General features: G+C 38.8%; 2 protein-coding genes across 3 annotated transcripts; one reads left to right on the top strand and one right to left on the bottom strand.

Moving 5' to 3' along the window:
• The first annotated feature begins 29,101 nt into the window (after window positions 1-29,101).
• Window positions 29,102-40,462, top strand: aga (aspartylglucosaminidase). 2 transcript variants are annotated; one of them, XM_070913520.1, is made up of 9 exons: window positions 29,102-29,384; window positions 32,204-32,357; window positions 34,094-34,206; window positions 34,914-35,026; window positions 36,388-36,496; window positions 36,911-36,986; window positions 37,395-37,502; window positions 39,089-39,222; window positions 40,296-40,462. In XM_070913520.1, the coding sequence occupies exons 1-9, from the start codon at window positions 29,276-29,278 to the stop codon at window positions 40,394-40,396; spliced, it is 1,017 nt and encodes a 338-aa protein (XP_070769621.1). In that variant the 5' UTR covers window positions 29,102-29,275; the 3' UTR covers window positions 40,397-40,462. The 2 variants fall into 2 exon arrangements, with proteins under 2 accessions (XP_070769621.1, XP_070769622.1); XM_070913521.1 differs by having other exon boundaries at window positions 36,911-36,962; window positions 37,401-37,502.
• Window positions 40,463-40,657: 195 nt separating this feature from the next.
• On the bottom strand, window positions 40,658-49,377 carry neil3 (nei-like DNA glycosylase 3). The gene is made up of 10 exons (XM_070913628.1): window positions 49,273-49,377; window positions 49,077-49,186; window positions 46,927-47,061; window positions 46,311-46,524; window positions 45,283-45,357; window positions 44,766-44,932; window positions 43,084-43,247; window positions 41,644-42,058; window positions 41,150-41,330; window positions 40,658-40,978 (listed from the first exon to the last, which is right to left on the bottom strand). The coding sequence occupies exons 1-10, from the start codon at window positions 49,375-49,377 to the stop codon at window positions 40,796-40,798; spliced, it is 1,749 nt and encodes a 582-aa protein (XP_070769729.1). The 3' UTR covers window positions 40,658-40,795.
• Between the last annotated feature and the right edge of the window lie 22,712 nt (window positions 49,378-72,089).

Raw genomic sequence — 72,089 nt, forward strand, 5'->3', positions numbered from 1 at the left:
TTCCAAACTGTGATAAAAACAAAATAAAAAAGTTTTTGTTGTAGAAAACAGTTAATTGCATTGACTATCAGATCAGGTTGTATTAATATTATATTATAGTTATATTAAAAATTGTGATATTGATTACAACCCAACTGATGCTGGATTTTTGGGGCCGATACTGATTTCGATATTTGAAAGTTTAAAAATCGAATAATGGTATATCGGCCAATATTCTTTTTTTTTGACAATAACAAATAATATGACAGTTACATAATAACTAAATAATAAAGTATAAATAATTTTGGTTATTGGAGAATTGTACTGAGCAGGACATTTTACAGTTAGTGCTCTCTGGTGGACAAACTATGTAATGGCATCACGGTTTCTAAATGACCTCGAACTTAACTTCTGTTTTGCCATTTGTTTTCATTTCTCTCTTATCAGCTGGCCGATACTGATATATGTGCAACCAGCTACTACTATCTGAATTAAAAACCGCAGGGCAGATTTGTCTTTATTATCTTTAATAGGATATTTTTCTTACAAATATTGTGATATTCATTTCAGCCATAAGTCCTTAGAAACTTATTTACCTCAAATAATACCTTAAAGAATGAGCAATGTCTGGATTAGTCGTGTTTTATATGTTATATGTAGTGGTTGTTCAGCATTATGTGCATACTATAGATCGCTGTTCAGTAAGATTATTTCATGAAATCGCTTATTCTCTCCTACACCCCTGTGTGTCAGTTACACAAAACTCCCTTCTCTTGTATATCCATTTTTCTTGTGGTTTTCCGACTTGGTTAAAATATAAATTTATGGATCTTCATTATCACCATCTCCTGTATCACATGAAGTTACACTGCAGAAGTGTAAATTCCCTACACACCTCAAACCATAACGTGTCACACAGGTATTAAACTATTCCTAGCCCCTATAGCATTCCACATCATGCTATTTTCATTGGGTATGCTGTGCGTGGGTGTGTGTACATGATATCTTCCCCTTAGGCTCAAGCCTTCACACAAACACTTGATTGACATGGTATCGACTTATCTCTCCAAATCCCAAGGCAAACTGTCAATACAAATGTCTCAGGAATGCCAAGCCGCGGTCAGATTTGGTAGTGATGGACAAGTTTTTGGGAAATGGTGGACAGCGCACGAGCCATTTTAGAGCAGCTGATGAATCCCATTAAAAATAAGCAGTGCATCATGAACTTAAGTTTACTATTAAGAAAAATAATTATCCTAACATCTTTCAAAGATGAGAAGAACTTTCACAGCGGCTTGGTTGAGCACTACAGAGGGCACGAGCAGCGGGGAGTGGATATAATTGAGCTGAAATTGGTCTCCCATGGCAATGATACTTTGTTCAATCTAAAGCTCTGCAGTGATTGGACGATCTGCTCTCTCATTCCATCTCTTGAAAAGGGTTGAAAAGAGGCCCATCTATTAGGTTGCCTACCATCAAATCTTTGATAGAAGACATAATTCTTGCCTTAAGGGATAACAAGATGTTTTTATCGGCTAGACACAGAACAGACCTTAATGCTTTGAATATTATCTGATACAGCCATGTCTTAAACAATTATTTACTGATGTACGGACTGAACTCTTTAAATTTTGCTCTGACATTTAGAAAACACATATGAATGGATGTAATTTTAAACACAAAGGTACAGGAAAGCGAACTGTATATACCCTAAAAATGTGGAGGACTGTGTTTCTGTGCTGTAGATTGTACTGTGTGTTACACTAAAGCAAGCTTAATGTTCTTATGTGAAGCAGAAAATCAAACTTGTTTATTTTCTCTGACCTGAACCAGTGTTTGAATAGAATAATCGATTTCTCATGCATCTCTTTTGGATCAATATTTACATGTGGGAGAGCAGAGAGTGGAGCTCGCAGGGGTTCCACCGGTGTCTCCAAAGATACAGAGGCATTTAACAGAGAGAGGAGATGAGCCTTCTAAATAAAGGTCTTGATCTCTTTCTGTTTTTTTTCGTTTCTTTTTTGTATTAAAGTAATGGCATAGGTTTGGCTGTTAAACCCTGCGATAAGCTCCTCAACAGCCTTTCAATATCAAATGTCCTGGCATGTAGTTTTGACTCAGTAATCATCAACACTGTACGGATTTTGACAGATCTGTATCCAGTTAAAACGTAACCAAATTCCAAGGCCACATGCTATTTTCAGCGATTGTAGGGAGGTTAAATGTAGCCTAAATGACATATGCAGTAGTGTCCAAGTAAAATCACTGTAACAAATTTTATAATCTGGATTTAAAGGATTAATACCCCCATAGTGACACATTGTTATCATTAGTCCATTATGACTAATGCATTCTGGGAGTTATTCTATGATGACATGTTTATGTAATGCACGAGGTGTACATATAGATATAGAAAATAATTATAATTTCTCCGCACATCTTCCAGCAGTATGTAGCTGAATCAGATGCTTCTCGGTTCAAAAAAGGATTGGAGGAAGCTGACTGATTTGCAAACAGACCAACGTTTCAACAGACCAACGTTTCAACACTACCGTGTCTTCATCGGAGTGAAAATGCACAAAAACATGAGGCAAACACATTTACAGTCAGCTTAGAAAACAGGCGTACAATTGCCATTGGATAATTGGTTGAACAGGTGCCATAGCCAATGTCACATGCCACAGCCCCGGTACTATAATCACATCAGAAAAAACAAAAGAATGCAGATATATCTGAAAGTTACAAAGACAGAAGTACTGCGTCCATCAAGTGTAATAAATCAGAGGAAACATGACAAATTCAGTTCTTCATTTAGGCCAAAAGGCTGAACTGTGCAAATCCAACATGCCTCTTTGCAGAGCAGTGAGTTGATACTGTCACCACCTCTTGGAGAGGCTGAGATCTTTTCTGTTCCCCAGAACTTTAATGACGCTGCAGAGCCACAGATAGCCTGCATAATGTCGAGCAATATAGCATAATCCATGTTTTGTCTGAGTTTTGCAGTTTTGTGTTCAGATATGCAAATCTTTAAAGCTCTTTTAGTTTGTAGAACATAAACCAGACCACAGGGACATTTCAGCATGTAGACAACTTGTGTGCTGCTGAGTTTATGAAGGATTTTATGGTGTATTTACTACCAGTACGTGGATGCGTTTGGCTGTAGGTTGATGAGGCCGCCAGGAGACAGTGTTAGTTGGTTTTCTAGTGTCAGAATGAACCAGTCTGTCTCTCAGATTGCATTTAAACGTTTAACCGTGATGAAGAGAGGCACTGAGCTGATATTATTTAGAGAGGGATCACTTTGAGGACATTGCAGCGTTTAAGGATAATGTTTTTTTCTTTTTTGCTTGCCGGAGGAGAATACTCTGAGGAGAAAGTGATCCATGAGGAGGTAGTGGTAGCTCTTGTTTTGTTAACTGACAGGGATTCCCCATCTGTATGCAGAGCCCTCTGATAGGCCGAAGAGATATATGCTGTGGGGTAACCTCGAAATGCTCTTTCATTTCAACATCTTGAGACTTTGCAGAAACTGCAGTGCGCATTAGAAACTGCAGTCTTATAAGCAGTCTCTGATTTCAACTCGCTAAATATTGGATTCACACTCTTTACACAGTTGAGCCTTTTGACCTAAATGAAGAACTGAATTTTTTCACATTTCCTCTAATTTATTACACTTGATGGATGCAGTGCTTGCGTGCTCCAGTCCCCCTTTTCAGAATCAGAATCAGAATCAGAATCAGAAATACTTTATTGTTCCCTGGGGGGAAATTATAAAATTTACAATTATACATTTTCTCTTGGTAATTATAATTTTTCAAGACACCTTGGAGTGTATTATTGTGCTTATGGAAATTTCAAAAGGGAAACAAGGAAGTTGTGTTCAAATCATTTTCCTTTTTAGTGATAAAATGCAAAATTTGTGAGTTCAAGGGAAAGTGAATATCTGGTAAAACAGAATCCAGCTGATGTAGTGCTGCTATGGTTACCTGCAATTGAATATACCTTAGACACTGATTTAGACAGTGGTCTAAACTTTTTACTTGCCATTGTTGAGGTGTCCTTTTATACGATTTACCAGCCAATCAGAAAAATATTTTACATTTTTTCAAGGCCTTGGCCTTTTGGTGAACGACCTTTGACCTGCCCCATTCATCTCTGTTTTAGTCAGTAATATTCTATATCTTCTCTGGACAACTTGATGATTTTGATCAAAGGTGTCAGAATCAGGCTATAAATACCAATAGATAGTCAACCAGTCTATGAATGAGTGAATGAATGAATGAATGAATGATTGCAGCTGCACACCCTCTGGTCAATTAAGGAGAATTGTGTATATCAGATATTGATACAGATGACAAATTTCTGTTTTTTTCTTCAAAGAAAAAGTCGATTTGTGTGTGAAAACCAGTAAGTGGCGGGATTTTCTTTATTTATCTTCAGTAACCTTTATTAGAGAGTATAGAGATTACAAAAAAGGAGCAGTGAGGAAACAAAGGTCCCTGGCTGGAGTTGAACCAGGCATGTTGCAGTTCATGGTTTACACCCTAGGTCACAAGGGACCTCCTTTTTCCCCCTTTCAAGGGGTACCCACGATCCTGCAACTATGCCTGTTTTGCAAGTGTACTAATTGTATGAAAGTGCAGATGGATAACTACAGTGTGCAGACACAGGGACCTCTCCAACCGCAGTAAATCGTAATCCCCCGACAGGACGTTAAGAGGCAGTCTCATGAAGTTAAATGACATTTCAGTCATGCCATCAATACTTATAATATACTGTACTGTAAGTTGCTGTGTTTTTTGGCCCATCATATTTTTCTGAATTTTGGTGGATCCACAAATTTTTTTTAAAAGAAACCAAACTTATTCTTTTTTGTTGTGACAGAGAAGTACATTTCTCAATCATTCTGCCACAGAAAAAGAACAGTTGCAAAAATCATTGAAATCCTGCCATGACATAAATGTCACAAACATGTAAACGTTTGACTGCAACTGTATATGGTCAGTCGGCGGTAATTAAGAAGATGTAAATTTTTTATGTTTGTGCTCTTTGTGATGTTTGACACACAACAGATTTTTTGTGCACTGAGGAGAAGGTAAAAGAGTCAGATAAAAAAGTGCCAACTATGCTGCTGAGTCTGTCGCTTGACTGACTGACATTTCTCATGATAAATTCATGGCAGTGACAAGGCTGAGTGACTCTCGGGGCGTGGGTTAATTTGTCAGGAGGCCTACAGAGCTATGAGTGGTGGCACAATGACAAAGCAGAATGTCACCATTTCATTGTGGGAGAGAGAGAAATAGGCCGTGAAATGGCTGACTCTTTTGGACCCGGCTTACATGATACCAGAGATATGCCATGCTCACCAAGCCATGTCTTAAACAGCAGGAGTTCGGGTTCATCTAAATCTATTTTCAGCTAGACTCAATGTAGACTTCCTCTGATCGATGACAGTATGAGTGTCAGCAGGGAGAGAAATGTCCTTGCTCAGGGGGCCACTGATTGATAAATCCTAAATATTTTACAGTCATATTGACAATGGAGGAAAGTATCGAAGTACATTTACTCAAGTGCAGTCCTTACAGGAAGTACACTTCTGAGGTACTAGTTTTCTATTTTATGCATCTTTACACTTCCCTTTACAGAGAGAAATACTGTACTTTTTACCCGCTACATGTTTGACAGCGAGTTACAAGTGACTTTTCAGATTTTTATCAAAATATATGATTGTACATTGTTAGTCATAGTAGTGAAATTAGCCTTAAACTCTGAAAGGGGCCATTCTTCCTAATGAGTATGTTTACTATTGATACTGAAGTACACTTTGCTACTACTGATTCTGTACTTTTACGAGTAAAATTTTGAATGCAGGACTTGTACGTCTAACAGGGTACTTTTACATTGTGTTATCGCTACTCCCACTTAAGTAAATAATCTAAATACCTCTTCCACCAATGCACTTGAGTATATTTCTATTACTTATTGTACCAACACTGGTCATTGAAATTTCTGTCAGACATTCAAAAGGAAACAAGAGGTCCTGCAATAATCACCATGACACATTAACCGTGAGCCGTTATGCTAATGAGGCTTAATATAACCTGTTATGTCAGTGATTCCATTAATTAAGCTTATTAATTGAATTTTTAATTAGCAGATATTTCTGCCAAAGTACTTGTGGTCACCTGGGTGGTAATAAAATTAGCTGAAGGGATAAAATTCCTGGTGAGTGACATTAGCTGGTGAATTAACTGTGTAACCAGCTTTTCATTCTCCTGTTCAGGTAAATACAAGCAAAGAGTTATACTTTCTCTTGAGTACTTTTATTTTTAACACCATTTCCTCCCATTTAGTTGCTTGGCAACCAGAAGTGCATAGCACATACTACGTAATGCTCCTTGTACACCTGATGAGCTGTCTCTATTACCAGCAATCCTCATGCTTGCGCCTTGCATTCGAGCAGGAGAATGATTGTGTCCTGTATGATCGTGGCTTTAACCTGACCTTAGCATTTAAACTTATAGCTGGTGTATTTTTTCCAGTTACTGTTGGCTTTCAACCCCATCAGCGTGGGTCAGAAAGCAGGAGCTTTGAGGAGAGCGCCTACTAAATTGAACATCAAGAGCCAAGTCACAATCCATAAAGCACAGGTCCACAGTGTCATGGTGTATTCTTCACTGAGATGGATGAGTGCTCAACCTGAAAATTGTTGGAGTGGACCAGATCTCCTGCCTGTTCTCAATTAGCCATCCCCAGCCGTAGCCACAGACGTCAGGTTGCTGCCGTCTTGTACAAGCTGGCCACCCACCACCGCCCCATTCCCGCCACCATATGTGAGGTGTTGCACCACTCGCCATACCAGACCACCATATCTCCACTCCCACTCATAAGCACACTCCTCGGACAAAGGTTTAATCCAAACTGCTGTCCAAATACAGAATAGCCTCCCAGAGGAATGTGTTGGACAGATAACAGACACTGGTCTCCAGGCCTTTAAGGGCAGATGAATAGAAAACCTCCTGACCACACTGTTAACAGAATTTGACTGTTGAACGGCAGTGAACCATGTGATTGGTCAGCCAACAGACTGTATTTGTGCATTTCGCTTGGTTATTGATCAAAATCGCAATCAATTAAAAAAAAAAACTCCCAATCATACTGTATGAGCTTATCATATAGTATGTTTTGCATGCTCTGCAACTTTGAAACTGATAAATGTATTAGAGGAAAAAGTACAATATTTTCCTCTGGAGTGTTGAGGAATTAAAGCATGTTGGCGTAAACAGAAATACCTAGAACCTCAAAATCGTACTTGAGTACCAGACATTTGCCTTTCAGTGCAAGTATGAAGACTCTACTAAGAACTGTTCCTGGGTTATTTTGGCTATTTGTCACATCGACAGACACTGTAACAAAATGTCCAGTGTGCCGTGTAGCCTTCCATGCAGGATTAATATAATAATTGCAAAAATAAAATAAAATACACTTAAAAGGTTCACTAGGCATGTTTGGGCCTTGAAAGTTTACATTCTTCAGCATGGTGGCACTCCCTAATTACAGCACATTCACAATGGGCAGCAGAGGGGTCAAATGCCTTGTTCAGAGACATACTAATGCTCAGGAAATCTGAATGAAAAAAGGCTTAAAAAGTTATCGTTTGTTAGTGATGAAATGCCCAGTAAGTAACCCATGTCATTGTTACGTTGTACAGATAATGACTCGAGTCAGAATAATATAGGCCGAGTCTCTTTTACAGTCAATGAGACTTGAGACTGAGACCGTCTTGTTACTCATCAAAAGAAGTCGTGACAGACTGAATCCTACTAATCCATCTTCACAAGAGTTCAGAGGAGTTGCACAGCCATATGCAGGGAATCAGAGAGCAGAGAGAATGTGCTGTGATTAGGATGTAAAAGAAACTGTGGAGGTAACGACCTCCCCGTCTGTTTCTGTAGCCAGGTTTCAGAGTCAGCTCCTGTCTGTGAAATCCATGTTTTTTTTAGCCTTACACTGAATAAATATAAGATTCCTACATATAATATGATACCCTGACATCCTCATCCTAAAACGTGAGATCTTTTTTTTGTTTCATATAATTACTTATCAAAGGAAGCCTTGAGGCTGAACAATGTTCATTAGTACAAAATAAAAAAGGAATCAGCCAAACAATTAGACATGATAAAATATCTCAAGATTAGATTACATGAGATTTCATGTTCCATTAATCATCCTCAGACCCCGAGGACCCAATCACCCTCCAATCCCCTCGAGGGTCCCGACTCTTAACTTCACAGCTACCGCCTTCAATGCTGCCTAGGCAGTTCACAGTGGGGTATTGTAACAGACGAGACACCTGTACAATTAGTTGCATAGATCGTCTCAGCCTCACCCAAACGGCATATTTTTAGGTGCTTGTTAATCCAAGACGTGACATTTATTTAGACATCCTTAGACTTTTTGATTATGTCAGCTCTGTTGGAGTCTGCTTATTTATTCTCCCACCTGCGACAATGATGTAAAATGTAAAAAATGATGTTAACACAAGTGTGTGTGTTGATAATAACAGACTGTGGCTGGCCTAACACTGCAGCTGTATCCCTGAAGTATCAGGATGGTTCATCTATTCGATCACTTTTGTCAATTATCAATCAAGCGTGATGATTCCCTGCTGTTGTACAGGTGAGGGGTTGTGTCGAGGTTATTACATAGTTTTAATGAGTGAGATGAGGAGGAAAAAGGGGAGGACAATTGTAGAGAGTCTCAGAACCTATGAAAGTGGAATCAATAAGAATAAACAGTGAACCTTCAACCAAACAGCATGTTTATTTTTGAATAAATGAATATCACCTTTTCTTCTGAGCTGCTCTGAATACATAAAAAGGGAGACTGTATTCCAAAAGCATTCAAATTCTGAGGCACACCTAATGTACCCACAGCTCACATTCACTCTTTCTAGCCTATAATCGAGTTAGCACAGACATAATCACGTTATCGTGTGTTCTCTTTTTCCTGGTAGATTTACATGCAAGGCTGTTGTTGCATATGTACGTTACATATCCTGTATGCCACTCTTTCTTACTCTGTTTCTTATTGAACTATCCTAAAGAAGAAAAAAACAAACACGAAAACTGTTTCAATCCAGCCACTATTATACTCCTCCTACACATGCACAGACATTGATTATGATTATACAGTGATTATGCATTCTGCATGCCAGCCACGCAGCAGAAGAGTGGAGGGGAGCATTAAGGGGCTTGGCGACTGCGGGACCCCCTGCTGAGATGAGAGGGGAGGTAAGAGCCAAGGAGAGGGGAGTGTGGAGAAGGCTAACCAATCGGCTGTATGCTGGGAATGGGACCAATCATGGCTACAGCTTGGGGCTCTGTTGCTCCCTCTTTCTCTGTAATTCTGCCTTTTTTCTTACATCTCCGTCTTATTTACTTCTCTCTTCCTAATCACTCTTTCTCTCCAACTCTTACCCCTCTTTTTTTCTGTCTGCCTCATGAATCATGTGATCGTGCCTCACACACCTCCCTTAGTCTTACTTGAACCTCTATACTCCCGAGTGCACTCCTCCAATTCCCCCTTCAACCCCACCTTGGATTTTCCCCCTCCTCCACCCAACACTTTCCTCCCCAGTTTCTTATTCACTGGCCACCCTGCTTTACACAGTCCACTCCCCTTCGTCAGATTATTATTCTGTCTGCAGTCACTAAGGAGATGCACACACCATCCATCACAATGTACAAATTCTCAGTGCGCGGATTCGGTCGGGTCCTAATTAAAAAGCCTTTCCACTCGTTTTCTTGAGAGATAATTAGACTTTCATCTCACCAGGATGCCACATCCATAGATCCATTATCTTCTTCCAGGAAGCCTATAGGAGAAAAAATAAATTCAAGGGTCTTTAACCACTCTCCTTCAGGGCAGCAGTCAATAATTAAAGATATCTTGCGTTACAAAAAGTCAGCCTTGAGTGAAAAAAAGAAAAAGACTAATATCTTCAGTTCTTAGAGAAAAAATTGTTAAACTGAAGAGGGACAATAAGAAACTTTCTTTTAAATAAAGGTTGAGCGGTGCAGCAATGAACCTTATAACAGCCTCATATAGCAGTTTAAGACAGTGATTTAAGTAACAACATTAGTGTAAGGGTCTTCTTATAGCTAGTCCACTGCAGTGCCTGGGTATAACTCAGATGTGAGCTTGGAGGCCGTGGAGCTTTGGGCCTGATATGAGACAGCTGGAAGGGTTGAATTATTGAAGAGCACGGACCAGCTCTGAAACACGGGCCATGTCCTCCCAGCTGCTCCGTGTGCTGAAGCCGACACTTCAGCAGTCGTCAGACGTGTGCAGTTAACAGGGTCCATCTGTTATTGAGGCGTAATGAACACAGTCAGAGCCATGGAGAAATGAATCACTGCCACTTTATTAACGTACGACAATAGCAATGATTGTGCCATCCGCACAGTCGCAATGGTAATAATTATGATATCTCTGATTATAATTATGATTAGAATGCAGATGATGGTGATAATGAAGGTGATGTGTGTCTGCTATGATGATGACGGTGCACAAAAACAAGGTTTGGAAAAATCAACATGGTGACAACATTCCCATTTATGCTCATTATGCATGCACGAACCAAAACTGATTTGCATATCTACACTGGACGGGAGGACCTGCAGGACTGGCAGAAAAATAACAAAACATTAAAATCATCATTGCTATAATTGTTGACAGTTTCATGTAAACACCTGCCAAATTGAAAACTCATCATTCTAATGTAGAACAGGCCTGTGATGAAAAGCATGCAGAGTGTAACCTCCAAAATCAATAACCAGCCTGCCTTTCATTACATAAGTGAAATTTGTATTCATCTCAGAGATATATATTTATCCCACTTATACCCTTGGCTGAGGAGCAAATTCATTTAGTAATGATTACCTGACTCAGGTAAAACCAATTTCCATTCACTTGTTACCCAGAGTCGGCGACAAGGGCGCAGCCAGGGTCACTTTTCAGCAGTTTTTGGTTGCAGGAGCCCCATCAGCACTTGATGTCATTGACTCTGTATATGTGTGTGTGTGTGTGTGTGTATATGTGTGTGTGTGTGTGTGTGTGTGCGTGCGTGCGAGGGAGCATCCATTTGCTTTAAGACCGTCAAAGTAGGCACGTTGCAATGACACAAACTGAGGTGGTGCTTCCTGGCTTCAGTGCTGTTGCTTAGTTTGAGGGCTGTCAGGGAGGCTGTGTGGGCGTTCAGTAGTCTCACCCCCCTCGAGAACTGCATTCAGATAAAAATACTCAAACCACTCATAGATGCCGAAGGGGTTGTGGTGTATATACAATATGTTTCGACTTGAAACTTGGGGAACTGTAGAAAAGTATATTTTTCTTAAAGGGGAAATAGTGCTTGATTTAAGAATACACATTAATGCTACAGCAAGGAAAAGCTGGAGTTATTTCTGTCAACATGAAATACTTTAGCCAAAAGGTAGACACCATTGCTTTATGTCATTTTGAAGGTACCTTCCTTCCTCCAGGATATCTGAACCTCCTTATGTGACTGTAAGGAGAAGAGAAATCAACAATTCCAGATATGCTCCCTTCCTAGGCAAAATCCTATGATTGTAGTTTGTGCTACACTCTGCCGAAAGCCACTACGATCATACCAGTTAGAATTAGAACAGGTGATAAATATGTTGTGTAAATTGAATAGACACATACATTAATAAGGTGGATACTGCACAGTTCATGAAAGTAACAGACTACTCGGTTTAGTTTAATGTGTTTAACATAATAGACTCGACTAGAAAGTCTAGAAGACTAGAAAATTATTCCTACTACCAATTTTTACATGTGCTGGACTGAAAATCATCTTATTGATTCCACTTTCTTATGTTCTGAGACTCTCCATAATCCTTTTCTTTTTCCTCCTCATCTCACTCATTAAAATGTGTGTGCCGTTGGATAGGTTTCATTATTTTACGCTGATGAACATGGTGCCTTAAAAAGACCCTCTCTGTGTTTGAATACATTTGAAAAGATCAAGACTCCAGTCACTGATGTCAAGACTGATATCTTTAGTTTCTCAAAACAAGAACTTTCTGCTTTCTGCAAATTCTCTGTTAACATCACATTACACTCAAATGACCCAACAATTGCGAAACAGAATATAAATCTATAATTTTCAGTGAATCATCTTGAATAACCTTCTGGCTCCACGGCCTGCTCAGTCATGTTCTATCAATAACATGCTGCAATAACCTGCAGCAGTGTTTGGTGTGATTTAAGTCTAAGAATTCATCACACTTAATGTAATGGACAACAGCAAATGACCCCATTGCCATTCATTAGATAACAGACTATACATGTGTTTTTGCTTTCCTCAAACGATACAAATCTAAACAAAAAACAAAACCACTGAAGACTGTGGCTGCCAGGCACAGCGCCAACCCCAAGAAATTGGAGGTGGGCTATTTTATTGCCATTTTATCCAAACATATTCTCAAGCCATTCAAACAGAGCTGAAATGGGCCATAGGGAAAACACATTTTAATACAAATTCTGGGGTGTTTTATTTTAACTAAGGCACTGATTTTATGGTAGGGTAAAGTGTGCAGGGAGTAACTTTCAGCTGTATTCAGCTCTTGTAGAAGTAAAAAAGGCTTAATGAAGTTTATTTAACTCCTCAGGCTGATCGAGATAAAAAACAGTTACCAGCTGCACCCCACGAGGCTACATTTGGAATTTCACAGATCATAAGGTTTGCTCGCAGTTTCATTTACACAGCTTTTCAATTTGTTTCTCTCTGTTGCAATCCTAACTGTAGCTGACGCCATCAGCAGTCATTTTGTCCATCGATAGGATGTCTATTTGTATCTCGAGATAGTATAACACAAGTTTGGTCTCAAGTTCATGTAATTACCATCTGAATTAATGGTTCCTACGCCTGTGATCAGCACTTGCCATCATTAATAACAGTTGTTGAACTCCCAGTAGTGTGAACATTTTGCACTCTAGCAGTGAGGGCAGAGGCATGCTCCTACATGACATCTTCTTCCCACACAATTACCGGAGATCTAGTACCTGATCATTCAGCTAGGCAAGTGTTTACATGTGTAAGCCAAACTTTCATCCTCCGAGATGTTGCTCCTAAGATGGGAGTTCTCATTAGTGTTGACATCAGTAGAAGTAGCTCAGCATCATATGCTTGATCTCCATCAATTTACTTTACCTTCATGAGGAGTTCTGTGACATACGCTTTGACTCACACATCAGTTTCTTTGGTTTATACTTTATGAATTCTTTATATAAGTATATATTGTTTACAAGTCCACTGACTTTTTTTTCCCTTCATTAAACTACCTATGGCAATGGTATTGGTTCTCTCAAATCGTAGTCCCTCTCTAATTAGCTGCTGTGAGCATCTGACAAGAACAACAACATCTTTGTTGCTCTGCGGGGGGTAGCAGAGGGTCAGATAGTGCAGGGCTGGAAACAGCACAACAGCAACACATTCCAGCTTAACAGCAAAATGTTCCACTTTAGCAATTTACCACTGCTAAATTCATGCAAATCTGGAGGACTACAGTTGTATAGTGTACATACGTAATAATCGAAAAGTGAACATGTATCTACCAGTTTGGAAAACCACAAGGAGCAGCCTGTTGCCATGTCAGACATGCAACTAACCTAACAAGGATTTGTTATGAATAATGAACAGTTCGAGACAATTTTGGCTATGGAACACTGTGGTGCATAAGGCGCATTAGCCTTTGCTTTTGATTCCTGTCCTGCTTTAGGGAGAGATGTTCAAAGCTCTTTCACGGCAAAATGCCGCCCGCTTTCAAAGACCCCCTGCTGCTTGTGTCAGAGCACCAGTTCTCTCTGTACTCCATAAATTAAAGTTTTCCCAAATGTCTTGTGGCATAAATGGAAGCTTCAATCCTCTGCACGCATTAATTAGGACTATAGCACCACATCGCTGTATCCTCATAAACAGAGGAATGTTTTGTAACAACTTCAGTGTCCTTTCCCAAAAAATGTGTTACCTTTCATTGATCTACATTACAATGTGTGGAAAAAGAGCTGGTTATGAGCCAGTTGCTAAAGCTATTAAACTAAATATCACTATCTGTTATTGTTTATTATCATCATTATTTTCCTCACAAGTAACAGTAATCAGGTGCAATCAGAGAGACTTTTCACAGATTGTGTTTTCACAAATTTCTGTTTGGGTGATCTATAAAAAACTTTGCCACTGGTGTATCTATGATTGCAAAAATCACTGCTTTGTTAAATAGAATATTGATGAAAATACTGTCCCGCGGGAATATACATTATTGCATATTCCCACTACAGAAACCCCAGAGGTGAGAGGATTGATTACATTTTCCTGTCTTCTCTTGCCCTAATTAAAGATCTAAGGGATAGTCCCTCATGGGAGGTCTAACTCAACTGTTTCATCTGTATGCCACTTCATCCTGGTTCATCAAACAATCGCACACCTCCTGTTTTACCTATGGAGATATACTTAAGCTCATTTGTGTAAATGAGTTCATTGTGATCTGACCACAGAGAGACTCTATATTTGGCAGGTTGATGGGAGAGCACTGCCACTGTGTGTAAGTGAGAATAAAGCACACAGGGAGATCCAAACATCTACATGATTTTCTGCAGTCTCTACAACATGACATTAGGTATCATTTCATCCGTGTGGAGAACTGGAAATGACATAGCCGTACACTGAAAAATATGCTCATTTAGGCTCCTGAACTGTCAGAAAAGATGACAGAGGAAAGGAATTATCATAGCTTCTTCCCACTCATTCGTACTGCACAACAATAAAACAGATGGCGAGGCATAAATGTTAGTCAATTCCATTGATTCGGCGACAGGTGCCAATCAAAGTGCTGTTGCTGACGACTTTGATGATGACGGAACGCAGAGTTAACATGCTTCATTATGCCTCCTCATTATCTAGAGTGACACACGCCAGCGAGTTTCGACAAATGGACCTCTCGCCTTCACCACAGCTTCATTTGAATCCAAATCAATAATTCTCTCTCCAACCTGAAAGAAAACAATGATCAAAACAGGGACTCTCAGCGCTCCAGAGGACCTTTTCTTTTGCTTGGCAAGAAATTGGCCTTAAATTGAATTTGGAAATCAGCATGGCTTAAAAAAATCTTTACTAAGCAAATGAGCGTACATTGTCTTTTGGTATCTGAAGTCAGCAGGGAGAGGAGAGGTGTCCAACCCTGATTGGAAGCTCTATTGCCAACAAAACAATTCAATTGCGGTGCACAGATTGGGTATTTGTCTCAATCGTCCAAATAATTCCTCCTACATTCATTCTAATTAACTTCAATTGAACTGGTTGTGTTGTAGGAAGCAGTGGTAACAGTGGTCAGTGCTCAGAAGATACTGAGGCTGATGTGATTACTTTGCCATAAATTCTATTCAATATGCCATCCCAAGGGTTTTTAAACACCCTGTGGAGTAAAAAATGACTTTGAAACACAACGTTTGAGCCATTATGTTATCTGTGGAGATAAGACCACAAATATCCCATAAAGGCTGCATTCAAGAGGTTTGTGCTCAATACAGCAAAAGGCATTTCTCCTTCTCTTTCATCTCAGAAGTGTGTCGAGGTGAAATGGCACGAGACAAACAACGAACACCTTCTCAAAATATGAAACAGTCACACCTCTGACTTAATCAATGGCAGTAGCTTGATGAACACTAAAGAAAATTCTCTGTAGTCGACTATGAACAATCAATACTTCATTTAAAGCAACTATTTCTGAAAGGACGACCATGACAGAAGAACCAGTTCCATATATATATATATATATATATATATATATACACACATATACTGTATATACAGTACATACAAAGACTGCAAATAATGGTTATTTACATTTTTTTCTATAATATGTAAAAAAAAAAAAACAATTACAAAAAATATCAAGCTCCCAGAGCCTAAAGTGACATCTACAAGGAAAAGAAAACATTTTGGGAAATGTGCTTATTTGCTTTCTTGCTGAGAGTTAGATGAGAAGGTTGATACCAGTCTCGTATCCTTTAAATAGCTGGATTTGTCCAACTAACAGTATAAAAAGCAAAAACATTTAATTGATGATGCTCTGTTAAATAAAACAATGATATAAAACAGGGAAAAGCAGCATGGCCTCACATCTGAGAGGCTGGAACCAGAGAGCGTTTACCTTCTAAACGACTTAATCGAGTATGAAAATAGTTTTTTTTAATCAAATAATTGATTAAGAGACTACATGATTGAACACTAGTACACACACACACACACACACACTTTAACTGTATTTGCCCTACAAGCGATTCCTCTCCCAAAAGAGAAATCCTCCTACATGTCCATCACTCGAGTTTTAGCTTAGACCAAATCAATTTCCCATCCACAGGACCAGTCCTTTAGGACGGGTCAGAAATTCATTCAGTCTTTAGCACCACATCTTGACTCATTGCTGCCTGTCTACTTTACAAAGCCCGGACTGACACTTACATTCCTCTATTGCAGAATTTCTAGTCTAAGTTGTCAGGAATCTTGACAAATTGCTCCGTAACCAGCCAGTCAAAAAGCAGCTGTTGTCATAGCTGTTAGGCATCAGCATGAATAGCAGCAAAAGAGCATCTTCTACTGTTCAGAACTGTCCACAGACACACTGTAGCTTGCCAACAGCCTTCCTGTTACATTATTATCACTACCTGCACACTGTCATATGTTGACAGGGTTCAGAATACAAAACTTCTCACGAAGACCTCTGTCAGGGTTGATACACATTTTACATTTCTGCTATTCTTCCTGATTTAAATTACTGGTATGAATCTATAATGCCTAGTCACAATTCAGTATGATACCAGGGCTCGTCGGAAAAATAGGCCCTATCACTCTACAGCTGAAAAGTATATTTCATAAAAGCAAGTCATGTAAAACCGACAAAGAAATTACTAAATATAGTTATACGTGTAATATATTGAAATATTCTTTCTCCTTGGTTTTCCAGATATTTTGTCCATTTATCAAACCCCCAAAAATTGAAATTAATGTTTTATACAAAATTCCTCAACTGGGAGGCAGCATATTTTCCCTTTTCTCATAATTTAAACATCAGAATTACATCCAGAAGGAAAAAAGGTGAGCAGATGCACTTGCTTTAACACTTTCTGGTGGTGTGTGGCATGAACTGCAATCATGCTTTTGTTTGCTCTGTTTATTCAACATTTGAAACATTTATCTAAAGGCTATGCAGCATGAACATAGACTTTTGGCATCACTAGTCAAGCACAAACACTAAAGAAATGATTCCCTAACCCTTATATTGTTAGAGAAGGCCCCCGAAGTATTAAAGACAAGCATTAAGCTTTAGAGGACAAGGATTAGATGGTTTTACATTGCCAGTGCAAGCATTGTTCTTGCTAATTAGCACATTTTACAGCACAGTTTCCCTCTAAGTAGGTTATTTACAAACCCATTGATGGTCATTACTTCACCAGCTAAATGAAGTGCAGATTGTATAAGACGAGAAGGTGATTGAAACAGATTCACTACTGATAATAGTCAGGCCTCTTACACGTTTTCTACTTAGAGAAACAAGGTCATGTAATCTAAGCTGTAGAGTAGAAAAAAATATTATATTATTAAAAAATATTTGACATTTTTATTAACTGGTGTTTTGTTACTGGCAACTTGAGCTGCTGGCAGTAGACATTACCACACTGTGTCACACTGTTCCACCAAAATCGTACTGAACTAAAAACAGGCTACTCTGTCCAAGGCAATATGAATAATGTGAAAGTTATTCACTCCGACTACAACTTCCCAAACTACATTCCTCGTATTTTGACAGACATCCAAACGGCACCAATCTTCTCAGAGGGGCACTCTCAACTCAACTGCACAATACATCTACTTAAAAGACAAAAATTGCACATCCATTTCCTGACATGATAAACTGCAGAGGAACACAGCTCAGCACTGGCAATAAATGAATGACATCACCTCAGTGCAGTGTTAACAAAGATAGCAACTTCATAAAAACCCTCATTGATTTTTAATACATCAATCACAAGTCAGCTATAGACAAAGAAAGACGAGTTATTGATTTGCGATGGAAAGAGGAATGTCTATTACTCGCTTAGCAAAGAGCCACTAAAGCTCCAGAGAGCTGCTCAAAGTTAAGTTACTAGAATCACCTGTTTTTCTCTGCTGCTCATTATAGTTTGACTCTGCGGACTGATAATCTATTTAATCACTGTGCGTGTGATGTGTTTGTATAAAAATAATAATATGAATTAGTTTTCAGTAAAATTAATGAAAAGTGGTGTGGTGTAAGTTTGAAAGTGAAAACAAGGTAAAGTAAAAGGAATAACAGCGAACAACTGAAAGGAATCCAAAAGTTTCATTTATCTGTTTGTACAAGTTCTGAAAGATATTTAAATTGGATGTACTTTTCCAATTATTTGATAACAATCCCTTGTCAAAAAGTCTTTCGACAATTCTTAAAATCCTGAAGGAATCAAATTGGAATTTATCTTATTTTGGAACCAATCCTCCAAGATTTATAGCCCAAAGAAGGATCTTTGGGCCAAATTCTCCCCTGCTCCAAATTCGTTTTGGCACTTCGAGGGTTCAAGAGTAATTTTGAGATAACTTCCCATATTAATAAAAGACATGATGACATAAGACCTAAGAAGCAATTATTTACTCATTAAATGGGTTAGCAGGTTGGCCTAAAGCTGCAAAGGCTAATTAATAAGGTAGTTGGCTCAATCCCTAATGGGAGGCTGCATTCCCTCTGTGAGCCAGTAACTGAGGGCTTCCAAGTGTTACTTCCTCAGTGCAGAAAAACACTGATACAAAGTCATCGACAAAGGCCCTTGACCCCAAACTCATCAGGACATAATGTCTTAAAATGCAAATAGTGGATATTGTGCTCTAATTAAGATTCCCCAACCACAAAAGGATTACATGGAGAATACAAAAAGGTATTAGTTTGATGTCAGAATAACGTGTTGGGAAGTAACACTATTGATAGTGGATGAGCATATATATTTTCCGTCAACTGCAGCAACCACAGTCCAGTTTTTAACTCTAATGTCTTATCATGCCTTCTCAAAGTTGTTGTAATCTTGTCATGCGTACTCAGTGCGCTGTACTACTCTGCACTTTGCTGTTGATGCATTCTCAAAATTATTGAGATTATTCAAAGTACTACTCTGTGCTGAGTAGTACAGCACACTGAGATTCAATACAAGTCTATCAAAATGAAACCAGCTGCACAACAACTGGTGGCGGAATAAAGCATGGTCTATCGTAGAGTTGCATGACTGTATGGCTCACTGTGTTTAAAGATAAGGCTGAAGACATTCTATACTAACCTAACATTTGATTGATTGAAGTATTGTCTGTGTATCCAACACATCAATAGAAACACTGGGCTGACTGGGAGGCACACTGGATGACATGTTCCTTCAATACCATGAACATGGCCATTGTAGTTTATTTTGTCAATCCCGCATACACCGTCCTACTGCCTTCAATACTCACTAGTGCATCAAACGTCCCCAACAAATGCACTATTTACTCCCATTTGAGTAACGTTGGCTAAAAACTATAGTGCCCAGCTGTTATTTAGCCTTTTTTTAAACATTAAAGTATATATTTGTGACCTGTGGGCTTGGGGGTGAGTGCAAGACACTCAGAAAATATCAAGAAACAGACTAACACATTGTTGAATTTGGTGTTTTCACGGGCTTTGTTGACAATAAGATAAATATAGAATGTCAGGAGCCTTTTCCTTTCATATTGATCAAGATGTCTCTTGCCCTTGAAAGTTCTTCTACCTTACCTTTGTGGAAATGCATACCTATCTCATGCTATGGTCACATAATCGTCAATAGTGAAAGAACACAGCTTTTATATAATTCAATAGCTCATCAAATAGTATCTAGAAAACACATACAAAAAACTTTCATTTATGTACATTAGCAACAAATTAAAAGACTTAATTTAATCTAATTAAAAGGTCTCTTGTCGGACTTAAGTTAAAACTGTGCTCCCAATTACAATGAGACAAAAAGAATGGGGATATTTTAGTCAAAAGTCACAATTAATGCTGTTTGATTTTTTGCTGCAATCTAGTATAATGGATTACAATATCACATATGTTTAAAATGATCAAATTCACATAGATTTTCTGCAAAAAAATAAGTTCTCAATATAGCTCTGACACTTCGGCCTTGAGAATGGCCGTACAGTAGCTGTGCGTGAGAGCAAATGTGTCTGCTAGTACAATGACCGAAATAATTTAATCCCTACCATCATACACAGCGGCTTGGCAGAAAAATTGTAATGGCACCACCACCACAACTTCAAAGGCTACTGTCCCATAGCAACACCAGGGAGTTAAAAAAAAAAATAAATGAAAAAAAATAAAAAACAGTTAATCAGCCACTCCATCAAACAATTTGAATCCCACCTCAGCATGCTGAGGTTACTCCTCCCAAGATACTTGTGTGTCTTATCAGGACTTCTCAGGCAGCAGGGAATACATAGAGAAAAAGAAAAGACAGCCGTGCCCCTGCCAATTCTGGAAAAAGTGCCTCTTCTTGCTCTCTTATGCGTGAAGAGAAATTTAAATCTCCAGAGTAATACCTGTGGTTTTGTGATACATTTACCAAGACATTTTCTCCTCTAAAGACATCTCAAACCCCCTTAAAACATCTTTTGAAGATGTTTAGGGATCAGGTTTTTGCAGTAGTTGGATCCAGTGTATTTGAAGAATCCTGGAGTTTTCCTTGTGGCGACACTGCGTTTTCAGGAGAATAGTCCAACATCCACCTCATTTATAGCATTTACCATTTACCACTATTCAAACAATTCAGACATGGCTTGTGTCTACCCGGCAGTAGGCTGTCAACTAGACCTTAGCCACTTGGAAATCTGATTTAAAGTATCTTGTAGCTTGATGTGAGCTGCAATTCAATTTACAATTAGCCTTGTCATGCGAGCACAAGACTTCAGCTTTATCATTAGACACACTGTGTCATAAACAGGGCAGCAGAACGGCTCTGTGTGGTTAATGCTTCAGCCCCATCCTCTGGATCAGAGGCACAATTACATTGTGATTGACTTAGCTGGATCACTAAAGCTACTGATGAGCACTGTTCTGTCGCTTCCCTTTGTCTAAACAGCGTTTTCCCCTCCCAGAAGAGTGACTTTAATAGACCCGCAGTATGTGGAGTGCATCTAAATCCTTTACCAAGATGTTTAAATTCATCAGTTGTGACAACAAAAAGAGCAGTGAGGAGTGATTCCGATTAATGGAAAGAGCAGCACAGGAATGTACTTAATAGAATTAAGGGGCCTTGTCCCAGATGTAACTTTGCTGGAGACTTTAAATGCATTTTTTTCCTAAGCTAATCCCCAAGTCGAATGTTTTTCATTGATGTGCTTGAGGGCCTTCTTTGTTCAACTTTCTTCAAATTGATTCCTGAGAAATGAATCTCCTTTAAGTGAAGTGAAAAATAAATAAGAGTAATGCTTAATGTCCTGTTGCCATTTTTCAGATATTGAGTAAACAAGCTATTGAGTAAACAAGCTATAACTCATTGTGTCATTTATCATAAAACTGCAGCATACAAAAGAGAGTTCATTATACTTTATTCCATAAACTAGAGAGTACAGTGTTTGTACAGTTTGAGATTATACATTTCCTTGTATTGACAGATGTTGCTAATATTATGGAAAAAAGAAAAATATGTCTGGACTGTATGCCATTAATGTAGTAGAGTATTACTCAAATACTACCAATTATCGAGGACATGATGGTAGTAAAAACAGATCTGGCAAAGGTATCCTGTATAATGTAAAAAAGAAAGAGATCCAAGGTTTGCAGCTAAGGAAATATGGGAATGGCAGGAAAGCTTTAGCATATTTCATGCTACAATTACCTTAAGTCATACTTGAAAGCAGATTTAACAGAGTACACTGTGCCCCACTGTACACACAAAAACTGAGTTGTTGTAAGTTTCACCCAAGCATTCATCCACCCACAGACAGGACTGGATCATGACAACAAACCATGATGTGAAATATGAAACGTGCCTATTTCCACCCTGGAGCTGTAGCACAGTGTACATGACATCTAACTGGGCACCGTCTTCCTGCTTGTTAGAAGTCTGACTGTTAGTTCGAAGTGCATGCATGGATTTATCTTTAATCCGGCATGTCTGACAGTGTGTTCAGCAAGCTCCAACTAAATGAAAAAGCAAACACTGAATGGACTCAAATCCTAGTTTGCAGGAGACTCAAACATTCAATCACAAATAATACAGCTGTATCTAAGCTCCTGAAGCCTCTGTAGATGGCTGACTGACTATGCAGATTTGCTAACATGATCTCAAGAGCTGACATGACTGGATGTTTCAAAACAATGAATGGTTTATACAATGGATGTATGGCAATGAGGTCTTGTTATTGAATGACACTGACATTTTTAACATATGTGCATAGTATGTAAAACTCTGTATAGGACAGTGTATTGACAAGAGGGATTTTACATACAATAAAATGCAATGTAGGTGTTTGCAGGATTTCAGAGCTGCCTGAAAACATGAGCATATTGAAAAGCCAGCATCCGCTGCACTGAATAAAAGCCAGGGGGCGCTTTTTTTTCTTCCCCTCAACATTTCTGAGCAGAAGATATTTGCAATTCAAAATTACTTTCAGAATCAGAAGTAAAATTGATCATTCCTTTTTTAAGACTTACTGGCTGTATAACTTTTTTGATTTTACACACTCAAAAAAGTACATAAATAATAATTTTGTCCATGGTAAAAACTTTATGTTTTTATGTTATTTTTCTCTGGAAATTCTTTATCGGGACTAACCCCTTGAGATGTACCATCTCGTTTTCAAGGGGCTATAAGACTAAAATGAAAATATCAAAATCAAATGATGAAGTAATGAAGGGCATATATTACCGCTGCAATACTGTATTTAAATGAATTACATTTTGATTCACTTATTTTCTCATTGACAAAAATTTCAAAGCTTATAAGTAACAGTCATCCCAACAATTGTTTCATGCATGGATAGTGAAAAGTTGGTCACTAAACGCGAGAGAGAAGTTGTGTAAAATAAATCAGCAATTAGCTAGGTAATTGGGATTTCTTGGCTATGCTTTAAAGGGACCATGGATAATTCCTTCAGTATCTTTTGTAACTTCATGAAAAAAAACTTTTCTGGTCAGAGTATATTAACTGATGTTGTTTGATAGATTTAGGTTATGTTTTTCTCTGAAGGCAGATCTGTTCCGCAGAACACTTCGTCCTGTGCCAGCCATCAACTGAGATTTTTTTCTTGTTCTTGTGGCTGACAGCTGGTATCGCAGCTTACCTAGCTGGCATTTTACCCCATTCATTGCCTTTGAAAGTCGACTTGTCTTTCAACAGACCTGTCAATGCTACCATCTGAACTTCTCCGTTTGCGACTGTGTTACAAAGTCAAGTCTCTGGACAAACCTCCGTACCATCTGTTTTGGACACCAGGGATGGACGTACAAAAAGAGCTAATTGACTTTGCTGGCATTCAAGATAATTAGAAAAACTTGTGGGATTTCAGTGGACTTTTTTTTGTTTGACTTCATTTTCTTGTTCAGAGGATGAATTAAAAAACGCTGACTTGCTAAGTTTTGTAGAAAATCTAACAAAAGATAGTTTTACTGAGATGGTATTCCATCAAGTAAACGCAGTCATTAACTGGTTGTTCTGAACTTCTGCAACATCAACAGCCCCATGAAGAAGTTCAACTTCAATATCAAAATGAATAATGAATTACAACTTTTTGTTATGCGTTTCAACAAAAATAAAGTCCTCCAAATCATGCCCAGATTATTTTCTGACATTGTGTGTTCAATTTGTTCACAATGAAACAGCAAGACTTTGTGAAAAAAAAAACTAAATTTATAGGATAAAATTGGTTTATTTCTACTCCTACCAAAAAAGCTGTCCCATCATTTATATTCAGAAACAACAAAACGTAAACGTTACCATTTGTATACAGTCTACTGTATCTCTCTGGGGTTAAACATTGCGCAGTGGAGCATTTTTGAAATATTAAAAAAACCAAGACAATGCTCTTTTTCCATTTCTACTGACACACCAATGCATAAAATTATAAATATTAAGTCAATGAAACAACCCATAAGAAACATATTATTGCTATTTGATAATTATGCAAAAACACAAGATTAATTAGGAATAATTACTTGTTTATACAATATCCAAACGACTCATACAGCAAGGTAAGGTAAGGTTACGTTTGGTTAGCTAATCATGTTACTACGACTTCTACATCTTACTTTGTTTTTTAACCACACCGGCACACCACATCCAGCATTAGCATTAATTAACGCTACAATTGGAAAACACTGATTCATGATTTTAACAGGATTTGTTTCTATTTTGGTTTTTTATATGCTTTGAGTCGATTGGATGAACTTCACTTAAAGTTTTTACTGTGGTTTTTGTCCACGTTGCAGACCCTGACTGAAATAAGATGCACTTATTCTACTAGCTAGGGGTTTATAATACATTTTGGGTTAGTATTCCAGTGACAACAATGTCTGTTGCTACAAACTAGTTGCAGCTTCACTTCTGTGCAATGTTGTCAATTGCACGTGTTCAATAATATTTGGATTACAGCTACGCAAATAAATGTGATGCGCCGATACATGTTTGCCGATATTGGCTTGTTAAAGATACAATGCATGGACGTGAGTGTCGGTGTTTAAGTCAGCCGCTGGTTAAGAAGAAACTGCATTACAGAAATTACAAAAATATGTTTTGGGTCATTTAGACAGTTTCTCCTCTACATAGTTTGCCCACCAGAGAGCACTGGTGAGTTTATTTTTCAAATAAAAAATGTCCTGCTTACCACACTTTGTGGTTGCAATTCGTAAATTTTTGTTTATGTTATGTATTCATGTAAAAAAACAACAAAAAAACAACAACAATTGGCTGGTATATCATTATTGTACTTTTCTAAACTCTCAAATGTCTGTATTGGTATCGGTCTCAAGTATCCAGTATCACTCGGGCTATAATGTGAATCACATCCTGTACACTGCAACAACATTTTGCCAGCAGCTGTCGATCAGTAAGCAGACATCGTCCATCAGGTATCATATACTGAAGCGTAGTGGCTTGGATGCCATTACACTCACCCATACTGACATTGTGTATGCCCTCTGAGACTGTTATGAAGGACATTATGAAACAACTTGAAAGGACATTGGTGATTGATGAAGTTATTATTAAAAAGCTTTTCTTTTAGCTGCTGTTCTTTAATTTCGATCAATAACACACACAGGTGAAAGTAATAATACTCTCTTTCTCTCTCATCCATTTTCTCTCCATCAGATACCCCTGTCAAAATCACACTAGGACTTCCCATTGTTTAAGCAAAAACCAATGAATAAAATATAAGTGAAAATTGTATTTTTCATATGAATAATGTAAAAGAGGGCACGCTGTTGGCGTCCACGTCTCAAGGTTAGACTATATTGTTAGTTTCCCCCGCCTGGCCCATGCTTTGTTCTTGTTTGGTAGGAAATGAGAGGATCCAATTCTATCAAGGTTTCTGTTCTGAGGGACACTTTGCCTCCTCTGCCGGGATACGTTATTCCAGGAAGTTGAAAGAAAAATTCCACACCCAGCATGAGGTATGTAGTGTCAAGGCAGTGCCATATGGTATGACTTGGAGAGTATTCCAAAACTTACCACAGCAGGTTTCCCTCATTCTGTCACAATCAACTGCTTCTTACTAGGAGGTAAATCAAAGGAGACAAAGAAAGGACTGATGGAACATTGGGGTAGATTTATATTTATTATATCAAAAATGGCACTTAACTGATGACTTCATGTCAAAACTGTTCTCAGAGGGAATTTTAGTTTGATGTGTGACTCGTAATCAAAATCCAAACCATTAAATCTAAAGGTTTACATTCATCATGTGTTCCTTCTTTGATAGGCCAATAATCTCTCCATTGAGCAGCAGGTATGAGTGAACTGTGTTAGACAGTCATGCAATTTATTTTTATGAACAGAATCCAGCAGGGAAAACAAGGGGTGGAGCGCAGCTTTGCACAGGACTGAAACTGAACTGCCACTGTATGATACATGCACAGCAAAAAAAACAACAAAAAAAAATATCAGTGAGCCCGTTAGACTTTTCTAGGCTTCTGTATTGATTGTCTTCTTCTTATTTATAGCATACAGACAAATAACGTAATCAATCATGATACATTTGGGCTACGTATACTCCATTACAAAGGGGTCATCTTCTATTTCCAAACAAAACCTTTAGCTATATGCCTCTTTCAGAACTGACATTTCTGTTTTTTGATGATTTATATCTAAGGCATGATATGAAATTCTAACTGAGTCACAGAAACGTGGAGTGATTGATGTTATTCTATGTCAGTATTTTATGTGCTCTTGAAAGTATTTTTAACTCACCGACGTAACCTATTTTTTAAATTATTATCATCATCAGCTTGTTGCACAATTTGTCATTTGTCCATCATGTGTTCTCGTGTCATAATTTGAACTCATCCCATTTTATCACTGCTACGCTCTCTGTCCGTTTCACAGCAACTGCCTGGTAGCTCACTTGAATTTCTTTCACGAGGAACGCTGCCGGAATGTACAATTAATTTCGGTCTCTGGCTAGACCATTTCATTTTTGGAGAAGAGGTGCAGGCTCAGTCTAGACTTCAGATCCTCTGAGGGAATAACCTTTGTGGAGCACATCCTTTGGAGGATCCAGTCTCTGAATTGGGAAACAGCTTTCATCTGTTTTTGATGTACTTTGTTAACATCAGTTCAGTCAGACACGTCAAGCAATTGCCTGATTATTGTGGTTGTACAGTTAGGCTCTGATCTTTATGGAAACTTCACACAATTCAAGCAGCAAAGCCCTTCTCATTTGAGATGAAGCTCAGTAAGCGTACCGACTACTCTCAGATGAATATGCAGCAAGATACTAATAGTGTCTTCATACAAGAAAAATATGCTTCAACTAAATGTAGATGCATACAATGCATGTTGCTCTTAGAAGCCATCAAGCTGCTCTCACCTCCCTGAAAACTTGCCAAATTATGAAACCAATAGTTTGAGTAAACATATATTCTGAATATTTTTTTGTGTGGAGAAAAAATGTGAATGCGACTATTTATTGTATGCGTGACAGTAACCATATTTTCCATGAAGCCAATATTACACATAAATAATGCAAGATAGTCATTATGTCTCTAAACCAATACACAGTACTGTCCTCTACCTGGTTTGCAGTGAGACAATAGGAAAACCCCAAAATAATATCAATAACATGAGGGATAACTATGCCTTAGACTAAATTAGCACATAAGTATAATAATGAGTATGAATATTCAAATATGAAATAGCTTGATAGAGAATCAGTCAGAAGGCGCTGTGACATCAACTACAAGCAGATCTGCAGGACAACAAATTCATGCCTTTAACAAACAGAATCTGTGTCAAGCACACAGCACAAAAACTGAAACTGGACTAAGAAACCGCCAGCAACGAGGGCAGCTTTGTCAGCTTACTGGCATTTGCCAGGCACCAACACTCTATCCTGGGCAAAGACATCCACTAAAAACACAAGCAGCGACATCTACTAAAAGCCCAAGTGGCAAATACTTACCTTGGTTTCCCTGCTTCTCTGCAGTGAATGGACCCCTTGAGAAAAGTCACCACTGTCCCAAACTGCCAACAGCACAGACGGGTTTCAGCTTCCACCCTGAAGAGGTCAAGTGTGAATAATGAGGGCAACCAGTGAAAACTGCCAGGTTACAAAGGCCACCCCACCACCTGTATGAATGATTGGATGTTACCAGTCCAGTAAGTGCTGTCCAGTCGACCCACTCATTCAAGTTATATAGTGCTCATTAAGTCCTTTAATGGAAGAATGTTGAAAATACAAACTCACTGGAGGAAAACTGAACTTCTCAGCAATCAAACAGGAGGAAAAAAAATCAAATGTCAAACGTAAAGCAACATTTACTCTGATAAGGTAAAAAGGTAATTTCCATTAAAGTCAATAGACCTTTCTGACAGGAGACACTTTGACTTGTCACAGCAGGAAAAGCACAGGTGAAATTCATTTAGTTAATGAAGGCTCAGTTCCTTTAAGTGTCCCAGGAAGTCATACCAATGAGCCAGCATGCACAATCGCAGGGCCATGCGACCGACTCACCTAAATGGAATGCAATCCATGATGGCGTTAATTAAAGCTGTGCTTTTCCTGCTGTGACATATCAAAATGGCTGCTGTAAAATCCAAGATGCAACATCATTTCTTCCATACTCAGTGCTGCCACTAGTGGCTGGAAACCATAATGTGACAGTCTATGGTCCTCCAATTAGCACAACAGCTATTTATTAGCTATTTAGCATATAACGTTTAGCATGATGGCGGGAATTAGCCTTCCTATATAGCTGAAATCCAAAGCTGTGTGTTTAGTGAGTAAAGTTTAATCCTACAAATTGACCATAATGTCACTAATGATTGTAGGCTAATGACAACACTAATGTGGTTCCTCTCGTTTGCTAACAAGTGGAACATGCCCCCATCAGTATGAAATGTCTTTGAAATACACACATTTTCTGTCTAATTAGCTAGCTTAGTCCTTACCGAGACAATGATAGCTTTTAGCATTAGGCTACATAACATTGCTGGCCACTTCAAAACGTTATTTCAAAATAATTCAGAATGAATTCCCTTGATATTAGTTATTTTCCCCACAATTAATTTTTCCAAATTTCCACAAAGACAAAAGTGTTGGTATAGGTTACTGCTGCATTGGTTAGATAGGCCTACATTCACGCTATTAAATGCACCTTCATTTTTTTGCTATCACAGGTCCTTCGTATCATAAAGTCACTTACCATCAGTGCTGTGAAGTATGTGTACTGTCCCTTTAATGAAGAACCCGCCCGTTAACCATGTGACACAACAAGGAAGTTTAAATGTAACGTTCAATGAAAAGAAAGTGTTTCTTTTCTCTGCAACAAATTGTCTTTTATAACATATCAGATGTAACAACCCGCTGTGTTTGTGCAGTCTTATATATTCACGGCGGCCTGAAAAATAGCAATGAATTGGAAATAACGGTAGCGGTCTTCTCTGTCGTTGTAATGTTCATGCAACGTTTTGTCAGGACAAAATGTTTATATCGCTCCTGATTTCTACTTTAACGTTGCTGTTTCCACTTGGACATGCTTCAGTTCCTCTCGTTATCAACACCTGGCCATTCAAGAATGCAACGGCTGCAGGTAAGTTAGGCCATACGGAACTGTGTCTGAGTTTAATTCAGTCTCGAGTTCAGTCATGTGACATTGTGGCCGAAACAAATATAATGCTACCCACAAAAGCTGTGGTGAAAGAAGTATTTAGACCCTTACCTTTGTAAAAGAAGCAATACCACACTTAACATACTGAAGTGCAAGTAAAAGGCCTGCATTCAAAACCTTACTTAAGTATGTAAGTATTAAGAGTATTTACTTGAAGTATCAAAGGTAAAAGTACTCATTCTGCAGAAAAAATGGTCCTTGTCAGTGTTTGACTATGATATATGATGTTTTCGGATTGATAATAATAATGTGTATGTTGCATTTTACTGCTGTAGTTGTTAAAGGTTGTGCTAATTTTAATTTCTTTACATACTGCTGGGTAGTTTTAAATCTTACATGATCTCAAAAGTATTGGTGTCCTAATAAAGATTTTCTTTGGATGGGGAAAATTCCCACAGTGCTGGTTCACAGTCGAACAACATGTACAGATATCATATGCCTTCCTGTCGACACTCTGATGTGACTTGTTATTCTAGGATGTCATCTGCTTTATGTTTTGTGGTATGAATCCACTTCTTAAATAACAACTACATGTCCTGTTAGTTGCAGTAGTTCTCGTTCTTAAAGTGAACTTATTAGCATATAGTCAAAGCTGTGCCCACGGTGTCATTAGATGACTCAACCGTTGCAAGACTCATCATGCAGCTATCCATAGCAAGACTTGTAGTGGCTGAAACCCAGAAGCTAAAGATGAAGGACACTTTATAATTCACTCGGCTGAAATGGCCATGATGGGTTTTTTTTCCTTTTTTAGTAATTATGATTATTTATGATTTTTTTTTTCATGTAATTCCTGATTAGAATTTTGATCTATCTAAGTGTTTAGAGCTGAAACAACAGAAAATGTATTGGCAACTATTGCTGCTTGTTTCAGTCATTTAAACATGTCAGCCATTCTCTGGCTCCAGCTTCTCAAAGGTGCTTGTCTCTGTTATATGCGATCTCTTTGGGTTTTGGACTGTCAGTCGAAACAAAAAACATTTAAAGACATCTCCATGGCCTTTAGGAAATTGTGCCTTTTTAAAATCAATTAGTAAAGGAACTGATCTGCAGATGATAATGAAAATAATTGTTAGTTGCAGCCCTTGAAATGTATTTTTTTTCAAATTTTAACATTTATTTATGACTGCAACATTGAACTCTATGACCAATTTTCCATCATCTAAGGAGACAGAGAGCAAGTGTGCGTGTGTGTGTGTGTGTGTGTGTGTGTGTGTTGTGTGTGTGGTGGAGTGTAATCTCTGGCAGGCTCCATAACCAGTATTTTCGGGATTTCCCCTCATACTATTAAATGCTTTTTTCTCACTATACTTGTGACTCCACTACAGCTTAACCGTACAGGGGTATAAGACCATCAGAGTCGTAGATGTGGACAGAAAATGGGAAGAACCCACTAGGCTTTATAACTGCCATTGCCAGGTCTGCCTCCACTCTGATTTCCTTCAGGATGAGACATGTTCAAATTGAAACTGAAAATATTTCGGCATTGCTTGTGACTTATCTGTCAAGTGGATTTCCACCAGGTGCACAGCTCAACACGAAACAAAATGATAGAAATGGTGTTCAAAACATCTCAAGCAACACATCAAACCTGCCGGTGATTAAAGTTAACTTAAAAAATCTCACCATTTGATAGATGGATACCCTTTAATTTATCAGATGTACAGCATCTCTCTTCCTTGAGGTGGCTATGAAAATGAAAAATGTACCCAGCTATCTGTTCTGCAGGTAGATTTTTAAAAGTGTAGTCTGTGTGCCACTACTATTGATCTGCCCATGCAGATCTCTTTTCCTTTGGGGGCTTACAGAAGCAGCTGACAATGGCAGGCTAATCTCCTCTTCCATTCTGCTGCATTTTCTAAGTGAAAAAGATTGTAATGCTGAGTTACACATCACAAAAAAATAATTATATCCTGAGACAAGAGCACTTACCAAAGATGGTAGACGAACAGAATTTATAGATGGATAAGTCAGAAATGATAAGAGTAGGAATTTGTGGTTGTATCCTGCTGAACACAGTGCAATGGTCTGAGAATTTAGTGGCAAGCTGGTGACAGTGCTACCAGTTGGTATTTTGATCCCCCATGGGCACTTGGGGGATCAGTGACCAAATGCTTGTCAGCTCACATTCCCTGTTTATTAGCAATCCATCGTACTGGTCATCTTATGATCACCTGAACTCGTAACTCATCTGCCCAGATATGTAAATTGTGCAAATAGATTTTATAAATTAAATTAATTACCCTATATATTCAACACAATTTGAAATCACAATCTCCAAAAAAGCATGGGTGAGGAGAGATTATTGTTTGTTCAGTATTTATAGGATAAGAAGGGATTATTCTTTTGAACCCAAATTCGATACAGATTTATTGCATATTACATATCACACTCAACAGAAGCAGTATCTAGTTTGCAAAATGTGTTTTGTGGTATGAGATAATTTTATATTAGCTGTCAAAATTGCTGTAAAACAGACTGTTAAATTGTGTCACAGTAAAGTTTCCTCAGAACAGGACACAAACTTTCTTTCTCAGTGTGGTTGTGAGTGTCAATTGCAGCCTTTTTTAGTTGAATCTAGATTTGCAGGTCAATGACCTTAACCTCCCTCTCCCAAGATGAGGACAAGCTGCCAAAATTTTTAGTAGAATACAACAGCGTGGCCAAAAGTCATTGTAATATAATTTGACTGGTGGTCAAGGGTGTTTACTTCCTATCCTGGGTGTTGTTTTATACTGTAGCGTGGAGTGCCCTGCAGTCCGGTGGCTCCGTGTTGGATGCAGTGGAGAAGGGCTGTGCCCGCTGTGAAATGGAGCAATGTGATGGCAGTGTCGGCTATGGCGGGAGCCCAGATGAGTCTGGAGAGACCACGCTGGATGCCATGATCATGAATGGGTAAACCGTAGACAGAAACAGCGCTGTTATTAAAAGCAAAAAAAAAAATGCTCTCATTCTGAATTCCCTAAAATTTTGTATAACAAAGATGGCAATAAATGAAAGGATAAATGTTTGTGACTATTTTAGATCAGAAATGACCTACATTTAATTGAAAATGACCTAGATATTGACTACTCTAATTAGGCACCTGCAGCTGTCAGCATATTGTGTAACTGTCTTACAATTTGTGCTGGTGCTGTCTACGTAACCTTAACATTTACAGACATAACTGGTTGACCTTTCCAGCCAGTCTTTCTTTGATAAAGCACTAATTAAGATTCTCATTAGAATCTGAAAGCTTTCCAATTATTAAGTCTTTTAGTACAAACATTTACACACTCAGAAGTTATCATGGGAGGCAAATGTCAGCTCATGATGACAGACAAAAGGCAAGCAACAAGCTGGGTGTTATTACTCCGTGCAATGTTTCTTCTTCATTTTGCAGGAAAATTGACTTTTTTTGGTTACATAGCCATGAATACATTGTGGGGAGAGGATAGTCTCCCACACACTATCCAATATAGCTGCAAAAGAAATACAGTAGCTATCACCGGCAGACATATTGTACACTTTGCCTGAGCACAAGAATCAAAACACCTGTACATTTTAATGCAATCCAATAGAACTGCCCCGCAATACATGCTAGCTCTGTAAAAGCTTTAAAAACTTAGTATAATGTTCAATTTTTCATATTGTGTCTGGGAGAATTTGACTCAACTTTATGGCAATTGTATAGACTTTAGTTTGTTGTGGTGGATAACTATTAGAAACACCTCTCCACAATGCATTACCACAAACTACAGCCTCAAAAACTAGATTACAAATGTGAGTGAACTTCACTTTGACACACAGTCAAACAAAACTGAACATTACACTGTAGGTTTAACAGATGTAGCATTTCTAGTAAATTGCATTACACTGTAAAGGGGGGTTTCCTGTTAGCAGTAACCCTACTCATGAATATAGTAGAGTAGCATTTTATGGGCTTGACTCATTGTGCTAAATAGCTAATCTCAACCACAATATGTGAGAAATTGATCTCTCAAAATACAAGTTAACTTGGAGAATTGTGTGTAACAGTCCGTGCTTCCTCTCCATTGTTACTGACAAAATAATTGCACTGTTTTCATCCCATCTTTGGTCTGATTTGCTTAATCATCCATGTTATGGAAACTATTTGTGTTAGTCACTGGCTAACTATTTATCAAGGGGGGTTAGAGGGGTGGGAGCAGCATCACAGTCATGCAGCTGTTGTTGCAATTTGTACTAGTCACCAATAGTGGTTTGTAAAAGAGATCGATCACTTGCTGCCTCTTTAAAGGTTCCCTGTGGAGTTTTCTTGTAAACAAAGAAAAGTTATGCTCACATTCAGTGTTAGCGAAACACATTGTGTGTATCCTCAAGGTCTAACAAATGGCATGAATGCCTCTCCTCATAAAACATTTGCAAAGCCGATTTTTCTTAAAAGTTTGTAACCTGCATTGTTGCACAGTCTTCTTCTTTCCTGCTTTTGCTGAAGCATTGCTGTGTCTTGGCACATCACCGTCACCTGTAGATCTGTGGAACAGTGTGACCCCATTGGCAGGAATGTGTATCGCGTCACCCGCTACTCCACAGGTTACCTTTAAACAGATACTACTTGTGTCCAGTAAACCAGTTGTAATGTTTATTTTCTATGTATTCTCTGTGACCAGGGATACAATGGAGGTGGGTGCAGTTGCAGACCTGAGAAGAATCAAGAATGCCATTGGAGTAGCGAGAGCGGTGATGGAGCACACTGACCACACACTGCTAGTAGGAGAGTCAGGTTTGTGTGGATTAAATGTCAATCCAGTCACTTATTTAAACATCATACGGTATGTAAATTCAATTCACCGACCATCAGAGATCGAACACTTTCTCCAAGTTCTTTTTAAACACAAGATGTTTCAAGGAGACACCTTGATATCCGAATTTGCATTAGTTATCTTCATCAGGCACTTAGTCACAATAGGGTCAAAGCATTTTAGGCACTTATTTTTTTTACAACACTTGAATGAGCTTTAATTCACACATCACTAACATCAGCAGTTAGCGAAGAATGCACGGGTCACAGCTATGTATAATGGAAACATACATAAGAGCGTTCTTTTAGTTTTTTCATGACTGCAGTAAATGAGTAGAGAAGGAGGACATCTCCCTGCAAGTCATTTAAAGGAAACTGAAGGCCAATATTGAAACTTTTCATTCTACTTCTAAATCAAATAATTTGGCTCATGTGTTAAGAAATCCTAAGAAAGAAAAACTTCAGTGAAATTCAATTCAACTGCACCATCGTTCTTATGGCAATGGTAAGGTCAGTGCTGTAGCGATGCAAGACTTGTCCTCCCTCACAAGCCAAAGCTACAAACCTAAATGAGATGAGATTAGCTCCAGTCGCTCCTTTGTTTGTGACCCTTTGTTTTCTTATAACCCAAGGTCAGTGTGGACCTGAATGTGTAACTTGACCTGAAAGTATTACTTCTCTCTTTATAGCCTCTGTGTTTGCTGAAAACATGGGCTTCATTGCAGAAGACCTGACTACCAACAAATCTCTGAATATTTTCTCACAGTGGCTGAAGGGCAACTGCCAACCTAATTATCGAAAGGTGTGTGTGTGTATTACAGTGTGTGTTTTTCTCACTTGTATTGGCTACGGGCATGCTGCTTCTAAAAGATTGATATTAAGCAGGGAAATTGACAGGCATACTAAAGTAGTTCATAAAAAGTCAGCTTTTGTGGTAGAGGTGATGCCCTACAGTGCTGGGTTGTTGATATTCTTTAAAACTAACTTGTTCACTTCCTCTATAGCGCCCCAAAATCTCCAGATTTCTTTTTACCTTTTAAGTCAGCTGTTATCATTCCAGCGAGTATGAAGTGCCCTATTGATCACATTTACACCATTTTACACTTGGGGCTGTCCAGTACAAGGACAGTCCTCCACTGATGGCCACTGAGCCGCTTCACTACAAAACTTAGGAGTCAAGTGCCGTGTTCAAAGTCATCTCGGCAACAGTTGAGGGACAAGCTGATAAAACTGACAAAACTTCTACTGTCCAAGTTTTCCTCAAAGTTTTTCGTTTTATTTGTCTATGGATTTGGTAAAGATGCATAGAAATAATTCAGCAGTAAATACTGACAAATGGTATAAGACAAAAAACACGAGAGAACTACTCTTCAATACTTTGATGAATTGTAAAATCCTTTTGGCAGTTTTTTCAAGATTGTTGCTGAGGTCACAGAACAACTGTACCTGAATTTTTTATACCTAAAGAGAGTGTTTTCAAGGGTTTTACCTTCACCTTCATGAAATGGAATATAACAGACTTTGCTTCATGAATAATGTAAAGGCACTTATATAAAGCAGACTGGTTGATCCCAACTTTGGTTTATTTATGGCATGATGGAAACTCTGTAAAAAGGTAATGCTAATACAGATACACATTCTATATGAAAATACCTTTGTTTTACCATTTAAATTTACCTTTTCATGGCCCCAATTCCACTCATCTGTAACATCAAAGGAGAAGAATCATCTTTTCACAGCTCCCTGCAGGTCAAGCTGGTACACTCAGCCACTCATAAGAGCAGAGAAGAGGTAGAGAGACAGGAAAACCTTTTGTAAAACTACACTACACTCGGGTGCAGTAGGTTGTCAGTCTCAATAAAACATGGTATTCGACTGCTAAAGGACACATTCCGGCTGCAGCAGGGGTTTAAACTGGGATGTTTTGTTTACATGACGGTTCAGTCACTGGAAACAAGATTTTAGAGAGATCCCAAACCAAATAAGACTCCCCACTGTTTGTTATTAGGTACCAAAACGCTTGGTGACACTAGTGCTGAGAGAGGAAATCAAAGCAAATGCCTGCAATTTACCCCATGTCTTCCTTGTGTGCTATTACAATAATCAAGTCCAAGGATAATGGCATTGTGCAAGCAGTGATGATGTTTTCTTTCCTGTCAAAAGAATGTGTTTCCGGATCCTTCCAAGTCCTGTGGACCCTACAAGCCCAGGGGTACATTAACACAGAACAAGAGCGCACAGCATGATATTACACGCTCCCATGACACAATAGGTAGGTTTTATCTGTTAATACAGGACGTGAAGTCAGCTTCCTCTGGCATTTTATACAGTTTAGTATTTAAGCACTTACTAGACTAGACAGGGATGAGAGGTTTAGCAGCATAATGTGCCAAAAAGGAATTAGTGTTTCTGTCCAAATAGATAGAGAAAAGTGAGGATTAAATATTGCTTCTACACAAAACTAATCTTACTTGTCCCTTTTTTTTTAATGTGGTCTGAGCTAGATTTGTGTACTGATTAGGGCACCTGTAGTTGCTAGGAATTTAGTGCTATGCTCACAAAAACGAAAAGCAGTAAAAACACTACCTCACATGAGGGCTTGAAATGACTTTGTCTAGTTTTCTTTAGCTACTAGGATACACTAGTGATGGCTGACATTTCTATACCACTTTTGTTTTTGCACCAGGGATGATTGCTCTTGATCGAGATGGTCACATGGCTGCTGGAACATCAACCAATGGACTAACTCACAAAGTTCCAGGGTATGGAGATTATGTAGATTTTAAGTGTCAAAAATGAGCAAAACATTTAGTTAGTAAGTTTGAGTAAGGAGGTTCATTCATTTGCCTTTGGGAACATGTGTCTAACTGTTTTCTAAGTGCTTAATTTTCCCCCTCATTTGGTTGAAAAGGTTCCGTAATGAATGCAGTACCAAACAACATGATGCTGTGTTACAGTTCAGTTATATGGTTTTTTATATATTTATATATATATATGGTATTTTTTGCATCTTCAAGAGAGACAGAGGCATTGGCTATTATATGTGATAATTTGATACAATTATTAATTTTTTTTTAATTTAAAAAGAGTTCAACTGTTTCTTCCTTTTGTGTGTGTGTGCGCGTGTGGCATTGATATGTTTAAACCCTGGTCACACTGCTGTCCCGCAGCCGTGTTGGGGACTCTCCTATCGTTGGAGCAGGGGCCTATGCAGACAGCTCAGCTGGTGGTGCTTCCGCTACTGGAGATGGAGACGTTATGATGCGCTTTCTGCCAAGGTACCTCGCCCATCGTCCTTTTATGACAAAAAATTCCTATTTAATTAAAAATGCCTTTCCTGTGTTATTATCTTGTGTCACTGAGTGCTCCACTGCATGGCAGAAAATTACAGTCTCAAAGGCATCAAATAGGACATTTAAAAAGGAATGTCAAGAATCTTCAAACCTATATGTGAAGCTTTTCTTATTTGTCTCAGAACAAAAAAGGGATCCACTAAAGTATGTAAGTAATATGAAAGAATTTATCGTGCTTTCTTCCAGAGTTCAAAGTTTGTATGATAACAGTTCCCTATCATAAATAATCCTTCATCAGAGCTTCTCTAACAGTGTTTAAAATTTAATGAGAAAAGTTGACTGGAATACTTCTTCATGCACCCTAAGCAGGGCTTATTTCCCAGCCACCGTTTAGAATAATAGGATTGTTACATGGCTTTTTCCTTGACAGAAGAATTGTGTTTCAGAGAATATTGACATCTGTGACACATGTACTTTTTAAACAGCCAATTTCTGGTGTGAGCCTCTTGCTGCAAGTGCAACAATAGTATTATAAAGAGTGGAGGCATGACTACATTGCCCCAAAACTGTCATTTGTACATTCTACAGAAGAGGCAATATTTCACTTAAGCTGCTGTTTGTTTCCAGGCTGTGAGAATATGGCAGTCTCAGAAGGGTTTTTTTTTTCTTTTCAAAGATGTATTGGATAGTTTGGTGAGGACACATACTGTCTAAGTTGCATTCACAGTCACACACAACCACACCTCAGGGCTACCTATTTCAATCATAGTTTTCTGAGTCACTTCCTGGAACTATTGAGGGTTTGCGTTTTTCAAGAAGACCTTGCTCCTAGTGGACTGAAGTGTTTATCATTCATTCTCCGTGGCCACATTTCTTCCAGCAGTCCAGCAGTCCTTGGTTATAAGCCTTCCTGTGGACTCTCAAAATGTAGCAGTAACACATCATCACTAGCAATAGGCCGTTTTAAAAATGCATCTGTCATGTATGTTGGAATGGTCCAAAAATCCTGAATCTTCCCTTTAATGAGCGTTATGCTATACAATCATGTGTTACTATCCAAAAGGGGAATTTTACAAACCAATTTGGCTGCTATTTTTGTGTGGAAAACAACACCTAACAAGGTACACCCCCTGCCAGAAGTATTCACTGGAGGAATTAGGTTACTACTCATGTTCCACTTTAAATTCCAATTTTAAGAAATTGCAATGTGTCACTCATTGTTTTATACATTTGACCTCAGGCTCATTGAGTTAATAGCAACCATAGTGTCTGTGTAGAGCAAGTAATTTGCATTGCGGTGATGGTAAATTACTACAATTACTGCCCATTTGCTGATTTTACACACTTGTAAACACCTCAGAAAGTTGTGTCACGACTCTCTTGCATACCATGGAGTGAGGCTGGGAATATTACTATTTTTTAATCATATTTAATCAGCCTTATTATTTTTGTTTGCATCAGATTTATCCCACACCATAATAGCAAGCACATCCCCATCATCATCCTGGTTGGTGGCCCTGACAGCACTCGTTAGTTTGCCTCATGTGTACTACGTGTAATCCTGCCAACAGTTACTTGGCCGTGGAGCTGATGAGGGCCGGGGCAGATCCCTCGGCAGCCTGCAAGACGGCCATTTCCAGAATCAAGAGGCATTACTCAGAGTTCTTTGGAGCCATCATCTGTGCTAACACAACAGGCCATTATGGTGAGTGTGTAGGTTCACAAATACAGACCGTTCAGCTACTCTCAAAAGGTACTGAGAGACACACACACACACACATATTGATAAGGGCAGTCTCTTTTAATTGCATTTGCTTTCAATTTCAATGAATATTCACCTAAAAGCATGTTAAACTTCCATAAAAAGAAATAATGTATTCAAAACATTTACATGAAAATCCAGTGTAAATTAGGCCTGAACGGATTAAATATCTGTATGAAAATAAAACTGCTTCCTGCTTCTTTGGTTGTCATAAAAATATTGCTGATTACTGAGTTTAAACATTTTTATAGCATTTTTAGGCTTTAAAACAAGGCTTAATGTAAAATGTTTAACCAAAAGAAATCTAAATTTCTAGTATCAATTAACCAATGTGTCTTGCATAGCCTTGCTACAGTAATACCATGAAGAAAATATTTAACATTGAAATTAGGCCTGGACACTTTGACAATGAGCATGAGAAGTCAAACTTTATGTAATTTAGTGATATTTGAATGCGGTTTCACAGAGGTTTTCAGAGGTCTGTTTACACAATCTGAGGAAACCAGTGTAGAACATTTGCAGTAAAGTCTTTCTGAAGTTGGACATGCGGTCTTTACTAGAAGTCTAGCACAATCTGTGTCAATCTAACCAGTAATTTATTTGTTCTCATGACAACAGCTATGTTTTTAATCAGTGGCAGCTTAAGTGACTCCCCAAAATGCATTGTGTGTATCCTTGAGGTCAAGCAAATGTTTTGGACGCATTTCCTTCCCTTTCAACTTAAAATAAAAAATACAGGTTGTTGATTATTGTATCTATAAACCCTTCAACCGAAATGTTTTTGTTGTCACTTCCACACATAGTGCCTGCTTTATGTGTTGTGTTTGGTCAGAATATAATTCAGACATAAGTACATGTAGATAGAGGAAAGCAGATGTGATTAGCGTTTGAATGGCAGATGTATAAATTATTATTATAAACTATTAATACCAGTATTAAATGGGTCTTGATGAGAAAGGAGTAAAACATTTGTTTCACATTCAGAGTAACTTTTCTTTTCTCTTTGATCTCCTCAGGTGCGGCCTGTAACAAAGTCCCAGGCTTCTCCCAGTTCCACTACATGGTGTCAAACTCCGAGTCAGACACACCACTTCTGAAATCTGTGGACTGCTTTTAAAAAGGTGTATGATTTTGTGCATCTCTTTTATATACTTAAATTAACAGTCTCCATACTGTATTTTTATGCTGATGATTTTAAAAATTAATAAATGAAATGTAATAAAAAAATGTGTTTACATTCTTTATTTATCACTTACTTTTCTTTCTTGTGATAACTTTGAAACAGACATCTTTTAAAAAAGGACATTGATAAGATCAAATGCAAATAGAAACTTGATTAAGTACAACATTTTTGTACAATCAAGATATTCTCCATTAACTTTCTAGTTCAATACAAATCTGCGTATTTCCCGAAGATAATGACGATGAGTTATCGGGTCCATTTCTATATCCATTTCTTTATATGAACACACAGGCATCAGGGTTTCATTTCCAAGTAATGCACTGTGAAAACCCATTAACAACCAGGGAGGATGGACACCCTCGGTCCATTCTCTGCCCACTGGAAAAAGCCACACTGTTTACCCTTTTGAAAGCTGCAGGTGTAGAAATTCCGGCCATTGTTGGGTCCTAGTTTCAGAACCGTCCTCATTAAACAGCGTTTCCCATGGTGACAAAAAGGGAAGTGCAAGTCAGCCCACTGCAACAGAGAAAATAAGGTTGTAAACTTTTATTTTAGGTATTTCAATTTGCTAATATATTACAGTGTTTGCAGATAGGCTAAAACTTAAGAGACTTAAAAAAAACAAAAGAACTAAGTTATTTATTTTTCAGGCTACACAATGCCATAGAGATAAGAGATGTTATTCACCTCGAAGAAGTTACACTTGGTCTCTCTGGGAAGCGAGCAGGCATAGAACTGTCGTCCCTTATTCTCCCCCTCCTTGTGCACCACTCTGAGGACAGCTGGACGACGATGGGATGCACAACAAGGGGCACTGGGACTGGAAGAAATGGAGGAGCTGCGGCTTGTCGCTTCTATTTTGCACATACTGACAGTGGTGAAGAATCAGTCTTATTAGTTTGAAATAAACTGAAAATAAAACACCAGCATACCTGTCACATCAACCCTTATTAGCAAACAAACAACCTCTCTTCAACCGTGTGTGGTGATATGTAGTGGTAATAATTGTATTTGCATGGTATCCTGCTATGGCTATTCATAAAAATGAACTTTTTTTAACAATGTTGCATTAAAAATTCCACAGTCAGATGCTTTTTTATCCCACTTATCTCCCTAAAGTTGCAAAAAACTTCTCTTATTATAAACTTCTTCATGAATAGCCAAGCCAGAGATTCACTCACCGTGAGTTGGGGGTTCCATTTTGAGCATTGTTACTGGGAAAGGGACTGTGATCAATTCTCATTTTCTTGGATGGGTGACTGTAGGAGGCCAGTGATTCCCCATTGGAGAGCTCGGCACTTTGCTTCTGCCAGCCACCAGAGGCATAATTGGGGCTTGTTGTCCCTTGGCAGACGTTGTATTTATATGAACCTCGCTCTGCCGCCAAGGAATTCAAATGACTGCCGGCTGGGGAGAGTGGGGAGTTTACAGGCTTTGGCTTCTTGCTCAAGTCAGAGAAAACAAGGGTGGAAGTCCCGAATGCAGACCTCCAGTTGACTTTGAGCTCTTCTTGTGGCTTCTTGAAGGCAGTGCAGGGGTATTTAATCAAATCAGTGGTGAAGGGTGATGCATCAGTGCTGATGTCGTCTTTGTGGACTGTGGAGATGGAGCCAGGATGAGAAACTAATTTCATGTTCAGCAGCCGCAGCTCATTCTGATGCGCTGGCTGCTCTCATAAAATGCAAGTTGTTGTTAGCTTTAAGAGGTTAGCTTGCCATAAAATGTAGCAGTAAGTGGCAGACTGCTGTGCTGTGTAGTCAAATTAAATGACACACAATCTGTTGGGCTGAAGATGCCGCTATACAAAATTCTATGAAATGAGCTCCCATATAATAAAACTTTGAAAATGAGTAAATGTTTTCAGTAATGGTGAACTACAATGCCTGACACCAGTCATTAAATGGGAGCTGTGAATAAGTATTACTCTCCCATCCCTCGAAAACCACCATTAATGTGCCCTTAAGCAAGGCACTTAACCCCCAGCTGTTTGAGTGGAGCAGCTCAGTGGTCGACAGTAGAAGATGTTAATGTATAACTGTATTTCCCTGGAGTAAAAATAAATGTCCACTATTCATTTCCACAGATTTTAAAAGGAATAGTTTATCACTACTTGCAGGTGTACATTTGTAGATATAGTGGACTAGTGGAATATTTATACCTATTTTACACAGTTGAGGATAACACTGTTAAGACTCGGGTGGTTACAAGTACAGTCCCTGTAAAAAGTCTGGAGGTTTTCATGTCTTATTGTTTCATCAAAGGAGACTTTGATGGCTTTTTTTTTTCTTTTTATAAGTACTGTAAATGCAGCTTTCTGTCCTGGCCAAAGGGTTGAGAACATTATGTGAACCAACTGGAGGAATCAATGCCAAAATCAAAGGCTGACATGCAGTATGATGGTCAGCAATTTACCCATGCCTGGAAAGCTCTGGAGTCTTGAGTGCTTCGACTACAGAGTCACTTCAACAGCTCGGTGACTGGTGCCTTGCTCAGAGGTACTTAAGTATCAATGGCAAATAATTTAGCAAAACTACAGCTACTATGATTTAAATTATACTTTATTTTACTATTCTGTCACCCAATTAAATTCACGGAGTGTAAAAACAGAACATTTCACTCACCCTCCGGTCTTGGAGTGAGGCAGGCATCACAGGCTTTTGCTTCTGGCTGGTTGATGAGCGTGCAGAGTTGACAGGCCCACTCTTCTTCCTCCTTCTTGGCCACATTATCATTGGTTCTGTCATTGTAGGCCCAGCCAATCAAGCTGTTTCTGACTGGGAGCTTACTGGATAAAGGAAACACAACGGAGACAACGTGAGTGACAACGGTGATCCTAATCAACCTTTGTTGCTAAAAAGTGACTTGCTAATGAATGAAACGTGCACAGAAGCAGAAGTACTGTTACTGTGTAAAAACAGAGCTCCGGTTCCCTTAGTTACACACACACACACACACACACACACACACACACACACACACACACACACACACACACGTTTAGTACATTATTATTAAAACTTGACACACACACTTGTACCGTACATATAAATGAGGGAAGACAAAATGTTTTGAATATTTCTACATTTTATAATATTTTGTCCACCCCATTTATATCAATGATGGAAGACTAAATATTAGAAACACCCCTCAGCATAACACAATACAAACAACAGCACAAACTACAGCCTCCAAAATTATAGAGTTGAATCAACAACTTTTTAACCCAATAAACTGGCAACTGAGTATATTTCCATCTTCCATACATGGAAATGTGATATGAATTACTATTTCGTTTTATTACTTTACAGTTTAGGCAGTTAGCTGAGGAATACTTCCAGAATTATCTACAATGTGTGCATATGTAAACATTAATTTCTTTGATTACTTAGGCTATATTACAAGCAGTTAGAGCTTGGAACTGCGAGTGCAAAATGAGCAACAAATATAAATAATTCAACAGCTGTTATTGTAACCCGATTACAGCAAAAACAGGCAAAGAGAAAACTTAAACTAGACAAACATTTGCAGTTCAAGCAGAGGATGAAGATGTGAGAAGGCAATGTGTTTCATATAATTGCTCCACGCATACATGTCAGTGCTCTGACATGAAGCTCGACTATGTTTGACAAGAAGGCAAATCTGCAATGCCAACAGTCATGAAGGAGGAAAGTAGCAGCGGCTTTCAGGAAACTTTCCTCACAGATTGCTTTATCAGCTGTGTAATGCGTTGTAAGGGCTTTAGGCTCTAACCCCTTGCAAAGCTTTGCTCAAACACAACCCAGGAGGTGTTGAGCCTGTGCCCTGTCTGGCAAACACAGCCTTATATGCGCATTAATTTCCCCCCATAACACTTCCCACTCCCTGCCAAGCCCATCTGCCTGCAAACATGGCCTCTCTAAATTTGAACTTATTATCTAAAAGGCTTTAGAACTTTCTGCAAAGACTAGGTTTGGAAAAAAAAGACACCTAGCTTTACCGTGTTGCTTTTTAGTATTAAATTAAAAATCACTAAAATGTATTCAAAGAATTAAAAGCCTACAAAAAGGTTTTTATCCTATACTGGAATGCTATTGGGGAAAAACAATTAAGCATCATCTAGTTAATTCTTAAAATGTAAATACACTAAATGTAATGTAAGTAAAACAATAATTATCTATATAGAATTGGGATATACAGAATGCATTCCCTTTACTGAAAAGGGGCATGGTAACTCCCACACCAAACTTCAGTGAAAACACTCCTTACAAGAATGCAAGACAATACCTTTTCAGTCAAAGTGCCAAAGGTCTATGAGGATTTCTACCTGATGTCAACCCCGCTGGGATCTGCCTTCTGACAGCACTCGCAGAAGTAAGTCATCCTGCCGTTGTCTCCAAGACGACAGACTGTGATGACATGAAGGCACTGGCCACACTGAGGACGCTTGTAGACTTTGTAATGTTTGTAGAGAGGAGAGCCAGATTTGCGACACTGATAGAGACGAGGAGGGCAGACAAGAGTGAATAAAGAGATGAGGATAAAGAGAACAAGAAAAAAAAAAAAAAACATTCACTTTTTCTTTCTTGTCTATTATGCATGGACAGGAATATTTGTTTTGTCTATTCTCTAGGCAGTGGGGCTTTGGCATTTTCTCTCCTTCCTCGGCCATACAGGATTTTAGTGGAAGTTATTCCATTATTGCAAGTCAGTCTTAATGAGGTGTCAGCTAAATACCTACAAGCAAATGTGTATCCATCTTAATGTGCGCATATAGGTCTAGGATTACCACCAAAACTATTTTAAATACATATGTTTTTGCTATTGATGTGCAAACGTCGAACCTTATAAAACAGAAGAGTGAAATCACGCGTCATCTTCACCAAGTGGTGGATCTGCTCGTCTGTCAGCTGCTGAACCTAAGAATGAAGCAGCACGGTTTAGTTACAGTTCACAGCCAGAGAGTGAATAAACCTTATTTGTATAGCTCTTCATTTCAAAACAGAGACGACAGGCGCTTCACAGTCAGCAAATCAATAATACAAGCACATAAACAATAAAAACACCAGACATGAATGAAAAATTAGATTTAACATGATGCAACAGAGAAAAATTACATACAATGTATTCCCAAGACTTGCAGCCCAGGCAGCAAAGACCTGGCTCTAAAAAAAGATGTAAAGCACAAAAACACACACCACTTGTAGCTCTTTCAGGACACCTAGGGGCTCGATAATGGAGGAGAGGCTCATAAAGATTCAATGGTCCCAGAAGAAGGGGCCAAAAGTCTTAGATTAATGTTTTGGTTCAGTGTGCTATATTCTTAAACCCCATCTAATACTTTCTGAGGGGAGCAGAGCAGAGCCCCGGGTAACACTTGAGTAATAGAAGTATTCATGCTGCAAAGTGTCTCTTAGTGGCAGTGGATAGGTCACTCTAAAACCACACTTTTCTTCTTTAGCTTGCTTAATGAAAACATTCCTGGAGAGAAATGTGAAGCATTTGATCTTTAACATTTCACATGATATGATTTCCAGATCAGGAGTACAAAATATCTGAGTGATTTCTTTTTTTAAATTTTTTTTTTTGATAAATGTGTTATGAATCAGAGGGAAAACTCCTATTTGAGTCTCAGAGACAAAAACATTCATAAAAATAAAAGAAAAACATTTCCATTTCCAAACTGCACAGAGGGGAAAGCATATCTGTGCCGCAATGCGCTTGTTTGTCTTTTCCGTGTTTCACTCTCCTCATTGCAATACATCACTCAACAATACAAGGGCTTAAACCTGTTCTGTGAGAGTTGTCTTGCATTTTTACCCTATTTTTTTTTTGTTCCTCTGCTGAACACAATCCATCATCTTTTCCATACCTTCACGGCTGGGTGGAGGCCCGAGTCAAACAGGGCTTCGTTTTTAATGATGTTGCCGACTCCCGGCATGACGGCCTGGTCTAGGAGAACGTCACAGAGCATCCTGCCATGTTGGCTCCTCACTGCCTCCTCGGAGCGGGAGAAGCTGAACTTAGAGGAGCACAGATCCAGACTCTCCATAGCCCTCACCCTTTGCCCACAGTCCTCGGTCAACCTGCAAGCACACAGTTTCACAGTACTGGAGGAATTTAGAAAATATATGGCGGCTGTTACTGCAAGTGTGCCACGAGGTTAACTGGTGTGTGCTTGAGATTACGCATTTCAAAATTGTTTCTTTCATATATTCTATTTCAGTTTGTTTCTTATAAGCTAGGACGACACAGGTGAAATTTTCAGACAGTAACAATAAATGTCTGGCTACTGAACAGTACAGCAGGACCTTACAGCCAATGAACAGGACAAATGTCAAGCCAAAAAAGGCTGTGTTTTTCATGCAACAATAGCCACTGTCTTCAGACACAGCCTAATGTAGGACATGCTCACTGAATGGGACTCATACCCCAAGGTGAACTTCTGTCACCTCAATCTATCTAGGCTATGCTGGTGGCCCCGTTACCTTATTTCCACAGTGCTGTCAAAGAAGCACACAATGTCGTTAGTCAGGTGTATTTCCAGCACTGGCGTGGAGCCGGTCCTATCTTTCCTCTCAGCAGGGTTTATACGCATTGATCCATTCATACCAAAGTGGACTCTAAAGGATGTGGGCATGAAAGAAAGAAAAGACAAATTCCATTTGAGGGTAGCATGTCTCAAGTTATATAAGACTTGACAACAAAAGGACAGAAAGGTGGCCTGGTGGTTGGAGACTCGATTGTGTAATAGAAATGTCACAGGGTCCAACTTAGCAATAGCTTGTGTGTGTCTTTCAATCACCATGTGAACTGCTGAAGTTCACACAAGGCACTAACACTTCTACCTGAGGATGACCCTGACAGTCTCCAGATTTGAGCCATACATTTACGCAAAGTGGGCTATTGAAGGGGGCATGAGATGGCACTCAGTCATGCCTTGTAAAGCAGAGATGTGAAGTAGTACGGCTGTGAAACCGCCTCATCCAGTTTACAGAGGTAAGGCCGACCAAAAAGATCTTTAAATGGATTAGAGTACACATTTCTCCATGGTCAAGTGAGGCTTCTGAAATGTTCTCACTGTCTGAATTACGTTTTACTTTCAGGAATAATTTGCAGTGTAAAATAAATACAGTCAAATAAAACTACCAAAGATCCATGAGGAACAATGGAAGAAGGAGATTTGGAAAAAGCCAAAACTCATTCACGTTCAAATCAAAGAAGATTACTTCACAGAACCATATGTTTAAGTTTAATTTGCAGAGAGGGCAGAGGTCCGTATGTGCTCAGTTAAGCCCTGGTACCACACCAGATGTAAAAAGGTATTCCTGAAGAGCAGCGTTTATGTGTTTTGAGAATGAATTTAATTTTGTGATCTATGCACAGTGAAAAAAATCAGTTGAAGGACCCTGATTTGGTTTGGTTGTCTGAAGGCAATATGTTGAGTTAGCTCTTAAATTAGGAGATTGTGATCAAAAATTCATGGCAACTAAGACAGAGAACACTGTATCCAACATAATAGGACACTCAATAAACAATTCAATCAATCCTGTTTGCTCACAACAAGCTATATATCTATAAATTAATCCGTCTTATAAAGTGGACTGACTGATTTTATTTGATGATTAAAATAACTATAACTCTCTCTATATATATATATAAATAGTCACAATTAGGATTGGGTTATTTGAAGATATATATACTGTTAAACAACATACATTTGTCAACTGTTAAAAATGATATGATACTGTTTAATACAGTTGTAATTATCACTTTTATGTCTCTGGCTGAATTAGACTAATTGTATTTTTACATATGACATTTTTTGTATCGACGTAATTAAGTATCTGTATTTCTGGGGTATTTGATTCACTGAATTAGCAAAAAAACAAAAAACAAAACAGACAATCCAGTCTAGTTATTTTGTTATTTGACAGTTTCTCAATTGACTTTCCAGAAAATGTGCTTCTATCTATCTATCATGAAATACATTGCAATATAAAATTACATATAAATAGATAGGGAATTTTACCAATATTGGCCACCACTTCTTACAATCATCAATGACGAAAATCCAAAATGAACCTTTAATGGCTTATTTCCATTATGGTCCTCCAACATCCACACAAACAAATACATTTGACAAATTAAGTGAGACGATTGAGAAAAAACATCAGTCTCCAAATGCCTGAGTGAGTGTTAACAGGCATTGCACCAAATGTTGTGACCCACTAGATTATGTGACCATACTAGGAGTCGATCAGCTTTATTGCAACTGCATTTTTATCACGTACTTTATTTCGATAGCAGCTGTTACCACAAAATAAACAGTTCCTCCATATAAATTTGGCAAGGTCACAAATGTTGACACTTGATGAGAAGAACTGTACTGTCTACGCATGTCTGTAGAAACCCATCAATGTCATACATTGATAAACATCAAAATGTGTGACTCTATGTAGCTTAAACATGATGGAGGCACCATGTTTGACAACAGCTATCACAATAAAATATGTACGATAGAAATGTTGCAGTAGAATATAGCTGAGATTCCTAATCAGGTCACATAATTTGACAGGTAGCAGAATTTGGCCTAACCCCCCGGTAGCTTCCTAGGAGAGTACACAGTCTACGTTACCTCAACGCTCTTGGACCAAAGTACATGAACAGCTCCTTGCCCAGGGTTTCAACGCCGGTGTACTGACAACCATAAAAACAGTGGAAGGCATTTCCATCGGAGTTGTTTCTCTGTAAACAGACAGATATATATATACACACACAATAGTTAGCTTGCTAACAAACCCCAGCGCTAACTGTGACATCACGTAACTTACGGTGGACGTTGTCAAACTGCCTCTGATCTCTTTCACTTTCTGTCCTTTTTGCACTTTAGCACGGACTTTCTCCCCGTTTAACGTGCACCCCGGACCTTCAACCATCTTCCAGCTCAGATTAAAAAAGACACATTCAACAGTAAACTGTCCTGCCGCGGTTGAATGGCTGATACAAGTTTGTTGTCGTCTTGATTCCCCGCCATGAGATTCAATTCTGCGCCTGCGTAGTACGGTTTGTATCCGGAAATAGGCGTTGCACCTACATGGCACATTAAAGGCGAGTAGTACTTTTGACTACTGTCGACTGTGAAAGGTGCACTCAATAAATAACTCTTCAATTTTTCATCTTGCAGCCTTATTTTAAAGCTCACTCCAACTATAAACAAAATTGACTTTATTTTTGAGAATGATTCTTTATATTGCACTTTTGACTTGGATATTATTCATCTTAATGCATGTTTGCTCTAGATACAGATTGAATATTGTATTTCTGAAAAGTTCTCTGTGTTTAATTATTTATCAAGTCAAGTTCCCAGCAAGTGATATCAATTCTTATGGGACTAACTTTCTATTTATTCACACAATTTTTCTTTTGAGTGTGAATACATGCCAAATCGATGTTTCCATAATTTGTCATTCAAACTAAATCACTTCACTTGTTATTTTCCAATGTCATAGAACATTAATAAATATCAATTAATAAAAATGGACCAAGCATTATCCCCCATAATGTGCTTTTGTTCATATAATTTGTAGGAAATCCTTTGGTGTGTGTAATTTATTTTATTTTCCACTTGAGGGCGCCAAAGCACCATTGTTGGTCCTGTAGCTCACACAAAGACATGTCTGTGATGTAACCTGGAATATAATGTTTTTTCAGGATGTAGATTGACAGACACACAGACAGACAGACAGATAGATAGATAGATAGATAGATAGATAGATAGATAGATAGATAGATAGATAGATAGATAGATAGATAGATAGATAGATAGATAGATTTTATTGACAACACATAATAAGTAGTTAATAAGTATAAGTAAGTACTGGAGCACATTCTGACTTTCATTTAACATTAGACGGTGAGTTAAAGTTTCCCAAAATGTCCTTGAACTGTCTCCCTAACTCCATCCATTATACCATCACTGAATTTAACTGCCAGCTGTGAGCCTTATGGCCTAGCCATACTACCTTCTATACCTCTATCATGTTCATTTAAGGTGTCCCGTCTGGCTGAAAAAAAATTCAAAGGAATTATAATTTGCATTATTGTCAAAAGATTTTCTGCATGGCTTGCTTTAGTAATTGCAACAACTTGTTTGCTCTGCAGTTTTACCATGCAGAAGCCCTTCTGTGGGCCCAGATAAAAATAGATAGACTACATGTTCTCCAGCCAAGTGTACAGCCATGCCCTCCTTCAAAAAAGGCAGCACTCAGCAATAATGTGTATTAAAATCTGAAGCTGCTCTCACACATTGGCTCCAAGGGAAGTGGAGCACTTGAAGCTGGGTCTCACCCAAGGAATTATAATGTAATTCAATCCAAGTTGCTAAAAACCGGATTGTGCCCTCTTGCAGTCCTCTCTCTTGCCTCGGGACCTACAGTATCCCGGGATAAAAACAAAAATGTTCCCCTGTGTATCTGCAGAGTACGGTTCCCTCCACAGAATGAGACATATTAAACATTAAAGGACAAGCAGCCATGCCATGACGTCTGATGGAGCTAAAATGGTACCGATTCAGTTTAAACGTTTTGCTTTTACAGTACACTACATGAAAACTCTTCAACTTTATGTTGAAAAAAAGACTTAAAGATCAAAAAATAAAGGCATCATTAGCAGGATTGTGCAGACTATAGGATAAAGGATTCATATACTGTGTGTACATTCATACTGTATTAAAGCACTGTCTTGCATACACTTCAGCAAACAGAATATTACAGTATGGGGTTACTACTTAACTAAGCATGTAGTCCAGTTTTAGTTGTGTACTTTGCTGTGCATTGTGCTTGTAATAATCTTTGAAAATGACCACAATGAGCAAAATGAAAAAAGACAAATCTATTAATACATATTTTCCTTGTTCATATTCATGTAAGTTTTTATAGTACTTGCAGGCTGTGAAGTTCTACATCGTGCTTGCATCCAAAGGTAGCACAGTGGTTGGTCAAGGTTAAAACTGGGATAAATTTGAAGGATATGTGACTTCTTTTGTAATGTTCTAATGTTGGAACTAGTGCTTGTTATTTTTCTTTGCATTTAAATGAAGTTGTATCAACTGCTAAGGACAGACGGATGTTTATACATTGTTTTATTTCACTGTATACCACTTTAACTACTTCATGGCAAACTAGCTCAGTGCATTGAACTCACCGTATCCAACTGTTATGTAACATAATATATGTATGGAAACTACGCAGTTTGCCATGTTTTCCGAGCGTAAACAGTGCTTGATAGCTAATTTGTACTGTGATATTTTTAGCCTCCTATCTATTGTACGTCCTTCACTCTCCCTTTGCACTGACAGTGCGTTCTGTTGTCCCTGCTTTGCTTTGTGCACCAGTTTGAGCTATGAAACTTTTAGTTGTTGACGTGCCCCCACACCAGCCCTCACCAAGAAAACCCCTTGTTCATTTTGTGTTGCCGCAAGATTAAGACAGTGACATCTGCTTTGACTTAGTACAAGAAAGGGCATACTGTAGGCTCATAAACATCCTTAAAAGGATTTTTGCTCAGTAAAACCTCTGAGACTAAATTCAACCACAGACTCAATGGAGCGAGCAACACAGAGTATGCAGTTTGTCAGCTAAAATACAAAAAGTGCAGCTACAGAAGTACAGTATTCCAGGATCTAGATGATCATCCAGGCGTGGCCAGCAAACTGATGAGCACTGGGGGGAAAAGTGTCAAGGTGTGTCAAGATAAATGCACCGTGCTCTCAGGTGTGGCACACAGAAAGAAGACAAAGTGGATCCTCAGAATGTGGATTTGGAAAACTTAACCTGCGTGTACAAACAGAGGTGTTTATGCATGTGTGCTGACTGCTGAGCGCAGTATTGTACACCCGTAATCATACTCTCATATTCTTCTGCATGATGTCAGAGAAACTATTCTCATATCCCTCACAGAAATATGGCTCAGTTTGAGTTAAACTGTTTTGGTTACAGTTGGATGAAATAAATTGTCTTTGGTCATGCTTTGGTTATTTTCACTTGGAAAAAAGGCCCAGGTTGAGTGAGGTTGAGTTGAGGCACAGTATCTACAATTTTCATACAAATAAAACTTTTGTACATGTAAGTACCAATTTCCCTTTAATCAGCCTCCCATTTGACCGTGTACTTACGTAAGAGATTGAAGTACTTACAAAAAATCACATCTGGCCTTCATTCAAGTGCCCAGTGCAATAACTCCTGCCCATTGAGCTCTTGAAGTTTGAAAATGATCTGTTGTTTATGTCCGGAAAATACAATGTTGACATACCTGATGGGAACTCAGTGCCTAGCTTCAGGATGCTTTGACAAACTGGTGATTTTCTTGTAACAAACAACTCTAAACTTGGACTTCTGCTAAAAGCTGAATTAAGAAAGACGGTATAAGGTATAAGCTTGCACAGCAACTCCACTCCCCAAAGTTCATTGAATTGAACTCCAAACGGATGAAGCAAACTGTCTTGAGACTTGCAAACATCTTCTAATTCTCCTAATAGTCTCCTAATTGTTAAATAACATTTGGGGATTGCAGTTGCTGTGCAGCTGTCACTCTTTTTATGCACGTGTATGTATCTTTTGGTGCACCTATCTGTGGACACACGTACGCATGCCCTTGTGCTTTCTCACAAATATGCATGACCCACTAGAAGTGTGTGGCGGCGTCTGTATCTGAAGTGACCCTCCCTCAGAAGGCTACGAAAATGGCGGACACAGCGCACGCCTGTTGAGCCGAGAGGGAGGGGCCACCTTTGAATGTCGTTTTTACAAACCTCAGTCAGAATCAGAAGCATTCAAGAGTAGAAAGTAGCATACATTTAGAAACCAACAAATCCTTCTCATGCTGCCTTTAATAAACTGCAATTCTACCTGTGTAGGTTGCTGTTTGATAAATACTTCAGGAGGTCTGAAGTGGAAATGAGATTTAATTCATTAAATGAGAATCAAGACCCTATTCAACTGCTGGGAAGTGGAGCGTGAAGCAATGACCTGGCTATTCACTTCCAGTTCATAATTAATTAGTTTAACACTGACAAGGAATGTCAGTCAAGTGTGTGATTTTGTGTGTCCTCTCCTATTTCTGGCTTAAGGTATTTTTTTTGTAAAAAGACCTTTGAAATAAAAACATTTTCTGAGGGCTTTGTAAATTACAGGGCCTTTATTTCAAGCAAGTAAATATTATTTTGAAAGTACAGATTTTTCATGGGCTGTACAGACTCTGTGGTTGTTAATTGCTTGTAATATTTATTGCATTGAAAAAGACACACATATGTGTTTCCAAGCTAGCTACAGCGTCAAGATTTGTGAAAATGGCACAATGTCTTTAAGAGTGTAGAAAAAGAGGCCCATACACTTCAAACAGAATGGTGTTTATGTTTTTCTCTGGAAAAGTTTTATTGTATAAAACTGTCTGTGAAGCAAAAATGACAGTTGTTTTTTTGGTGGAGAGAAGCTTAACTGCAGATGGAGATGCGTTGCTATGCAACTGGGATTTCAAAAGTACTTGCAGCACCAGGGTCACATTTCAATGTCTGTCTCCACCAGCTTGGCAGGAACTGAGGACTGCTAATAATGCTATTTTTAAAGCGTCTCATTTGCAACCCTCCAAACGTGACTATTCTATAGCATATATAATGTGGCAAGATTGTGTACTGTTTCCGCGTATCATTTTCTGGAAAATAACTTCTGCCTTTTCTCCCCGGGTTATATCTTACACTTCTCAATCATTCTTTATTATTCCATGGACATGCTGCAGTGGCACTGTACACATTCATATTGCCATTATTCAATGCTGTCAATAATGTTGGTTATCTGGGAATTTGAGGTTCATCAAATGTTGTTTCTGTCAGTTGCAGAGAATAACACCTTAAAATAAACACCTAAATGAAAATGTAGAATGTGATCGAGATAGAAAGTCTTAAAAATCTGTCACACCGATGACGTTCTGTTTGTGAGCGTCATTTTATTGACTTACAGTTTCCTGTTATCTATATTTCCATCCTCAACAACCCCCTCTACTACAAAGTACAGTCCATTTTTTTCCATAGACACCCACACCTACTCCCTTATCTACAGGGTGTATTAACATCATATATAATATGTTCCTTGTGTCATCTTGCCTGGAGAATTTTTATTATTGTTCCATCAGTGTTTTCACTGGCCAAGGACTGTGAATAGTAGCACACATTGGGTAAAAGGGAAAAAAAACAGCTTGTGACTCCACCACTCCATCCTGAACACGTGCACACACTCACAGTCCCTCAATACCTTCATAAGAAAGTCCCTCTTGTTTGGCCCTCACAGCTGGAAACATCCTGAAGAGTGCTATTTCATCCATGGTCACACTACTCACTGCATAAAATGTCCATCTGTCTTTTAATCTCATACCTGGTTTTATCTGTTATCATTTCGGTTTGTTTTGTAAAAGTACATTTAAAAAAGAAAATTTCCAGAGGCAAGAAATAATTTGACTGGTTTCTGATGCAACTTATAACCGATGCATCCTTGAACTTGCTATGAATAATGCAGAAAGAGTGAAGAAATTATGCATTTCAAGAAAATACATGAAACAAGTTAAACTGCTCAAATCATGTCATGACAAAAATAAAATGTCTGACTTTTTGTAATATTTCAAGAAAACTTGAAGAAAACTACTTGTTAAGATGGATATTTTTTTGCCATCAGCTGCTTCCACAGTCTTCCACGGCCCAGTTCACCACATCAAACCACATCCCAGCCCTCAACTCACACACGGCACCTTTCAGACGTGGAGGCCCACTGGGAGATGGAGAGGTCAGCTGAACAGGGCGGGTGAAGCCTGTGAAGTCATGTACTGAGTCCACCATTGGAATGACCTGGAAAACAAGAAACAACTAACCCTGTTTCTTTTAATGCAAAATCAGTCACTGCAACAAAACACACAAACACACACACCACAGAAACACTGGTACACACATGCCAGAGGCAGTCAAAGGGGCAATCTGTTGTCAAAAAGGCTAAAACAGCAGATTCAGACACCCTGGACCGCTGTCAACAGCAAGACACAAAAGCCAAGTTAGTGGCTGGCTTTTGACATGATTGTGATGAATTCATTCAGAACAAAATGGCTGCAAGGAAAAGCTACAGTTCAGTGTTAATACATTCCTCCTCTAGGTGGCAGTGTTCCCTTCTTCATCAGTGAAGGAATTGGACAAAACCACTCATTTCTTCCCTGCCACTCTCCCCAGGCTGCACTTGTCACTGGGAGAACTGTAACTCGAGACATCAAAATAACTGCGTTAGTTTAAGTCAAGACATCCAGCTCTTTAATCGCTCATCCAAACGGTGCTGTTTAATTTTCAGTTGACATCATTACTGTAATCTCTATTACCCCCATACAGTGTGTAGCCTACTGTTAGACTAATTTGATAATGGCGCATTTAATTAGATGTAAATTATGGCACTTACAGTAATGGGCATGAAGATATCTCAGTGAGCAAGTCTCAGTATAAAGTTGTCAGACCAGCCTAAGATCAGGGTCAGGGTTCGAACCCGAAGACCTGAAGTGTCCTTAACGAGGAATTTAACACCAGCTGAAAAGCAGTGTTTTGCTGCCCTCTTGGGTTGAAAGTTTCGAACCTGTTTCATTTCTGACCACACCCAGGATCACTGACACGTGTGGCCTGTGACCACATCCAACAGTGATGTCACAGGGTCCTGGAGCCCACCTGTACAATCACCACATCACGGTGAAACGTTAACCCACTGGAGGTCAGCAAAGACAAGATTTTCAGGGGGTGTTAAGTTACTCTTTAAGCAAGACATGGTCAGGGGTCAAGGAGAAAAAATGACAAAAATATTTACAGATGATATATTTTGAGGCACTTTTTCTCCACACTGTCCACAAGTCGAAAGTTTAGAAGCCACAACCTCAAAAGCACAGTTTCCTTTCATTTAAGTCTAGAGCGAGGAACATCCAACAAACCCCGATCAGAGGACCTTAGAGATCTCCTCAGTGACATAAGGCTGCAGTAGTTCTCAGATGTGGACCGGTTCCTGTCCATGCAGAGTTTCACTTATGTTTACTAATGTTCCCTGTTGAGCTTCCATGAGCTTCCATGCTCAAATATTAGTCTTCCTTTTCATGTATGCACTCCACCAAGAAAAAGTGGTCCCATTTCCATTTTGCTATTTTTCTACCAACCTTGCGTGACACTGAGCAACAGTAAGGTTAAGTCTGTATATTAGTTTTAGCACTATGTGTTGCCAAGTTAAATTCCTGTATATCTATTACACTTGGCTATTAAAATCATTGTAATTATCTAGACTGTAAACAGTAAATGCCCTTGATTAAATTTATGAATTTGACCTTTTCTCAATCAATCAGCAGAAATGTCTGAAAAGCAAACCTACTGAAAACTATCAAAAGGGAAAGGGGGAGATGCATAATGTAATTCTTCTTGCCAGCAAAAATTCTGAACATGCCTCCCTCTTGATTTGAGTGAAAACACCATGCGTAATTACATCTTGTCTCACAGATAATTTTGCAGAGCCCCCTGTTTATTAATTCCAAACAAACCAGCTCTTGCCAAATGACACTGAATGATTAACTGAACATTTCCTGTGAGGCTGTAGAGATGATTTGGGAATGTTAATACTACAGTTATGACAGCTTTAAGCCATTTCTGTCAATTCAAAATGTAGAAGTCTGCAAAAGATGCAAATTGCAAAAATAAATAGATAAATAATATCAGACAAAGCCTTACTTGGGAGTCATCAAACGGTAACATGTAACCAACACAAGCCTTATCGCCTTATAGATTTCACGATTAATACTCAATAAATTCATACAGCAGTGTAATAGTACATGTATACTGTTAAAAAGCATGTTTCTTTTTTTAACATGTAAATTCCCTATGAAATCTTCCTTCAGATACATCCTGCTCCACGCGTATGTCGTATGTCAGTAACAGCTAAGTATATTGCATTGTAATTTTACTAAATATAACTTAATTGCTCTGCAACACAGTATCATTACAGCCAGTCTAACTACTATCTTTAGCATATTTAAGTAAACTATCCAAGCAGGGCACCACTAGCCTGTAGCAGTACCTAAAATTTGCTTTAAACAGGCTTCATTTCCTTGTTGGTGGATCTCTCTCTCGAAATTTCTATGACAAACTGCAGTCATCAGAATTGGAGTTTAGCCATGCGCATAAATCTTCTTCTTGGTGCTAACTGAGCAGAAACATATTCACATCTTTATTAGTGAGAGTACTGACATGCAGAAACAACAGAAGTTCAGTTCTCAATTAACTTTGATAAAACAAAATTATTCTTTTTTGCACTTGGTGAGTGATTTGGAGCAATTTGTAGAACACTAGAGACTCCGTTTGAAGATATGAACCATCCTGCTTGACTGAACGTCAAGCAGGATGGTTCATATCAGACTGATGCAGTTGATATTGATTTGATCATACGTGCATATTTGATGTTTTCCATGGTTATGAGAGATGAATCATCATTTCATGGAGTTAATGGTACCCACGCACTCTTTGAAATGTTCCTTTTGAAGTAGATACCACAAAAGGAATGTTCCAGAGGAATTTTGTGCATATTTCCAGGCACTTTCTCTCAACTCCACTTCAGTTTGGTGTTTGACGTTCACTCTGTAATAGCATTTTGCTCTGCTTCCTTATCCAGCCTGAACCTGCCTTAAAGAGAGCTGATAACAAAGATGTTTCAATCGTCAGCCCTTGATAATTCACAATTAGTAGCAACAAAGTGTATGATCCAAGTGCTTCTCCACAGAGAAAAAGTTTCCAGGCTGTTCTCAGGAGCTTACAGCAGACTTCCACCAGTCATTCACAACCACATGAGTCACCAGCTGAAAAACCTCCTACCCGACGATATCCTTATGCATTTTTCATCTCATCCTGTTTGTCTGTTTAGCAGAAGAAAGATTCCACCTAAGGCTTGAAACCTATGAGGTCAAAACTCCCACTTAAGTGGAAACCTGAATCCCAACACTGCGTTGTTCTGACTAAGTGGAAGTGGTCAGTAGGAAAGTCAGGGAGGCAACTTGTCAGCCCTGCTCTTTCTGTCTTCTTCCTTAACATACATATTCTTATAGAATGATCTCTATTAGGGCCGTGGGTATCCACAAATTACAAGATGTACAAAAACAACAACAAAAAAGGGGGTTGGGGGGGGGGGGCATAGCTGGTGAAGGTTCCCAGGGTTAGGGTTAATAATCCCTCACTCCTCCTCCTCCTCCTCATCATTACCACCACACGCATACACAAACACACACAAACTCCACCCTCCTAGCACGTGGATGAGAGTCATGCATGAATATTATCAGCCTGTATCACATTTAAGTATGATATGATAACAGGCTGACAACAACAACACAAGGAAACCAGTCGTGACTCAATTAATGCGACAGTTACACCTACCATTTTAATTCTGTCTCTCTCTCTCTCTCTCTCTCTCTCTCTCTCTCTCTCTCTCTCACTCATACAGTTCTGAGATAAACACACTCCCACACATACACACAGCCGAAGCACACGGTCATTACTTTGCCCGGTGCATAGATTTCCACAACTAATCCTTTGATCTGAGGCCTTGATTTTTGGGGAGTTGCCGTGTTCTCGTCTGCCTCAGGCTTGCATAGAACTGCATTAGAGTTCTATTATTTATCACCGAGTGTCACGGGACCTGGTAGGGAAGGGAAGACGAAGGAAAAACAAGTCTCATCTTCTCTTATTCTTTGATGCACCTCCTCACTCAACAGACACCGAAGCTCGTGCGCTCAGCGTCAGTGTGAGTTTTAATTGGTCCGTCTCAGTGAGCGTCATTGCTTTGGCATTGCTTTAACACCTCTCACTGTCCATTGTTTCAACACTTTGGACGAAATAAAAAATAATTAGGAGTATTAAGTTTGAGTTATGAAGTTTGCTTGTCAGCTTCAACACGTGCTATATCTGCAACCTTTCTTTGTCAAAGTGTAATTAATGGTGCAGTGTATTACCCTTTTATATTAACAATGTGAAAACAATGTGACAACGTGAAAGGGGTCTCTCAAAGTGATGAACCTACAGAGAATTATCACCTGTATCTGCAGCTCCCCCTACAGTCCAAGATATGCGTGTCATGGCAAAAAATTGCCGTAAGTGTGATTGTGAATGTGAATGGTTGTCTATGTTAGCCCTGTGATAGACTGGCAACCTGTAGGCTACCTTGCCTTTTGCCCAACAAGGGCAGGAATAGGCTTCAGCTCCCTGTAGCTCTGCACAGGATGAGTGGCTATAGGTAGTGGAGTTATGGATAAATGTCTTCATTGTTAAAGGAAACTTGACTTTTAGTTATGGAGACAAGAAGTCACATGTGTTGAAGTCAAACGCTGTCCAACCACCACACCCAGGTCACACTATTTCCTCCTTTGGCACTGAAACTAAACATACTGTAACTTACGTGAAACATTTAGTACTTTTAAATCACAAAAACTATAATAAATAAGAAAGAGGCTATGCTTGAATTAAGAGAAAAGTGTAATTTAGTCCCACAAATGTTCAGTTTTGAGTGCGTGCTACAATTCGGATGCATCCAGACATAACTATTCTCCTCAGTCTGCAGTGGTAATGACTTGGGTTAAGAGAGTAAACAAGTCCTGTGGTGGGCTGACAAAGACAAATGACAGACTTCCTCTCCTACCCTTAACCCTTATGCTTTTCCTGTGTGTCCAGCTGGGCCTACAGCAGAGACGGTCGCAGTTTCTCATGCTCGAGCTTAAAATTCCAGTGCTGAGCTAGAGAAGGAGAAGCAGGGAGGAAGACATGGAGAAAAAGGATGCTCTAATTATCTAATTGGCCACTTGTGGTCTTCCCTCTGTGGAAATGGCCTTGTAACGGCTCTATAATGGGCTCTGTCTCACACAGGTGCTCTCCCAGTGCGACTCCAGCCACCAACACAGATGGAGGAACTTCATCTTAGTCTTCCTCCCACAGTCATTTGCCATTTTTCTTTTTCCTCTCCTATCATTTAAATGATTTATTAAAACGCCTCATATGTCTCCAGGCTTTCATTTTTTAAATATGGGACAAATATTGAAACAAACATACCAGGCATGTTTCTACAGCTTTAACCAAGCTTTTTGCTGTCAGCTGTGCTTTATGCACTTCAGTTCAACATATGGAATGAAAATGCAGTCTACTACATTCATTTGGTCATTTGAGGAGAATTGAAATAAAGACAGAAACAGATTAGAGGCAGGTAGACAGTACTACAGAATGTATAGTGGAAACACTGGTACATAACTCTGATCAGGGAGAATCAGAGAATCTGAGCTCCTTGGAACCACCAAACCTCTGAGAGAGCATGATTACAGCGAGATAAAGAGGAAAACACAGAGAAGAGGGAGGCGTGGGTGGAATTCATCTTCTGACCAGACAGCAGGTCTTTAACGAGGCCTGAAATATCGCTAGGCGTTTTAATGGGCAGATTTTTCCAGGTCTCAACACTCACAGGGACAACAGTGTATAATGTCAGAGACAAGTGCAGGAGAAAAACATTCTAAACTAAATTTGAAGCATGATGTCATTATCTCTGAGCAATGGCCTCATATCAAAAGAAAAGGTACTTTGATAGATTAAAAGAAAATTGAAAGTCAGAGACTGGGGCCAAATTAATTTTGGGTCATCTGTCATAGTAAAAACTTGAATATTGACTGAAATAGACTGTTTAGTGCGACCAGCCACTGACAGAGTCGTTTGAAGCTGAAATATATCCACAGCAGATGTATTGCTGTTCAGAGAACATGGAACTGGAAACAGAAATGTATACCTCTTGCCTTATTTTATAAAACTATCCAGTTACTGAAGTTTTCACCTGAATATCTATGTGATTAGAACTTTTCAGACCGAATTATGTGTATTAATATCACATATAGCACACATAATATATATTGATTGCTGAGCTTCTCTCACATTTTTCATACAACAGCGACTAATTGTACACAGATATGGATACTCTGTCAGAGTTCTTAATGTTGTTGCAGACAATCATAGAATTCATCCTTTTTCTTAGGGATGTCTAATCGAAACTACACAGTGTTTCTTAGATGCTCTAGTAAGAATTGGTATTTCGCAAAGGCAGAGACATATATTCGCTTGAGCAGTTATTTTCTTTGAAGTAAATGAACTGCATAGGACCCAACAGTACATCACAAAATGGGTCGACCACTACTGTACCCACTTAATATATGGTCTCATATCCTGACAGCAGAGTTTTAAAGTGCTTTAGTCAAATGTGTTTGTGTTGCGTAAAGTTAACCCAGTTTGTTTCGGGAAGACAACAAATTGCATGGCCTTGTGGGATTGCCTCGGTGTGCGCTGTGACTTGTTTGCTTCACCGTTATTCAAACAAATTTGACCTCTTGACTATTTTTGCAGTCCAAGTTTATACGCCTCAAACAGCCAATATACCTACTGTACGAAGGCGTGTGTGGACAGAGTGTGTGTGTGTGTGTGTGTGACTGATCTCAGAAATCACCAGGAACTCTGATTCTTTCCATTGTTTTTCTCCAGTTTCTTCTCTTGATGAAGAGGAGTCATAAAGTGGCACTAAGGGCGAATTTGTGTCTAACACAAACCTCTTGAGTGCTTCAGTAAATGTGACTTTAGTGCACATTGTTAGTGAAATATCTCCCTTACCCTGATCTTCTTTTAAGCAAACATCAGCACAAAGATTATAAATGTCTGTTGGCAAGGATAAATCCATTTTACTATCACTGGTAATATGGAGAGTTTGCTGTTGGACCAACAACACAGAAACAGCATCATATAACTGGCTGAATGTGTGTATCTGTGTGTGTCTGTTCTTAATTGCCTTTTAAAAATCCAGACTGACACCATGTTCATCTAAGTTGTTTAAATGAAATGTCTGACTTGTGTTTGGAAGGCTTGAAACCCACTGTGCAGGAAGGGTTTAGCTGAACAGACTTCAGCTCCAGGAGCTGGCAGTGCGGTTGCCAGGCAACCAGTTGTGTAGTCTCAGACCAGAGCTGCAGTCTCAAAAATATAAACCCACTCTTTTTTAAATTACCAAACGAGTTTCCTCTCTCGCCTCCTCCTCTCGCCAAACTGGCATTCAAGTGTCCCTGTAGCTGTGGACTATTTCATTTGCCTCCATACGGCTTTTTAGCGACGTGAGATCCATAAACAAAATCTGTAATACACTGAAAATGTAAAATCAGTTAATTGGTGTGATTGTCGGCAACAGTAACACCTATGTCTTTTTGCTCTTTATGGCTTTTTGGCACTCAACCCCTCTTTCAATCCCATCACTTACAAACTTCACATTACAACATTTTAAACCGATCACAACACCTTGTACTTTCTCACATTACTTCATCTTTCTTATACTTTTCACAGTTTTCTGTATTCACAGTAACTTTGTGATGTCACCACTGTGTGGCACAAGTCTGTGACGCTACCACGAGTTACCCCTAATACAAAAATAATAAGCTCAAAGATCCACTTACTAGCGTGTTTTACCAGGATTCTGTGGCGCTGTCAAGGCACAAACCTTCATGAACCAGAGCTGCACTGGATAACTTCCAGGGCTTCAGGAAGGAAGCGAGCTGCAAAGCAAAATTCAGTCTTCTTACTTGCAGTGTCTGTTTGAGGCTAATGTGTTTTGTTTATACATACATGCCTTGAATATCTGAAAAGGCTTCTGTTGAGAGGTGGTATTTCTTTTAAATAATGCCATTTTGTAGTCAAATTTAATCCTTCGTGAGGAAATTTGTTGATGGTTAGATGTGATCTCATTTGTTGTCCATGCAATTCCACCTCATTCACATTTTGTATGTGCGTGAGAGAGAGATGAAAGAACTTCCTATTCACTACTGTCAACATATGAACCATTCACAAGTAAATCCTGCCATGTATGTTGGCATTATGACCGTTTTTCAATCACTGTGCCCTCAGGCAACTTTTCAGGCTCATTTATGCGTTGCCTGAGGGAGATGTTTGCATACAGTAACTCTGCTTATAGAGGCAGTCTCTCCTGTGTACTAGCTAGGGTGCCTATTTCCATAGCAACGCAATTTCCAAGAAGGCTAGAGAGGGGCTTTGAACAGACAAGCAGGCTGTTGCACCATCCCCGCCAGCCGTTTGCTTCTATGCCTATCTGTTCAAAGACAAGGAAGACACTTTTATTAATTATAAATGCACTTACACAAGGGCATGACATCTCTAATGTCCGATAGTGCACAGATTACTGCACAGATTTTTTGTTTAAATGCGTAAATAATCAAGTGTTGCTGGTGTGTTAGGTAGGCATTAGTGTATTTAAGGGGGTTATATAGAGAAAACATGTCCATTAAAAATGATTTTGTCTCACATTCAGTGATTAAATCATATTTTTCCAAATTAAATCTGCCAGAAATGTGCGGTAACTGCACATGCTTTGTGTGCAGATTCAGTGGTTTCAAGGTTTCAATATCTGGTTCATATTTTGAAACATGTCAGCAAAGGGTGGATCATCCCTCAAGTATGTACAAAAAATGCCACTTGATTTGCATGAGAAACAAGTGTTTGTAATGCTCACTGTAAGAAATTACTTTTCCCATTCTGCCATTGCTATAAACATGTCAACAAGCTGCAGTATTTTATCTACTGTATTTCAGCTGAAGTGAACTAAGAAGACCCACATGACTCAAAATCTTTGTGCTCTTTTTCTCACGATTAAGAAGGCCATTCTGGGTTATTTTCCTCTCAAACCAGCACAGATGTGGACACAGAGTGGTCAGAGCTCCAGTGGTCAGGGGTGTGGCCGACAGCACAGAGGAGTTTGTTTTAATATGTCCACTTGGAAAATCCACGGGGGAAATATCATGGATTCTGCTGCAGATGTTTCACTGTGTTTGCATGCTTGGAATTGGGGTTGGGCCCTTTGATCTAAATGAAAACGCACCGCAGAGGTTTGCAGCGCGGGATAGTCGAAGCTCTGCTCAGAGAGCAAATCAGAAACCGTTCCCAACTCCGGATTTTCCCAGGTTCCCCTGCAGAGTCTACCTTCTGTGATCAGAGACATGGGAATACCACGGCCCGTCGCCTTGATCCATCTCTCACTTGGCACAGCCTGCAACCATTTGGCATCTTCAGTGGAAACACTCTGAGTCGATGCCAGCAGTGGCAGACCATCAATGCCTGCATACTTCCTCCCACAGAGTTCATTTTTATATCGACTCTGCTCAGTCTACTATTATCAGTCTGTAGTTTCACCACATACAGGATTCTCTTTCACAATCAACCAAACAACAGTAGATTTACTCGAGAAAAAACCAGCAACATCACCCTGATCTTGTTGCCAATGACAAAATAAAATCTAATAATCTATAACCGCAGTGGGCGTCAACTTAGAATGAAACTGCATTAATAATTACAAGGCTTTTAACCAGATTTAGACATATGACACAGATTCTCCCTTAAGATTAATCTAGGTGTAGCTAATTGCTAACCTTGTAGTGTTGCCAAACACAAAACAGAGAGAGTGTGTGTGTATGCATCTAAGTTTAATGTAGTGGTTATGGTAACACTTGATAAATTTTGCATTTATAAGCAGTATAAACATTTAATACACCATTTATAACACACTAAAATGTAGTTGTATGCAGATGTAAGGACATTTAAGTGTTTATTAATGTATTTATCAACAATTATAACATCTCCCATAAAGACACATTTTGTATTATTACCACTGTGTTTTACTATATTGTCTCTCATTGCCTGTTTACACACCAACCTCCACTTATGGGTGCCCACAGGAGTTATAGTTGTTGACAAATACATTTAAAAAAACTTGTCTCTGCTTACAACTGCATTATAGTGTGTTATAACCCATTTATTAAATGTCCATATACTGCTTATAAATACTAAATAAGGAGACTTAAAGTGTTACTATGGTTATTTGACTCCATGCAGATCTTCACTGTTCCCGACTGACCTGAGTGATGCTTGGAGAGACTGGTCTCCCGGCAGGTGACTGCGGCCCATCTGGCTTTGCCCGCAGTGGATGTTCTTAAACTCTATTTGACTGCTCACACACAGCGCTGCCTCCCCTCTGTCTCCACAGGGACGGTCAGAAACTCTCTTTTATTGTTTTAACTTAGGAAACAATTACTTGCAATTACCAGTATACGTATTTTTTCACGGAAGGCAGAAAATGACACTTATGCTATACAAGATCCAGTTGCAATGGCAGCAGCATGAGCATATACTGTAGTATACAATAATGATCAATTTGTTTAACATGGCTTTTGTATCAAACTTGTAAGAATGTAACTAGAGAAGGAAATGAAATATATATGTATATTTCAGGGGGTTTTAAATAATCCGCAAGAACTGTCTGAGCTCTTCCATAAAAGAAAACAGTCAAAACACACAGAAAGAAACTTGTCAACAAAATGGTGTGACTGACAGTACCAAAATCCTTGGACACATATGCAAACAGTAGCGCACAATGTGGCTTTTAAACAAATGTGAAGTCTATTATTGAATAAAGGTGTAGTAGTCTTTATTCCACTGAATGGCTCTATATGCAGCAGAGTTCCCTACAGCACCTTCCTGAGAGTTGGCAGAGTCTAGCAGTTATTCTACTTCACATTTTATGATTACATCATAAAAGTTTAAGTATATTTATTCCTTCGCCCACCGGTAATATTTGACCCTGGTTTAGACATCAGACAATACGGTACCACCGTGACAGTTCATTCCTGATGTCTCCATGTAAAAACACGTGGCCAGGATCAAGGAGGATCATGAGGAACAGCTTCCTCAGGGTGAACTATTCTCAAATGTATTTCACATTTCTGTTATTGAGTGTGGATTTGGCTGTTTTCCAAGGCAGACATTTATGTTAGCAGGTGTAAGACATTTATGAGGCAATAAGTAATAAAGCATTTCAATCCATAACATGCAATTGTTTAAGTCATTTAGGAAATATATGGTTTGGGTGAGGTGAGTCCCAGGCCTTTCCCTGCCAGGCATTTACATCCCAGTCCAAGCAAACAATGTAACTGCAAATGAATGACACTATCATTGCACCATTATTACAGTAAAGCAACATTTATAACAGAAATGGCCTGTGTGCTCCATGTGAAATTGGAAATTGTTTAAAGAGAAAAAGAAACATTTTGCTAAAAAGCAGTTCATGTATTTGTATTTGCAGATCTATGGCGCATGTTGTCGTGTGGAACTGTGGATCTGAAATGTGCTGCTGCAAGTGGACATCAACCACACACAATTTTAATCTTTCATAAAATAAATATGTTTCTTCTCACCATTTCTTCAGTTATTTATTTTTATTTCCCATGTTGACTGTTGTTTCTTTCTTCCTTATTGCTTCCTAATCCTTATATCATCCTGTATTCAGAAAGATGTGTTATATTAACAAAACAAAACAAAAGTCAAAACTAGGATGCAGGAACAATTGTGACAATCTGGAATTAATTTGTACATATAAACTGATAAAATGAAAATCTGCCTTTCATAAAATATAAGATGGTTTCATAAGAATAAAAGGTTTAGTCAACACCACAGTTTTAACACCTCCATCTACAAGTGAAAAGTATAGAATTTATTAATAAAACATGAGTAATCCTGTGCTAGTCATGTTGTATGACATTAAAAAGTTGAATTCTCTATTGTATTTGATTCTTCTTTCTTTTCTCCTTTCTTATCTGTGTTACTTAAAACAAACCTATCTATTTCATGTGGCACAATCCCTCGAGCATCTCTATGATAGCGATGGTGACAGCTTTGATGTTACTAGTCAGGATCAGTGAACGAGATATAGGCTGACAGTTTTGCAATGCAAACCTCACTTTGCTGAAATGGTATAAAATGCTGTGAACCCAGGTATTGTCTTTGTCCCATCTGAGATATCTACAAAGTGTGCAGAGACCTCATAAGCCTTCTTCCTCAATAATCCTCAGACTGATCCAGGTGTCACGCATTGACAAGGTGAAAAAGTTTGATGTTCTTTGCCTTCAGGCAACTTCACATTAGAAATGTCTGCAGGGGGCTTTTCTATAGAGCTTTCTGTACTGTAAGTGTCATGAGATAAAACTGCTGCATGGTAAATGCACCATTCACATCTTTTACACATAAAGCAACAGGATCTGACTTACACTACCCTGAAGCTATTTTCTCATTAAATACTGGCTCCTACCACAGATGCATTAAGTTGTAAATGAGGTAACTGAGCCTTCTTAAATGAAAAGTCCCATCACATTTGCCACAGTAATATTCAGTGGGTTCGGGGGTATGAGCTAGTAGCACCTCGTGCATCATGAAGTGTTGTAAAAACCCCAAACACATGTGGAGGTGAAGCTTTTATCAATTAGATGGAATGTAAATAATTGTTTCGCGGTTAAAATAATTACAAAGCGACTCACTCACTCGGGAAGTTGAAAGCGAAGTCAGGACCTCACAAGCTATTTAAGACACTGCGGGCTATGCCTGCTCAAGCTAAACTCTCCATGAGCCAAGCACTAAGGAGCCAATAAAAACAGCCTCATTTAAGCTGCAGTTACTTGGCACACTGTGCTTTTGGATGAACAGCCTCTACGCCCCGTCAACTTCATGTAGTACTGTGCATGTACAGTGTGCAAGCTGGGCAAAAACCATAGTTAGATGTAAAGTGAAGTCAGTACTTGTTCTTTGAACAGTCAATATAAATTACTGGAGGCCTCGACTCTGTTTAAAGGATTTTGCCAATGCCAATTTCACCACCGTTAAGAATCTATCCAACAACTATGTCACTGGGAATTAAAATACAGAGTCCTACATAGCTAGAAAGTCAATTATTTATTTGCCATGCCGTTATCCAAAGCTTGATGACAAAGGAGGCTCAGCACATAGAAAATGTTGTGTTGCTACAGAAACAAAAGCACTTATTTCTTTTTTTACTTGAACAAATTGCCAGTGTTTTTGTGACATTCATTAACTTCAAGCTCTTTAAACTTGTAGAATAATTTCAAAATCACACAGCCATTATAGAGAAACTCTTTCTGTTTGTGAAAAGTTGACTTGTGTAGGAGATATGTGACTTTTGTACATCACTGATGCTCAAGTCCTGTCCTGCTACTTTAACCTATTCAAGCCAATACCTGGGGGAGACATGCTTTGATGCCTTTTCAGACAAAGAGTGGGTGGATATTTTTTTTTTAATACATTTTGTATTTAAAAGTCTGTAACAGTTCTATACCCGAATGTTTGATCTTATCTGAATCAGACTTCAAAGACATGTTTATTAAGAAAACGTCAGCAGTTGAAAAAAACATGCAGACATCAAAGGTTATTCTTTTACAACATACTGAATATTGAATATGTCTTCATTGGAAAATGGAAGATCACTTCGCAACAAAGGATAGCATCAATTTACTGAAATGATCATCTCTACTGGATAACTACCACAGCTGCGCCACATCACAGACCAAAACATGATGCAATTGTTTCAGTAATTGCAACATGAATTGTAGTAACTGTGGACACAGTTTTCATTTCAATTATATTTCAGCATTTTAAAAAAGTTTCCAGAGAGACATGAGGGGACAAGAAGAGAGTCTTAATATTGAATTCAAAATTCCTACTTCAGGACTGTCACATATATCCCTGTTCTAGCATCATTCGTTTTATTTATTAAGAAATATGTAATTAATTTATTTATTGTGCAGCCTTGATGTTCACAGTATGTCCAGAGATCTAGGGAGAAATTCGGTCCCAGAACATGGTGGATTTTTAGCATTCGTATCATATTCGTATCATTTGCAGACAAGAACAATAGCAAACACTCTCAGAAGTCTCAGTTGCATTTGATGGAAAGAATTTTCACTTAAACAACATCTGTGTCCCTGTTCAAGTCTGCATTTCTAGACCGAAGACATCATAACAGCTCGATAAGGCCTGTCACATTTCAAGACAGCTACAACGTTTGCCAGCCCGGCCCGCTCTGACTGAATGGATTTAACTGATCGCAAAAACACTGAACTTTATAAGGGTCTGTAATAAGTGTGATTAATGTGGGTAGGATACATCATGGCCAAAACCCAATCTGCCAAATAAGGTCACTATCGGCATCGATACCAATCTGGTGTGCTGCGGCGTGGTCGTTTTCTGACTTAACAAGGTAACAAACACTTAATATTTGAGGTTCGGCTTGGCCTTCCAGTAGCCTTTCAGTTTCAGGTAAAAAAAGGGTCTGTACACTGACCTTGGTATGATTTTAAAGTTTGATACCATAGTACAACTTCTACACACCTTCTGTACTTTAACAGAAGCAATAAACTAGTAAAAAATAGAATACCTTCTACACAAATGTGCAGACAAGATATTAGACCTAAAAAAATACAAACATGAATGAAAAGGGTCAGGTAAATGAGTTTACACCACACACTCCTCACAGCCTTCAAATAATCGTGGCTGAAGATACAGTATGTATCAACACCTGCAATGTCTGTAAACTCAACTCCCCTGATAACCGCTTAGAGGAACACAGCTGGTGATCAAAGTCAAGCGCACCTCTTAGGACCAGACTGGGCATTTGAGGATAAAAATGCGACCACAGAACATAAACTGAATTGGGGAAAATGTATGCAGGCAAGGAACAGAGGAAGTGGTGGTAGTACTGAGTTTGAACATGTAAAAACTAGAAAGAGGCTGAGTTTAAGAGATTGGCAGGAGAGACAAACACTTGGCATCTAATGTTGTCTTTGGTCTCCCTTTAAAGTACATGTTGCCCACCATCATGTTTCAGAAATGGTGGTATGTTCAAACATTGTTCTTTCTTCCTTAAAAGGAGACTGGCTGGTCTATGCTTATAAGGTCATGTGATGGGAGCGTTTGTTTTAGCTTCACTCAGGACTTAATTTGAAATACTTGTCCACATTGTTAGCAGGGAGAGGAAACACTGAAAGGGTTAGGGTTAGGGACTTATTCAGAGCTCTCCTTTGGTGTGTGTCTCATTAAATAAAACAGAATATTGAAGGACTACCTTTAGTTTCAAGTTTGTGCAGTGACCTCGACTGATTTGAGACAAACATTTGTTTCAGATTAGGGCTGCGCTGATGCTATCAGTGCTGAATGCGCTGATGTTGGGTGTTCACCGGTACCTCGTATAATTTGTTGTGTTGAGATTTTCCAGAAGGTGAATGACTGGAAAGTCTGCATTAAAGAAGACGTCCTGTGTCATCAGCCAAGGCTGGTTTCCTAAATTTGTACACCTTCGCTACCAGAGCGTAAACTGACCCCGTCCGTTGTGTTTTTTTCCCAGTGACCACATCAGTCGGATAGATTTTTAAGAACTGGCACAGCAGTGCCTCGACATGAATGGGACATTTAGAGAACTGCTGACTGGGACCTGTGTTGCGCCTCACATGTGGTCTGTGACCCTCATTTCAAACAGTGTCGAAAAAAGAAAACAGGATGCGTTCTTTTGACTCAACCATTTGACTCGGCCCATTTATGCGTGTGACTAAAAGTGAGGCAATGGGGCAAGTCCGGGCTTGTAGAAAAGAAAATAATTCATTGATGGTCAGAGTTCCTGTGCTGCTGCACTTGAGCCATGATATAACTTTAAACCAAAACCTTTCTCACAATCCTGTATATATATTTAACTCTTGCTGTGAAACCAACATTCTTGAAGACAAAGGGGTCTTTAGTGAATTTCACAACAAGATACTGCAATTAGAAACACTTATTATAATAATATTTATATGCCAAATATTTCTCAACAAAGTTTTAACTTCAGGGCATTTTGTCACTGAGAACTTTGTAGATAACAGCAAAGATTAGTTCTATGAATCTCTTTTATGCCTTGTAATATCTGTTTAAGAAACACATGCTTGAATAAAAGTTGAAAATACTATGGTATTGTGCATATTTTTCAGAGATCATACATGCTTGCATGTGAGGGCAATGCAGCTCAAGATATTTGTACGCATCTCTAAAATAACACAACCTGGAAGGGTTTAGTTTACTTATGGTCAGATGTCACCCCTTCACCCCCAGAAAGAAACATAAAGTGGCATTAGAAACCATCAATCTCTGTCTGGTGTGTGACAGAGAGCCCTTGTGTTTAGTTAATACTCAGATGTAAAAGCTCTCCCTCTCTAAGGATCATGTCCTAACTAGCTGAGTAAAGGAGGCAGTCACTGTGGCCACCTTAAAAAGACGTGGCAGAATTTGTACACAACATGAAACTAATGGTTTTATTTTTGTGAACTAACTCTATAAATTAAATTAAAAAACTTGTTAGATTCAATTATATTTTCGTGGCTAAATATGAGCAACCACAGACTCTATGTTTTATGTTTGTGATCAATGTCTCAGGGTTCGTCTGGTCCATTTGCCCCACACTCTCCACTGTAATTGTACCTTATATGATGTGACAAATAAACTTGATTGATTCATTAATGTGTGCCACACTCATTTTAGCCATTTTAGAGAGGTTTGGCACACAAAAAGATGCCTAGGTACACTGCTTAATAATTACCCTGTAAAACCTTAGTACTTGTTCATCAACCTGTAATTTGGTACACTTATGGACAAGAAATGTGGGAACCTGAA

This window comes from Enoplosus armatus, chromosome 10 (assembly GCF_043641665.1).
Source record: "Enoplosus armatus isolate fEnoArm2 chromosome 10, fEnoArm2.hap1, whole genome shotgun sequence".
Taxonomy (NCBI): Eukaryota; Metazoa; Chordata; class Actinopteri; order Centrarchiformes; family Enoplosidae; genus Enoplosus; species Enoplosus armatus.

What these genes read in the sequence shown, in the direction of transcription:
- aga (XM_070913520.1), top strand. Translation starts at nt 29,276, where the DNA reads ATGTTTATATCGCTCCTGATTTCTACTTTAACGTTGCTGTTTCCACTT. An exon ending in GATGCCATGATCATGAATGG is followed by an intron (nt 32,358 to 34,093) that starts GTAAACCGTAGA and finishes CTCTGTGACCAG; the next exon opens with GGATACAATGGAGGTGGGTG. An exon ending in TAACACAACAGGCCATTATG is followed by an intron (nt 39,223 to 40,295) that starts GTGAGTGTGTAG and finishes TGATCTCCTCAG; the next exon opens with GTGCGGCCTGTAACAAAGTC.
- neil3 (XM_070913628.1), bottom strand. Translation starts at nt 49,377, where the DNA reads ATGGTTGAAGGTCCGGGGTGCACGTTAAACGGGGAGAAAGTCCGTGCT. An exon ending in TTTGGTCCAAGAGCGTTGAG is followed by an intron (nt 47,062 to 49,076) that starts GTAACGTAGACT and finishes CACATCCTTTAG; the next exon opens with AGTCCACTTTGGTATGAATG. An exon ending in TCACTCTTCTGTTTTATAAG is followed by an intron (nt 44,933 to 45,282) that starts GTTCGACGTTTG and finishes CGTCTCTATCAG; the next exon opens with TGTCGCAAATCTGGCTCTCC.